The 57,848-nt window shown below is 38.5% G+C and overlaps 1 protein-coding gene and 1 pseudogene across 1 annotated transcript; one reads left to right on the top strand and one right to left on the bottom strand.

Moving 5' to 3' along the window:
• Window positions 1–4,786: 4,786 nt before the first annotated feature.
• LOC139724303 (uncharacterized) lies at window positions 4,787–17,054 on the bottom strand. Its single transcript, XM_071635446.1, has 10 exons — window positions 16,890–17,054; window positions 14,483–14,774; window positions 13,726–13,861; window positions 12,621–12,883; window positions 11,771–11,917; window positions 10,233–10,456; window positions 9,392–9,580; window positions 8,480–8,654; window positions 6,284–6,453; window positions 4,787–5,677 (listed from the first exon to the last, which is right to left on the bottom strand). The coding sequence occupies exons 2-10, from the start codon at window positions 14,618–14,620 to the stop codon at window positions 5,305–5,307; spliced, it is 1,815 nt and encodes a 604-aa protein (XP_071491547.1). The 5' UTR covers window positions 14,621–14,774; window positions 16,890–17,054; the 3' UTR covers window positions 4,787–5,304.
• A 9,361-nt stretch (window positions 17,055–26,415) lies between these two features.
• On the top strand, window positions 26,416–56,909 carry LOC139724355 (uncharacterized; annotated as a pseudogene).
• The last annotated feature ends 939 nt before the right edge of the window (window positions 56,910–57,848 follow it).

Below are 57,848 nucleotides of genomic sequence, written 5' to 3'. Positions count from 1 at the left end.
TTTGGCATTGATATCAAATGTATGCGATGTCGTTTCTAAAGCAGCCGACACAAGACATGTAATATCTACATTGATACAAACGGCTACAGATTCGTTATTCCCGAAGTTTTATTAATCCAAAAGCGAAATAAAGTTCGTAATTCCAAGGCTTCGTTAGTATACACACCTTCTTCTCATTTTCCGTGCTCGGATTAAGGAACCATATTTCTTTTTCGGATTAACGAACCATCGGAATAACGCCACAAATACGACCAACCCATTTTCATTTTCGGATTAATGAGCATACAGGTGCAACTTAGCTGGGAATTCTTGTTTTTCGGAACAACGAACCTTCGGAATAACGCACTTTCTTTCATGTTTGGATTAATGAACCTTCTGAATAAAGAATATCCCCAGACACAAAGAGCTTTTGACTATGAGATTATTGCTTTGAGATTAATACATACCAGTATCTTCATGTTTATTTTTCTGCAGCAGCAGTAGCTGGCATCGACTTGACGCTCACCAATGCAGCTGTTCATTTGCAATTGCGTGTACGTAAGATTGTATGATATACTTTACTTGAAGAAAACATAAGGTAAGATAAAGTGATATATTAACCTGTCCTGAATGATGTCTAGGCCTCAAAAATAACAAAAATGAACATAATATCAAATAAAAATGTGTAGAAAGATAAATTATCAAATGAATATAAATAATTACTTAACCTAACTAACAAACCTTCTAACTTATTAACTAACTGCTTATAACTAACTCACTGGCTAATTAACTTATCAACTAAGTTACTCGCTAAATAAGTGAATAGATTGATACATACACAAAATAATTGATAGATAAATAGGTTTCTAAACAGACGGTATAGTCGTTATATCTTTCTTCCTTTCTTTTTCCAGTGAGCCTCGGCAACACACAATGGCAGTACATCTGAAAAGTAAATTGTACTTAACATCTTCCCACATTTTGGAAACTGGACGACTATAACTGTGGTTCAAATCTTCATCGTATAATGCTCACTTCACGAGTAACAAGTTTTTCGAAATCCCCCCTCCCCCATGTCAATGAATCGACAGTAGATGGCAGCATACCGATTCAACGAATGGGCGTCTCTCGTACCGACGCGACGGTTTGTACCCACGTCGCTTTGCCCCTAAAATGTTTGCCGTCTCCACCCGGGCGTCTCCGTAAAGACGCGAATGAGTGTGTGCCAAACACCCTATCTCCCCCCCCCCCCCCCCCCCGTCCACCTGTACAAGCATATCATGTCTTGTAAGTGTGAACTTAATACTAGTGCTTATTATTATACACAATTACATGCAGACTTTAATAGGTTTCAGTACTTTATGTGCATTTTCTGAGTTTGGTAACTATTTTTGTGTGCTAATTTGGGGAAAAAAGGGTGTTTGGCAACACACTCATGTACAATATACACTCACTAACACAATCATGTAGGCCTACTCAACTATCCCAGCTCAAACATAAATAAAATCTAGTCTGATACAGCTGCTATTTGCCTGTATCTTTAGCATGATTATAGTGACCATACTAGAGAAGAAATTTCTCATTCAAAATGTTGCATTTGTTGCGTAACGAAAAATATTTTCTTGAAGTAACAATAAAAAATCCCATATTTTCTTACTATTTTCCTTTAAATCACAAGTATCTCAAACTGACAAGAATGGACTTGACTTGTATTTTGCAATCAAGCTCTCATGCACTTATTGTTACTATTTCAAAACGCAGAGTAGAAATTTCTCTCTCATATTGAGCCCTTTTTGTTTCATTTCTTTTTTCTGGAGGCTCACACAGTCAGTTATTAATTATTGTATCTCTGTATCACATTCATTTTGTGTTTTTCTTCTTCTTTTCATTACTGTTATTTTGGTCTTGCATTGTCCTCATGTTATAGTGTTTTCTAGTTTTCTTGAATGAATAGCACCAGTGCGCTTAGAAACACCCGTATAAATGCAATTATTTTTATTATTATTATTATTAACATTATTATTATTATTATCATTATCATTATATCATTATTGAATTATAATTATCATTGTCATTAGTATTATTATTATCAATATATATATGTATATATATACATATATATATATTATATATATATATATATATATATATATATATATATATATATATATATATAATTGTTTTTGGTTGCATAATTTTCAGAAGGCTTTTAATTGCCATGGATTCTCATATTGGAAACATCTTATATTACAAGACAATAGTTTCTGTGTCTCTATCAAATTAGCAAACTTTTGTAAGTCACTTTAATCTGACTTGTGCAAACTGAATTTTGAAATTTAGAAATGCCAATTCAACACCAAGATTACCATAAGTGTATAAATCAGTCATTGCAAAATTCAGCAGGACTTGATGAGTTGATTCAAAACAAGCAGAGAAACAGACAAGATTCTCAGAGAATGGAAGCACACACGCACGCACACGCACGCACGCACATGCACGCACGCACACGCACGCACGCACACGCACCCACGCACACATGCACGCGCGCGCACACACACACACACACACACACACACACACACACACACATATCTGCTCACCAAATTACAAAACACTTACGCATAATGGCATAACCCAAAGTGTCCTCACACAATATGATGGAAGTCAAACAAGCAGAAGATAAAATGCATCAAGTGTTGTATTAATTACAGGTATACCGTATTTCAGAGTACAAAAGAATAATACATGTTTTTGTCTTAATACAAATATATTCTATGAAAAAAAAAAGTTAAAATTGACAGTCTATACTATTGAAGAACTCACATCTGTTGAAATGATATAAAAATACAACAGGGATTATATGAAATTCATTTTGCAAATATCAAGTTTCCATTAACATGTAAGTACAATTTTCATACACCAGCATTACATATCAAACAAAGTCATGTCATTCTATTTGCAGGAGCATCAAAGTAGAGTGTAGAGATATTTAGAATGAAGTATATCAATGATTGTAGCAATTGTCTTACCATCAAATTATTAGAAACACAGGCAAACTTTTTAATCATTTGAAAATGTAAATAAGCCTCTAATATGTTAGTCCAAATAGGAACTTGACAATAGTACAATGTATTTTTAATCATACAACTGTATTCTGCACTAATTTACTCCCCCTGTAATTTTTTCAACAAATCCCAAGCCTTCTGGTTCTTTATCTCATGTGAACCAACCTCACACCTAATCTGTGCCCTGACAAAAAAAAAAAGCAACAACAAATACACACACACACAACAAAAGAAACCAATGATGCAATGGCAAAATGGGAAACACTTTTCATGGGTAAACTGCAGCAAAGCACAAGTACTCAACTTTGTTGATACAAACTCATCGGACCTTATTTCATTTAAACACCTAGGAATCATTGCAATTTTCACAGCAGCAGTTGTTTAATAATCAGTTGTCTCGTGACTGATGCTGTTGGGGCTTGACATTTTTAATTGTTGCTTTTGAATCTGTCATTATTGTAATTCCAAAAATGGACTGCATAAGCTAGTTACATATCTAAATCACTTACTTGAGTCACTCCTATGGCCATGTTCGGCAAGTCAAAGAAAGTAATACGAAATTCAATGATACAAGCTTTACAGACTCTACTAAAAGCTCCTCCCAGCATTACAGATCAGAAAACGAAACAAAACAGAGCGAAATTTAACAATCAGGGTTAACGGTGAAAGGTACCCCACAAAAATATACAAACATAACAGTTTGTAAAGAGAGATAAAAAAAGAAAATATTCAAATGTCTTGTACATTCTTTTAATGATGTAATAACTGCATATACATTTATTTTTCATGAACATGGTTCATAAACATGGTTCAGTTCATCCAAGAAATGGATTTGTATACATACATAGCAACACCACATTTCAGGCCTTCATAATGTCTTTCTCCTATCATTTACGAGCCAGAGCTCAATTTGGATAAAACATTTGGAAGAAATACTATACATTCCATATATTTTGCAATTTTCAACAATGTTCATATATTTTTGTGATTCCACTGGTTTTGCAAAATTAACTCAAAAATTACTACAAAATACTGCCTTCATGACATACATGTATATGCCTTCATATCATATCCAATGTGGGAAATCACAAAACTTTCTTATGAAAAAGGATAATATTCTCTTTTTTCTCAAACTGTCATTGTGGCTCTCAATCACATATGCAACTACTCACAAAATGCTATAATACACGAATCATGCAAAATTATGCAATCTATGCAAATCTATGTAAATCTATGCAAATCTTATGGCATATACAGAAGTCAGACTGACAGTAATATTGCCATGCCTTGAATTTATTGCACATTTGTAAGAAACAAAACTCATAAACATGTTAAAAAGAAAAAAAAATGTAAAGTAAGCTTTCAAATCACTTACATACTTTCTGTAACACTCTCCTTAATAAAAAAGAAAACAAAATAATGCTCTAATTGTTCAAATTTTCTTGGAGTAGGCTTTTGTTCCTCTTCTGACAATGGGAATTCCTTTTCTTTCTTACATTGCACGCAAGCAGAAAATTTGGTTGTCAATCTTTGTGTTGCAATGAAGGTATTGCATGCAAATATCTGAAAGACAGTATTAGAGCTCACACACACACACACACACACACACACACACACACACACACACACACACACACACACACACACACACACACACACACACACACACACACACACACACAAGAGTGTTTGCAAAGATCAACCCAGTGATTTTTTGATGAGTTCAACAGTTTTGGCTTGTGTGAAATCAATTTTGGGAATCAAGGCATATCTAACAAGAGACAGACTCTTACATTGTTTGCAATTTTTGTTAATTTCTGTTTTTTATGCTACGCAAAATCAGCTCTTTGATATTTTGTGTATTGGTGTTGCAAATTCACACCTTAGGTATTCAAGTTGAGTTGCACTGTCGACTCCATATTCTTCTAGCACCATCTCAGTTGTGCCGATAAAAATGAATTGATTCTAGTGTGAAATGATGTGGGTACTTCATTTTTGTTGATGCTATATTTCTTTCATTACATCCAAGCTGTGTCATCAAACACTGGACTGACTGTGGTTTGTAATGTCACAAGTCTTTCATCCTTGTCAAAGGCAATACATTAAAGACACTTGAATGTCAATGTCCATTGGCTCTTACACCAACCGGGGAAAATTCCTGGAAGTTCGAAGTCAAGAGAAAAAATTTGGGTGGTCAATTTTGTCTCTTATTTGGTCTCATCACAGCTCACATTCCAAGGTACAGGTACTGGTACACATCTTACTGCTCAGTCACAGCTTGTGTTTTTGATCCATCAGTCGCCTCTGGTGCATCTGGCAACTTTGGCGGGGCAGATGCCATTGTCGGGGCTCCAGCTGTCTTGGGGGCGACGAACGGTGCCATCTTGCCGGCCGCGCATTCCACCTCGGCGCGGAACTCGTCGGTGGCCGTGTAGAGCAGGCCGAGGACGGTGTCCAGCTTGGTCAGGTCCGGCCGGTGACCGTCAAAGGTGAACTGCATCGGGTGGATGCCTTCCCTGCGGAGCGCCCTGACCATCTGACCCTCGGCGTGCTGGCTGTGGAGGAAGGAGATGAATACCAGCTTCACATCGGCGTACACCTCATCACGGTACTTCTTGAAGAGAGGGAGGAACCTGGGAAGAAAACATTCCAAACACACGGAAATACAGGTCAGAATGAGTGAAATTATTTCATAATGACAGAAGGTCTTCTTAAAGAGCCAGCAAACAAACAAAACGATGAAATGATCAAAAGCTGTAAGACAGAAAACTTGTGAAACATGTTGCTGCTGACAGTGTCCATGCGAAAAGTCCCACAAATCACAAAATTTTAACATTTCAGATATCATTCAGGATTTGAAAGTACACAGGTTGCGATTAGAAAGGGGGCTGAATTCCAGGACAGTGAGCATTTCTAACCCAGTACCAGCCATGTATGGACAAGACAACAAAAGCTTAATGTATTTTCATATCTGTTATCAGTCTTTATGCAATGATATTTCTTCTTTTTTTCTCCACTTACAAACAAATAGAAAAAATATCTTCTAAGGACTTCATAACCATAACATTTGTCTTGATGGGATGTATGTTCACAGCTTATCTCCACACCATTTTTTTTTAATTGAGGGGGGGGGGGGAGTGGGCCCATCTGCAGCAAAGTTATTTAGATAGAAAACTTGCAGATTTGGGGGGATTTGTTTTGGTCAAAATTGTAAGTGGTCCCTTGACCAAAGTCCTCACCTGAACTTGATGCTGTTGTCCTTCTCAAAGTAGTTGCATTCACAGTTCTCCTCCTCGTCTGTCACCATCACGAATGTCTTGATGATCTCCTTGCGCTCGTAGTATGGCCACAGGCTGGCCGCTGGTGCTGTGCTGCCGTCGGTCTTCAACTTCGATGCCATCTCCAGGACCTACACAAAGAAAGAGAGAGAGAGCAATCATTGAGAGATTGATTGTGAGATTTGTGCCTAAAATGTGAGGTTTCCCTTCCTTTTTTTTTTGGGGGGGGGGGGGGGGGTGAGGGGAGGGCCAATCTGCTGTTCAGCTCTTGGCTGAGTACAGTGAATGTGACATGTTTTGCACTTTGAGTCAACAGGGCAACCCTGGAGAGTGCCAAGAAAACACATGTACACTATCACTAATAAAACTACGTACACATAATAAAGGTTTATTACAGCTAAATTTGAAGAAAATGATTTTAAGTACTACATCTCATCTCTCCCATTCATCTGTAATGTAAACACACTCTAAAGCTAAGTTTGGGACAATCATCAAGTGACGTAAAACACCCTTTTGAGAGTAATCACTATTGAATTGGATGATTTTTAAACTTTACGAACTGGACCTCTGAGATAATATGATGCTAAGGACATGATTTCTTCTGCAAAACTTCAAACGAAAAGAGGAAAATACGGTGATGGATTGTGTGCTAGCCAAGTGGAGAATCATGAGGTAATCTAATCATCATCTAACTAGCATATTGTCGCTGGGGCGACAAGACCTTGTATCGACAAAATGTCAAATGATCAGGAGAGCAAAAAAAAAAAAAACCATGGCAGCTAAAGCTCTACATCAAAAGGGATCACCTTTCCTTTGACATGCCATGATGGCTTCATTTTGAGGGTAAGTCAGTTAGGATTTGGACAGGACATCACTTAACTGATCATCTGACCATTAATCTTAAAAAGTCACTTTCACCAAAATTTGAGATACAAGGTTTTGTCACCCCAGTGGCGATATATGACTAAGGCTGAGTCAGACAGCATACAGATTGTCATAACTTTCTTGTCTTTTGTCTGATTTTATTGAAACTTTGCACAATTCCATCTGTTTGATTCTTCTCCTCATTTCATTACAACAATCTTGAAATAGGGAGTCTAGTTTCTCTTCAAATATCCTCGATATTACTCATGATAGTTACAAGCAAAAACTAGAGAGCACTCTGAGAGCGCAGCCCTCGCCAAGCAGCTACTTTCCACCAATGATCTTGTTCTTCCAGAGATCAGTGATTTCCACCCATATGCAAGCATGCTGAAATTCGCCCGATTTCCCAATATAGAAACCTTTTTCACATCATAAACCCTCAGCTGCACGGCGTGCCTCACTCTAGCAGAAACTAGAGCATGCACTTTAGTGCACGTATATAGTTATGAAAACCTCAAAAATAAGTAGCTTGAACTCCCAAGTTCATTGACCCTACCATCCAAAATATCAAAAATCCTTCATAAAATCCATTAAAATATCATTGGATCACTACCAAAATTTAATCATCTGTTCCTTGTGTCATTTTCAACCTTTCCTGCAAGTTTCATTCCAATCCGTTTACAACTTTCTGAGTTATTTTGCGCACGGACAAATAAACAAATGGTAATGAAAACATAACCTCCTTCCTTGGCGGAGGTAAAAACCCCACCCACGCACACAAACTAACAAAAGCAGACACACACACATATACTGTAAAAGTGGTTTCTTTCGTAGTGGTTTTATTTTCGCGCTTTGAGGTTGAACCACGAATTTAACATCACGCGAAAATGTTTCGAACCTGCCGCTTGTTACAACGCTATTGCGCACATGCACACACGAAGATTCCGCACATTGAGTATATTGATAGTCAATACACACACAACGATACCGCGCAATGTAGGTACAAGCATGTTATAAAGTACTCGAGAGACGGGATTTCAGGTAAGCCTGCATTTAATTCTAATTTCTATTTAATAAATAAAAGAATAATTGGATTATAGTTTGGGTTTTCATGTGCAAAATAAAACAGTTTTTGCCAACTGTGAATTCACAGATTTTGCCGACCGCAAATTTAAACACACGCGAAAAAGTCGGCACTCGGCACCGATGGAAACCACGAAAGTATCTGTACGCGAAAGAAACCACTTTTACAGTAGAATAAAAATCAGCATGCAGCACCACACACCATCGTACCTCAGAGATAGTCTTAGGAAGACTTTCCGGCACGTAGTCCTTGTTGCTGAAGAAAGAGAGCTTGGCATCTGTGATGGCCGTCATGATGCCCGCAATGATGGTGCTGGTCCTGATGGCGACGTCCATGGATGGAGAGCGGTCACCGAGAATGGCCACTGGTGCCTCCAGAGACAATCTGCCCAGACAGACAGACAAACAAACAAACAAACATACAGAACATCAGCCAAGACTGTAAAACATAACTGGATCTCCATATCAAAAAAAGAAGATCAAGTGTATGCACGTGTGTTGGGTATTGCTGTCGCTTTAATCTTACGAAATTAAATCTTACATTGCCAAACTTACTGATTTACAGCAATGATAGAATGCAAGCTACATGGTAGCATCCGCTGCTCTTTACATCACCATGGACAATATGCTCGTTTAGCTCTGAATTTATGCTACAATACACTGAATCACTAAAACATAAAGAATGTGAGCAGTGTGTCAACATTTCTCTCTTGTAAGTGGCAAGATAGTAAGAGAAAATCTATTTGGTATTAGAACTCTCAGATATGGCTTTTTACTCCCCTTGCTATCGTCAGGATAGGATGTAGGAATTGAAGATACCCTGACACACTTTGCACAACCTTAAGAGTAAAAATAAAATCCAGGAGGCTCATACTGAGCAAGAGGCCAGCTTTCTCATTTCATTTAATGTTCTTCAATCTTTTCAAAAAACAAACACAAAAAAAACACACATAAAAAAACAAAACAGGAAGGGTTTGGTTGTTTGTTAGTTTGTACACATTTATCAAGATCTGTTTAAAAACACTGAATTCCTTGACACACCTAGCACAACTTTGTTTTTCTGCTTTGAAAAAAATCTAGCGAGTCCACATGAAGTAAGAGATGATTTTTTTCTCCACTCACTTCATATTCTTCAGCCTCTTCTCAGCCTCTGGGATGAGGGCCTCCAGGACGGGGCTGGAGGCATTGGTCATCTTCAGGAGCAGCATCCGCTCAAGGAGCTTCCCGGTGGGCAGCGTCACCTTCTCCCCGTGCAGGATGCGACGGCAGATCGCGAGGTCAACCTCGTCGCCGCGCAGTTCCTCGTAGTACCTGCGGATGAACATTTGAGAGTGGTGTCACATGTCTCAGTAATAGAACATGACACTGATTGGCTAATAACATGGTCACATGATAGTCACATGATACCACTTGAAGTGATATACTCCTATCATCTGGAACAAAGTGCACTTGCAAACATCAATAATGATTCAATTCAGTCAAATTAAATTCACTCCAAGTCAATTCAGATACGTTCCATTCTTTCAAGTTTCTTTATATTCAGTTCATTCAAATTAAACTCAATTCGGTACAATTCAATTCAAAGCATACTTAACTACATCAATTACAAATATAAACTGAGGTAAAGCTAACTAATCTAACACAGAGACAAATTAACTTATGAAGTTATTACATTGAAGTCTCATAAATCACATACAGTCACTGTAAAAGAGGGCATTTCTGCACAAGTAATTTTTCTTTTTTTTTTTCTTCTTTTTTTTTGCTCTTGGCCAGGTAAGATGAATTTTGCAAGTATTCAATTCTGCAAAATCAAAACACAAAATAGAATTACATTTAACAAGCAAAAATATAGTAAGCTCTTGCTTTCACACTAGATTCATGTTTTAAGAAATGTACCCAATTTTCACACTGCATAATTTCCATGTTCACTAAAATACAATTTAAAAAAAAAAGGCAAGCTCACCACAGCAGAGTATCCACTTTCTTCTCGTATTCTGCAATGCGAGCCTTGCTTTCAGGAGTCAGTGATGCTACGAACTGCTTGATGTGGGTGTACGGCACATCAGTGTTCTGGACTATCTCATTGATGTTTGCGGCACTCATGCTGGCGCACCTGGCCACCAGACTATCCTGGGGTGCCGGCTCGCCGAAGCAGTGTGGCAAAAACCAGGGGCATCCTGGGAAATCCTGTAGATGGCATTGTAAATGACAGCTGTTGTAATCATGCCTTATTGACAAGTGAAAGTAAATGACAGCTGTTGTAATCATGCCTTATTGACAAGTGAAAGTAAATGACAGCTGTTGTAATCATGCCTTATTGACAAGTGAAAGTAAATGACAGCTGTTGTAATCATGCCTTATTGACAAGTGAAAACAAAGGACATGCTGACATATAAACCAGGTCCTTACTCAATGGCCCAAATTCACGAAGGTGATGCAAATGAAACCATGGTTTAAACCATGGACAAAAACCATGGAGCGTCAAGTGTCGCACGGAATATTTGGTTACAAAATTGGTCATTTCGTCGACAAAATGACCATTTCGTTAACGAAATTATCACTTCATGGACGAAATGTTCATTTAGTTACAAAATGTTGTCATTTCGTTACAAAATAATAATTTCATCGATGAAATGACTGATTTCGTAACTAAATATATTCCATTTCCATGCGACACTTGGCGCTCCATGGTTTTTGTCCATGTTTTAAACCATGGTTTCATTTGTACCACCTTCGTGAATGCGGGCCAATGAGAGATGTACCTACTTTGTCCATTCTGTCTCTTGCATTTGTACTTTATTATATGTATTATGGCGTTAGGGTCCTAGAACCACTGACGTTTGACCTGATCAGACTTAACAGGAGACAGTCATTAGTATTATGTATTATAACATTATTGTTGTACTTTCACAATGATTACACTTGTATAATCTTCTTTATGGGGATATAAAAGGTAGTTAAGGATGGCTCAAGTACTTGCTTACGTTTGTTTGTTTGTTTGTAACAGAAACAGGTAAGTTAGTGCATTATCTTTAAAGCTTTGCTAATATAACTTCATATTATTGTACACTTACAATACATGTATGCAGTCTTAAAGTATATATCTGTGCATCAAGATACACTGGTAATTGAATACAGGATGAAGAGCACAAGTGTTACACGAATATGTCATATAAATTAGGAAACTGTCCAGATGTGAATTTGTGATTAAGATCGATATTTCTACTCATAAAATCATAATGTGCTGGGCTACAATGTGCATAACATGTCAAAATTAGATGGTGACAGATAAATTTCATTAAAACACTTTCTCTTTCTTTCCCCACATACATTTGCATGCAAAGTGTGACACACATAATGTCAGACCACATGATATAAAAAACAAACAAACAAACAAACAAACAAACAAACAAACCACATAACAACAACATGCAACCAGTTTGAGTTAATAAGAGGAGAAATGGAAACAGACATTTGTTTGGGTATTCAGTCTCGACTCACCTTCTTTGGATTCAGATGACAGATGTCGGCAATCTTCTTCCAGGGCTCCTTGGGGAAACGCAGAGCATAGAACTCCAGCTCTGAGGCAGAGAGACCGCGCACCCAGCGCTGGATGTGGCGGCTCAGAGCCCCACTCACAGACCCAAGCTGCATTATATATGGGAAAAAAACAAACAAACCTGTTGAAGACGAGCTGAGTTTGCTATAACAAGCATTTCCCACAGACACCAGCCCAACTATACTGGGGACTAGTCTTCAAAGAGTTATCTACACCTGTTGGCCAGAAAGTGATAGTATGGATGAAATCATCTCTCCTGGATCATTACCTCAAGAATACTGATGCTACTCCACATAGCAGTTTTGGCTCAGGCCATGACAGCTCTCCATAGGTGAATGACCTCAAATCTTGAAATTGATGTATTACACACCAAACTCAAATTTTCCTCTATTTCTGTACTTATATTGGTAAATTAAATAGAATGCTTCCTTCATGTCCCCTGAAATGTCATCTGATACTGGATATGCAATATTTTCTCTTACTTTATATTTTAGAGAGCCAGAAGTGGGCCAGAAGTTACCTCTATTAACTGCAGCAATGCAGTGAGACAGCGGGACAGACAATATTCCCTACAATTCAGAACTTAGGTTGGTATAATCTTCCTTTTTTTTTTTTAATATGACTTCCATTTCTTGCTTCTAGTAAACTGACATGGAGATGACAAAGCATCATGACAATGGAGAAAAAAATCAACAAAAACAAAACAAAAGTTGTAGTTTGCATACTAAAGAGTAAAATTCTCAGCAAACTAAAGTCATTGGCTGATGGCAGACAATTTCTAGGTCATCTCACCTTGGGCCTTGTCTTGTTGAGGTTGTCAATGTCTGACTTGACCTTTGACATCTTCTTGGGCTTGACCTTCCCCTTGTCCTGGATCAGGATCTGGAGCTGACGCAGGCGTCGCTCCTTCTCACGGACCTGACGGCCGGCATCGAGCATCATGAGGGCCTTGAGCACCTCTGCCAGGGTGAAGTGGTCCGACTCTGCCAGCAGAGACTGGGCCAGGGTGTGGTCCTTGCGGGCCCACGCAGCCGCCAGGGCTCGCACCTTAGAACCTTCATCACGGAAAAGGAAACCAAACACAAAATACAGTTATAAAATAAACTAACATTTCAACAGTCTACATGTATATGCCAACACAAGAAAGCAAGAAGACGGTATGCAGTTTTCAAACTACATACAAGTGAGCAAATTGAATGCCTTTTTAATTGTCAGAGACATTTCATTCATCGAGGGGTTTCTGCCAGATTCACAAGCTGGCAATTATCAATTCCAAGTCTGTGCATTTAGATGAAGCTAAAAATGGGGGCAGCTGTCATTTAGTTTAGGATATTTTAAGTATTTCCAACACTGTAATTTAATCTTTAATCTCAAACATCAATAAAAATTGCTTATTTACTCATCCAGCACAAAGGAGTTACTGCAGAGCGGACATCAAGAGGGCGACAAAAAAAGAAACTGTTATGGTCTCATTAAGAAGACCATACATTGTACCTGTGATATTTGTTTAAATGTAAAAATAATTATTTTCTATTCAGAAAGGAAAAAAAATCTGCTGCCATCTTGTGCTGATACAAGCCACTTTCACATGGAATTACCATATGAGCAAGCTAGCTGATTTTCATTGCTTTCTATTACCGGGGTACTGAGTATACAAATATATATAGATTTTCTTTTTCCTTGTTCTAGCAAAGGTGTTTTGATTTGAAATCAGATTATGACCCCAAAGCTTTCAAATTTAGGACTGATGTCTTAAAAGTGTTCTGGAGCACTGTACAGGACAAACCACAGGTCCCTCTTACCAACCCCTCTTCACCCCCATCCCTCCCCATCCCTCCCCACCCCTCCCCTTTCAACCTTTGGACTTGACCTTTGTGACCATCAGCTGATGCCTCACCTTGGGGGATGTCCACACCACTTTTTAAGAGAACCTGCAGAGAGGCGAGGTAGGTATTCCTGTTTGTCTCCTGCGTGGCCAGGTGCTGGTCAAAGGTTGAATCCTTGACGGTGAACAGGAGGTGGGGAGACCTCTCCTACACGATAAAAAAAAAAAGGAGTATATCACATATTAGGAAAGTAGGTAAATTTTTGTTTTAAATCACATCATCTTCAAAATCCAAATTCGTTCATGTGATGTGAATGCTCATTGAGTTGGTTGTATGCTTCCAACTGGAAATTTGAAAGTAAAAAAAAACAAACATTAAAGTGATGAAAGTCTGGGATACATCATGTCAGAAATTCTAATACCTGGTATCAAGAATTTTTTCCTATTTTTTTAGAAACCTTTCTTTACAAAATATATTTTTCTCAGAAACAATCGTGCGCTGTTGTTAAGAATGAACTACGTATACATACAAAACATTCAAGGCAATGTAAGAAAATGCAAGGATTACAGTCACTTCTGAATGCTAGAGGTATAAATAGTTTTGAGCTTTTAATAGGCTATTGTTGTTTCAAAGACCATCTTTTGATAAAATTTGGAAGCCATACAGGAGGGGGCATACATATACCTGTGTGATTCAAAAAGGGTATATTTGGCAAAACATTGCTGGTCAACCCAAATTATGCTCTGTGTCTACTGTGGTTCACAACAATTTGCAAATAGACTAGAATTACCACTTATATCCCACGCTTCACTGAGGCCTAACACTCACCATTTCCTCTGGAGTAGCAGTAGTAGTAACATCCGAAGCAGATACTGCTGCAGCTGCCTGCCGGCTGTTGCCACGGCCATAGCCACGCCTTCCTCGACCCCTCCCACCACGTCCACGTCCACGCCCACGTCCTGGCATTGTTGTTATTGTTTGTTTGTAAAAATTGCACTTGCTTCAAGAGATTTTACACTGTTATCTCATCGGATAACTTGGTTTGAGGAGCTGCTCTGGATTTACTCTCACCCTTCTTTTGGCTCAGGTTCTGAATGGCTGCAGATCCCGAGTGTCAAAGCTGTGGAAGAAAAATGATTGAGGCACAGAGAAACCTGATATTACTTTAATTATTAGCAAAATCCTTAGTTTTCAAGATGCTGACATAGCTTGCAGTTTTGTACTGTGGCAGGTCTAGCATTAGCCAAAATGCACTTGCAAGTATAAAGTGCAAAAAAATTACAAACAAAAGTCACCATAGCAAAAAAAAGCGGGGAGCATGGACACAAAAGTCAATAAGCCAGTTCGCAGATAGCTCATGTGCACATGGGTACAAATGACATTTCATTTTGCTTAGTTGGTTAGGCACTTCACTCAATTCAAAGCGACATAATACAGCAGCTTGCCCAACATAGCAATGTATGGAACTCGTATTCTAACAAAGAATGAACCTGTGTAGATGACGTGACCAGAATGGTTCGTCAACCAACACTTTGGGAAGCATTTATTTCATTGTGCTGTTTTGAATACATTAACAAACTTTTTTCTGTTAACATTGCCAATTACCAGGCTTGCTGTCAGGTGGATGTACTGGCAGGCACCATTTATAAGGACTCCATGAATAATCATAGCATTACAGATGTTTATATCAATGAAATTAACCCGTTGAGGACGGTTTGATTTTGCTGCAACACGCATTTACCATAGACGCTTGCCTGAGTATACTCGGGACTCGTCCTCAACGGGTTAAAAACCAACCTGCCACTCGGTACAAATGACCTTTTTCTGCTCATGCTCAAACTGGAACCCCGAACTGACTTATAAATAAAAACAAATCTTGTGAACATTAGGAGTTTGATTCAATGATTTGAGAGATTTTGTAATATATTTCCCAGGCCCTTTTTGTCCCTATTCATGTGAAGTTCCCTCCTTCCCCTCTCTCTCTCTCTCTCTCTCTATCTCTCTCTCTCTCTCTCTCTCTCTCTATATATATATATATATATATATATATATGTATGGGCCGTGACGCGAGAAAAGGGCCCTTAGCGCCGCTGCGCGCAAACGCCAGAAAACGGCGCAGAAGTTTAACAAAGCAATATGCGCAAAAAAGATCAACTAGCTAACTACGCGGAAATGCATAGACGCATCAAAAAGTGACAGGATTTGGACAAAACATGCTTTTTTGAATGTTGTAACTGGAGCATTTAGGAATGGAATTTCAGACATAGGTTTGCATATCCAAATACGTCAAAGTTTCTTCTACAATATGGAGGTGAAAACTCATTTTCGGTATATAATGCCCTAAGGGCCCTTTTCTCGCGTCACGGCCCATATATACATATATATATATATATATATATATATATATATATATATATATTCTTTTTTTATACACTCAACAAACTCCAAAGGTACAACTGGTACTTTATACACATGGCAAACCTCATGTAGGCCCTATTGATTGGTTTGGGTCAAGTGCTCACATGTTCATGGGATATTTCCCTTAAATGAGTTCAACTCGGTCGACTGCAGGTAAACTCGAATGCACATTTTGCTCAATTATGCTAAACACCGTACACACAAACCGACTATTCCATAAATCGTAATATGCCACAGTACATTGGAAGTGTCACAGCCATAGCTTTACTGTGACAACTTCGCTGCTGGGGCTAAAGATCCCCCCCCCCCCCCCCCCCACACACACACACCTTTTTCTTTTTCTTCTTGTGGAAAAAATGTTTTAAAAAAAGGGGGAATTAGGAGAGGTAGGGTTGGACAGAAATTACTCGCACTCCCTTAATTCCCTTCCCCATCGCCTTGAAAACATTCCGTATGATATTCCCGGTGAATTCCCTGTGTCTGTGCTGTACTGCAATTCCTTAGCATAACGGGAAGCTTCTACACAAACGAACAGCTTTGGAAGCAGAAAGAAATCTTACTCGGATTTGGTTTAGTTAAAGAATCCTAGCCCAAACAGTCTCGACTCATATCCAGCCAACAAGCTTGTGCCGCTATGCTGCGCCGGGCAGTCGGCCAAGCTCCCGGCCTTTCGGGACCTCGGAACCGAACGAGAGCTCGCCTGTCTTGAGGCGGAAACGTCACGGTGTAGAATGAACAGTATAGTGGAGTGGTGCTGACCAAAAAGGGTAAAAAAAAAAACGGCAAAAAGGGTAAATTGATTGTATTTATTGCTTACCTTCCGAGCTAGCCGTAGACTGCTTCTTCTCAGCGACGGTGAATGAGAAGTGTACGCTACCTTCACATTCTGCCCCAATTTATTCTGGTTTGCCTCTTGCACCATCATTACACTCACTGTACCCTGCACGCTGATTGAAAGTACACGTAAAACGCCCCAACAAGATCGACTTGCAGGTTGATGTTGCAACACTTGTTGACATTTTGATGAGCTTTGTAGTCTAACAAAATCAGACCCATTGATTTCTTGTCAACGATTCACGCTTAGATCCATTACAATTACATGTACATCCATCTGTATGGATCGAATGAATGAATAAAGAAGAACAGTAGTGGAATAATTAATGTCTCGAGTCGAAGGAGATATACAGTAGAATAGAGAAGATAGCTACCTTGTACACCATGGGACATCTTTTTTCTCCTGCATTATAAATCACAACGGGAAAAACAACTATATTTTTCTTCTTTTTTTTCCAATGGATTATGGAATGGATGTGGGAAGTTTATGGCTCAATATTTATTTTGTGTTGTGGTAATGTTTAACATCTTATTTTTTAACTCATCTAGGCCAGGTACGTGTTTTAACCTGCCATTCGATTTGAATGAAAAGGTGGACCTGTTTTTTTTTTTTTTTTTTTTTTAATAGGCCTATGTTTTACTCACAATTGAACTTTAACCTAATTTCGAAGTCCCTAGTGATTAACAAACTTACTATGTTCAATCATTTCTGTAGGATTACCGTCTTAAGATGCCAGAATATTTACGCGAAAATATTACCAGAGAAAAGTGACAATACGTGTTTGTATAGGTATGTGGTACTTGTAACTGTGAGCTATATAGGGCTTCCATGCAGTGCAACGTTCTTGATAACTCTTCTAAAATTTTGAGAATTATAGAAAACGCCATCTGTGATAAAGACTACTAGTATTTTGTTTCACGTTCGGTTTTTCCTGATGCAACGCAGAGCAACTCGCTCTTCATACCTACTAATTATTGTCGTTTTGAGTGTCTGTCGGCACAGAAAACCCTATCAACGCTGTCCAAAGTCCCTGCTTCTGGCGCAGAAAGGGTTAAATAGAAGCCTTATAAAAAAAAAAAAGAGAGGAATATTCTCGATCAATCACTCAACAAAGAACTATTACAATCGGTCGAGATGGCGCACTGATGTGGCAACCGCGTTTTCTCGATATCTCACGTATAGGGCCCAGGTGCCTGTAAATAGCCTATATAGGGCCTTAATGGAAGAATTTTAGATAAAAAATTTGCAGTATTTTCGGTGTCGGCCTACTTTTTCTCATGTTCAGTTTTTGATCCTCCATCAATCATCTTACTTGGTATATATTAGTTGAGTCCCTCAGTACATTCCTCCTGACTATTTCGTGTTGAAATTAATATGGTGTAATTAATTTATTTCAGTTAGTGTCTCAAATTCATCCTCCGCCCACGTAATATCAATGAACTTCAGGCAAGAGAACCTCAGTAACTGGTTGAACACTTCCAAAATGTATACCGATACAATTCAACAAGATCATCAGTAAACTACAATCCACTATTCACAAAGTGAGACATGCATGAATTAAGAAGTAAAATCTTTAGACTTTTGTTGAAGTCTTGGCATGTGATTTTAATTCAGTCCCTAATTCAGCCGAATTAATAATCAACTTTATCAGGTACAAAATCTGTTATGCCTCTATAATAGCATGAGGCAAAACACTGTGTCCCACAGACATGGAGGGCCCATGTGTGTGAGAGTCACAACTCATGCAGGTATAAGATCTCGCTTCATTCATTCATCCAAAAGATCAGGGTGTTTATCCCGGTGAAGTACTAGTGGTCCCGCCTCACATCCAATCGGACCCCATTGTCATGGAAAACCAGCTTATAGCATAGCTGAATATGGCTTTCCAGCCATCTTCTCAGCCGAAAAATGAAAAAAAAAATCGAGTCTCGACCAACATGTGTGACAGAAATATGATCACAGCAGAATGATCATACTGCGACACAATAAAGTAATCAAGCAAAAATTAGCGATAAGGATGATAAATTACACACACACACACACACACATATAATATATATGTATTATATATAATATATATATATATATATATATATATATATATATATATATATACATACATAGTATAATAGAAAATGCAGAACATTGAAGCATTCTGGCCTCAAGCTACATATACAGTGATATAGAATAACGGACTTTCAACATTATTGATTTGATTAAAAAAGTCTCCATACAATCATAAAAATACTATCACGACACTATATGGGGCTGTATCATAGACGTACCAAAAGATGTTTGACCCGGGCTGACTAAGGTCCGTGACAATGATACGAATTTGAACGACAAAAACAGTGAATTTGCACTTACCATGCATGACATTCCTATATGAATCGCTATGCCAAAGATATGAATTTCTGTGACTTTATGCAGGGCTCGACACTAACGGTGGCCCGGTGGCCCGGGGCCACCAAAAATGTACATCGGGCCACCAAAATTTCAAAAATGATGAATCCAAAACTGATATGACCTATTAAAACGAATATTGTTGGTAATAGCAATTTGAAGAAATTGGACCTATAGTGAATGCAATACGCTTCTACGGTGACAAAATGATTTTGAAATTTTTGAAACTGAATGAAAAGGTGATGGAATTTTTGCCGGAAAACGAAGAGAATAGATGCAGTAAAAGCATTATTATCCCCAAATCGAATTGATAGTTGTCAGGTACATAACAAATTCAAACAACAGATCACCTAGTACTCCTTCGTTTTTGCAGCTACATATATTTTGCCGTTTGATGAAATGGTTTCTCTTCAATGCTTGATATTTATGTTTAAATGTCGATCTCTTCAATATACATTTTTGTCTGATATGTTTGTGGAAAATTCTTCCATCCATCGTTAATACTCGCGAGAAACCTCATCCATCAGCCATATGCAAGAACACAAACTACCTTAAATTCATTCAAAATAGTCTTTTAAAGAGTGGACTAAGTTGGCCCATAATACATGTATAATCAATTCCACTACACTGTCTCGATTCAAAATTTTGTGTGAAAGACACCTTTTCGACAGATTGAAATTAGGTACATGAATGTAGAAAACGAGATGATATTTATGAGGAAGCCATGTGTGAAGTGTGTATGCGTGTGTGTGTAAGCGTGTGTGTGTGAGTGTGTGTGTGTGTTGTGTTGTGTATAGGGGAGGTGGTATACGTGTACTTGTCTGCATTTAATAATTGTACATAATAATACGTTATATTCCATGTAAATATGTTACACCATGCCATATATAATGTATTGTGTAAAGGGGCCCCGACCACAAGCTGTGCTTCACTAGGGTCCCAAACCTATCATTCTGAATTTTTGCAGTTATGTCTTTCATTTTTGTCATGTTTGATTTGGTCTGAATAAACTAAACTGAACTATAGCTCTTATAAAATAACGGACTACCATAAGTATTCTTGATAGGCTATAGGCCTAAATAAAAAGTCTCCATAATGTATCACCACGCATTATGATACAGTACACGGTTGAAGCTGGTTAAAGATCTCGCTTACCCCTCATAAAGGCCTTAGGCTTGTATTACACTTGCTGACCTAATTCAAAATAACGATGAATTTGTTCCCCCAAAAGGACGAATTTGATAATAACATTCCTACAATAACTCGCTAAGCGGCAGACATGAATTTCACCGACTGATTAGATCTATTGAGCAATTTGAATCATTTGATCTACTAGTATAAAGTGGAATTTGAAGAACAATGTGACGAAATTGATCACAGAATTTGAATACAGTATACACACGGTAATCCTCTCTGGACGAAATTATATACATGTACGTTGAAAATCGATGAGGGTTGAATTGCAAGAAAGTGACGGGAATGAGCGGGAAAAGGGGAAAGCTCGCGCATCGGCAGATAGGGACGGGGAGGCTCGGGGGGGGGGGGGGGGGGGGGGGCTAGCTTGAGGCTGGACAATTCGACCACAGAATAATATGACCCTAGACAATACGACCCGAATCCGTGTCAGCTCGACCGGGTCTCACATATTGCGTGAAGCGCATCTCGACCAAATTCAATTTGGTTATTTTTTAGTGAAGAAAAAAAAAAATCAGTTTTCAAATAATTGTGCTTGAAGTGAGATGAATGATGTGAAAAAGAGTTTTACCGATTTGTTTAACCAGTATTAATTTTCGTTCAATCTTATTGCGATTTACTAATATAATCACGGCATTTTCTCCTACAAATGTTGTGCTATATCCCAGACAGTAAATTGTTGCACATTGTATATATATATATATATATATATATATATATATATATATATAATGTATATATATATATGTGTGTGTGTGTGTGTGTGTGTATATATATATATATATATATATATATAGAGAGAGAGAGAGAGAGAGAGAGAGAGAGATATTCATTTATAATGCCATCAACGTTCGTCTGAACTTTAGATTAGTAAATGAGTCAAAAGCATGTACATCATAATTTCATGACAGTGATGAGCCTTGAAGATCCAGGGAAAGTTATCAATATGTGCATGGGCTGCTGTCAGTACCCATTGAGGGAGAAGAGTATATACACTCTAATGATTTTAGTATAACCAATAATTTCATAAATGAATTCCCCGCAACTGAGGGAACAAAGTGAATGCGATGGAAGAAAAAAATTCCTGAGATTTCGTACCAATCCGAAAATGAAAGATAGTTCGTTGATCTGAAAATGGAAATAAAAAAAAAAAAGTTCATGAGTGTGTATATAACAAATATTCGAGATAACACGAACTTTATTCTAGTTTGTACGAACTTCGAATAACGAAGTGTAACTTAGTATACGTTTTGCTATAGACTGTGTCATAGAATTAATGGAGATGCATTTTAACCTAACCTGGCATATTATGAATGAACCCCCAGGATTCAGACGTTGACAAGTACCTACATGGTATAGCGGTTCATGGACTCTTCCACACCCATTATGCCTGTTCTGACAACCACCAATCCTTATTGGCAAAACTTATTGCGACGTCGGTCTGTGATGTAAGGGTGGATTTCATTCCACTTTATCATTTATTAAGTGATACGAACAATTACTGCTGCAGTCACATGCAGCTGATTTTTTTTTTGATATTATCTTTTGTGTATACTCCATTTCTCATCATTTCAGTGCATAGTAATATGCATTGTATAAAACAATGCATGCATAAATTTAAATGGAGTATTAGGCCTATACATTTAATATCATAAAAGCGTGCGTCATGCTGTGTATGCAAATTCCAGATTCAATTTACACCCTTTTAATCCCATGCATACTCCAGTCAAACCTGCCTTAGCGGCCGCCTGTTTATAGCGGCCACCTGTCTATAGCGGCCACTGAAAACCCCCCCATTATTCAGCGTGTTTTTCTGCTTTTTATAGCCGTGCCAGTCATTCATGGCCAACGTTCAGTGATAGCCACCGCTGCATTCATCACTCATTCAGTCATAAACTGTTACACATGATGTGCAACAATTTCATAAAAACACAGGCATTGTTCAATGCATGAAACACACGTGTGCATATTCGCACACACATACATATAAGTACTTATAGATGTATCATTACATGTAGGCAATGCACAAAAAGTTGGATAACCTGTCTAGAGCGGTCACCTGTCTATAGCGGCCACCCAAGTGAAACGAGAAAAGTGGCCGCTATAATAGCGCCCTCGTTTCCCTTGGGTGGCCGCTATAGACAGGTTTGACTGTATCATTCTTACCATTGATGTTTATCATTGCACATGATATCATGATATTGCGTCAGTCAAGATAGGATCAGGCCTGTATTACTCGGTGATGAACCGTTAATTGTTGCATATTGTATACTGTATTGATGATTCTTTTTTTTTTTTTTTTGTATATGAGGATTCTTCATGTGACGTGTCGTGTTATGTTTGGTGCTGGAGAGAGTAGCCCATAGCACGTGACTGTATTATGATTTTGATTTGCAAGCCTATAATGGTGTGGATGTTCTATGGATTTGTATAATCACTGATTGTTTTTCCAATTCTCTAAAAATGTTCACTTATAGGAATGAATGACATAAAAGATCATTCGATAATTTTTGAGTGATCCCTGATGAGGTCAATCCAAAATTCGTGAAAATAAACATTTTCTCTCAACATTCACTCCAATTTCTCTTAAAAGTCTTCAAGTGATCCACGAAGTTACTCCAAAATTAGTGAAAATAAAGCAAAATCACTCAAGATTCACTCCAATTTCAAATTAAACTAATTGTTTTCTGTTATTTACTCCTTCAAGGGTGAACACTTTTGCTCATTTTTTTTTAGAGAGTGGGCCCCCTATGTCTTTTTATATCCATTTCCCATCAATTATAGCATAACTGAAAGTAATTTTTTCGCCGCACTTACATGTAATATGAATTAAATCAAATAATGATAATATATACCTTGTATTGCATTTATAATGTGCTTATATATTTGTTTAACATAGTTACTGTTATATTCCATGGTTGTATGTAAATTTACATCATGTTATGAAAATATAACGCTACTTATCCTTGTGGCCATGGTCATGTGACAGCATTTTGACCAATCGCACATTGCTATCTATATATAGGTCATATCAATATAGACATAATTATATACTTCTAAAAGCACTGGTGAAAAGACGAAAGGAAAGGAAAAATGAAAAATGAAAAATGAGAGATTGCAAACATATACAAGTCAAAATACAGATCTTAAGTAAAGAACAGTGAATATGACATACATTAGTATTAACAGAAAACAATAAACGCATAAAAATGATTTAGTTACGCTCAGTGGCAATCTAGAGGAGGTAAATCAATTACTAGTACAGTACTAGTATGGGAAAAGGTGAGTTTTCAGAAGTCGAACTGTTTAGGTCGGGTTTTTTTAAGGGTCGAGTCGTCCAGGAACCACACGCAATAGGAAATAGTGCACTCGCTTGCAGGTACACCGCCGCAGGTTTTGCACAGATCTATGGATGATTCACCCGGCGATCGCGATACCTCTATTGTGATACGAGCAGTAGCAGGGCTCGGACCGCCCGGGAATCCCGAACTGTCTGTGACTGTGAGGTGAGAGATGGCAGAGCTCGTGACCGCACGATCATTGATAATGTTCTTGTGGAAATAAATCGCGATATCTAGCTACCTGAGCTTAAAACAGATGCTGATTGGAATGGATGGTGGGTGTAATACCTAGCTACAGACATCAGAAGAAAATGCTTGGATTTACAGAACCACAAGAGCGAGCAAGGACTTAGTTCTAGTTGTTCAGCGACGATGTGCTCGCGACTGCCATGTCTGCCTCGATCTCTCGGATCTCTGCATCTATAACGTCTATTAGAGTATAGGCGCTAACACTACATACAGCTGGCTTACAGTTAGGCACGTAGCCTCACTATAATAACCAGTTAACCGGTAGAATGTCACATCCGAAGATTTCCGGAATCAAGCAAGTAAGTTAAGTGGATGTGAGTGAAGGACCCATTTGTTGGTGGATCTGTTTGGAAGGGTGAATTTACAGACGAGTACAGTTTTACTAGATGGTACTAACGTTAGATCTAGTATTAGTAATAATAATAAAATAGTAAATAGTATTATTGTGGACCCAAAGCCAAGGTCCAAAAGGCAAGGCGGTAAATTTAAATATGATGATGGGGGGTTGTGTTTCTGGACACTTAACGTTATAAGTTCTCGCGTGAAAACTTATCTATTTTTATACACAGAATATGCACCCTTTACCTTGGACAGAAAGATCCGTCTAGGGCGTCTGTCCGGAGGAGTCTTTCATATTTTCGACGTTATCGCTCTCCTCCGTATACAATGTATACGGAGGGGATCCGTGAAGTCAGATGCAGTCTCCGCGGAACACTCCCCGACGACCAGATACAGACCGATCTTTCGGTCAACCTTTAAGACTTGGACTCCTCATATACTGATTACTAGACAACATACTCTGAAAACGGCGTGAGAATTAACCTGCTAAAATAAATCGTTGGATTTCCCCTTCAAAGTGACTCTATCTATTCACGCGTCCGGTCCCACAACACTTGGTCATAGGGTCTGCTAACTAAATTTAACTTGTCTTAGAGTTCTAGTTAGACTCTAGTCTAGAGCAGAGGTTGTTCTAGTAGCCAGGTATTAAACGTTTGATCACACATTACCTCCTTCAATATCCTTAGACCTTGATGTAATGATAGACGATGTCAAGTTGTGTGCATTTAACGTTAACCGTTAAATTTACAGTTTTCACGCCCACTGTACCATAGGCCTAAAGTACTGTCTGTTTTTGCACATGTTTAAATCTTAATGATTCAGTCTGTCTGTGCCAAGAAACCTTTTGTCTTTAACACAGTCCCCAATATTTTTTTTACTTTTTTTATTTTTGCTCACTGTTTTTGCTGTTTATATTTGAGTGAATAAGCATCATGCTGCATTGCCATTGGGTAACGCAGTGATGAAATCTACAGTACACCTAGCCTGACGCGCACGGGTTCTGACGGTGTGTGATTCACATATCTACAAAACCCCATACACATATCTACTGAACCCCTCGAACACGGCCACACAACAAAACTATTGAAAATTTCTACACTCTTATCACAAATTTTAAGAATCACTCACGTGAATTGAGATGCTTGGACTAGACTAGTATGAGCATGATATTTCAGTCCATAGTGAGCCCTCACGCAACATACACTGAGCAAAAAGTCCAATTTTAACCCGGAATGCTGTGATCATTGCTGGGCGATTCAAAATAAACCTTTCCCAGCTTTGAATGATGCAAACTGCGCTGCTAGAGTTTGTACGCCCGCGAAGTCGACAGCGCCCTCTTCGCCCAGTGCTGCACCGACATTTCGAATCATTTCTGCGATTTCTACAATTTCTTAAAACGGTACCGGTAGCTAAATAGATAAAAGTTTTCATCTTATGTAGTCTTAGTAACAAATATGGTGCAGTAAATTCAAAATCGAGTGGGCGCCCCGGAATTCTGAGATTGCGTAGAGTCCACACCGTACAGCCCTGTTGTGACTTACACTTGTGTACAGCGACGGGGCTGTGTATAGTTACAGTACACCAGTATCGTTAGAACTCTAGGGGTCTAGTGTCTAACACTGTTAGATCCTAAATAGAAAATAGAATGTGAAAATTTTGGTAAAACAAGCTCCCCATGATTTGACCATGGCATGATGCCGTCCAAAATTTGATCACCTGCTACATGAAAAACCCTAGCCCGACCAGACGCTGCGCTTCAACCTGGGGCTCTGTGCTTGTGTGCGGTTGAAATTTTGGCATCTTTGCTTTACATTTTAATGTCTGTACAACCGTAGTTATGGGTAAGCTTCTTGTACACAGTTATACTTTGGGAGCATTGGGGCTGGTCGCAGTTAGGGTAAGCTCAGCCTAGCGGGTGAACTTGGCCACTTGTAATACGCGCGCTGGGGGCCGAGTTCACCCACTAGGCCGAGTTTACCTGTAAGTATAACTACGGTACATGAGTGTCTGTGTATATGTCTACTCGTGTATGTTCGTGTAAAGTGCGAATGAGACATCTTGCTACTGTATTTCAGGATCAATAAGAATTTTAAGGCACATTATCTGATGCTACATGTTGAAACCCGTCACATACTGTACTTTAAATACAGTGGCCATTTTGATCTTACATATTTATCTCAGAGTGTACCACGCAAGTCTGGATCAAATCACAACAAGGTGTGCGTTCCTCTGGCATCAACATATCGCAGTGGGACCAAAAAGGTAAAAGCTGCTGGAGAGTTGAAGGAGGCGGCATCCAATGATGCTTCCAGAGAAGGTCATGACATGTCATCTACGTTACTAGAAGGCTCACAGGAACGGCTTGTCCCGCGGACAGATGAAACTCAAACAAGTGTTCAGCCCACTGATGTTCCCAGTGGATCACAGGAAGGTGGAAAGGAGAAGTGGCATGCCAAGTGTAAGAAGGAGACATTGCTATGGGTGATGCATCTAAATTCTGCAGAGGAGGACGCCTCATTGCCTCCACAGAAACCTCAGCAGGCGAGTGCCAGCCAGTGCTCATCACCCAATTCTGGGCGTGCTAAAGGCAGTTATATCAAGGTGCAAGACAAGGCAGGATGGATGAAGCGTATCTATAGCGACGGTTCCTATGGTACAACTCTAATCAAAGTTGGGACAGATCCAGGATGTCACAACAAAGCAGATGTGAATCTCGGCTTCAAGCGATCTGCAAAACCTAGTGAGAGTGTAGTACCAGCTGCAAAGAAATCAAAATCTCAAACAAGGAAAGTCTGTCCGGCAGCCGTGAGGCAGCAAAGACCTAGCTATGAGGATGTCCTGTCTCTGGCTAGTAAAAATGTGAACAGGACAAGATGCTCATTAAGTCCAGAAAAAAACAGAGAGTATTCAGCTGCAGAAGCAGTGAATGACAGTAAGTGCTCACAAAGTGGTGAAGGACATTTGCCTAATTCCAAGCCATCAAACTCAAGTGACAGCTTTGCAGAGGTTTCCATCGCAAAAGTGGACAGGCTGTTTCAGAAGGCCACACGGAGAGTTTCATTTTCTAGTGATGAAGTCAATCAGGGTTCAGTGGAAAGCCAAGATGTCACACATTCTACTGCAGACTCAACTCAAAAAAGCGCTGACGTAGATTCTGTATCTCTTGCCAAAGTTGAACGCCTGTTTAATACTTCCTTGAAACATAAAGCAAAAAGTATGAAAAGCCCTGCAGTATGTAAAGGATCAAAGTGCCAGGTGCCCTGTGAGAATACCCAGAAGAAACCCTCGCACATGAAAGACAAAATGAGGACACACAAATCTGAAAGACGACTTCTTCGGGAAGCCGCCTTTGACACCAGAGGGTTGAGAATTCCCGTCACCAAGCTGAGCCTGCCATCGGAGCGTGTTGTCATCACGGAGGAGTTGCTGAGGAAAGGGGCTGGAAAGACAGGTGTGCTAGGCAGGAAGCACCACAGACATCCAAGAAGGGGGCATTCCGCAGGTATAGCCATCATGAAAGGGTGGTATAGCCATCATTAAAGGGTGGTATAGTTTTGGTTGAGATGACCGGCTTCAGGTTTCCAACTTTTTTTCGTGAAATAATGAGAATCCTCTTATGAAATATGAAAATGCATACAATTCTCAGAGGAATTCCAAGTTTATTTGATGAAAATTGGTTCTGAATTGGCTGAGATATCCAAAACAAAGCAATCCTAATAAAAGATGGGACATACCTTTATGTGGGATCATTTTATTTTTCTTTGTTTTGGGATTCCTGGCCATTTTAAAACTGATTTTCATCAAATAAACTTTGAATTCCTCTTAAATTGTATGCTCTTTATGTCATTTAGTGGTTTTGTAACTATCCCTCAAAATGTTGCAGCTGAATCCCCATCTCAACAAAAACTATACCATCCTTTTAAGGTCTTGACTAAGTGTTATTGTAGGTTAGATGCTTGCACAGTATGCTAACATCCCTACAATTGTATCATTATGCTTCTGCCATGAAGTGTTGCTGGAAGCAGTTTGTTTTCCTCTTGTCCATCCATCCATTTGTCCATTTAAATCAATTTTGTGGACATAAACTATAATACTGTAGCTTGGGAGGGGAAGTCTTGCATTTCAAATGGAGGAAATTAGACACACAACTGATTGATAACAATATCAGACAGGGCTCAGCACCAACTTTTATCCCTGGCATTTGGGCCACTAAAATCCTTAAATCTTAAATTTTGGTGGCCCAAAAGAGAAATGTAGTGGTAGTAGTAAACAGAAACATCAGCAATCCACCAAAACATATCCTTTTTGGAAATTTGGTGGCCTGATATTAGTCCTTAGTTGTGGTGGCCCTGGACCACCGGCCACCACTAATGTCACGCCCTGCCAGATGATCAGGTTATCAAAGGTTTGCTAAAAGGGTCCCACTAAGCAAGAACATTGTTTGTATTATATCACAGCTGCTTTCATCTAGAAATTCCTACTGGCTCTACAAAAGGACACCTGTGGTGAAGCTCACGAAATTTGGTTTTGTGATATTCAGTTATGAAGCAATTTCCATTTCTATCGTAGAATGCATGCCTGTACCTTTGTGTCTGTATGATATCCATCAAGTTCAGAAATTACTACTCATCACTGGAATTTTGCAGAACCTATGTTCAGCAGATTTACTACCAATAGACTTCAATGACAATTACAATGACCTTACAATAGCTTTCACTTTGTTGTTATTAAATTGCAATCATGTTTGATTGTCACAATAGCATCCTACACATATGTAGAAATATGGATACACTCACAGTCAAACTTAACTCATTTTTTATGAAAAAATACATGTGAAAAAATTGTATATATTTACAAGTTCTGTTGGAGATGGAAAAAATGAATGAATGAATGAATGAATGAATGAATGAATGAATGAATGGATGAATGGATGTACATTGCATACATTGTAGAATTCGTTTAAAATATGCATGTTGTATTTATACTATCCAGCTTTAGGGAGACATACTCCCATAATTGCTATATTAAGGACAATTTGTGTCTTAACATTTTCAACTACCTGTATATAAAATCCCATTCAGTCGCATGTTTTACTGCTGAAATTGCTTTTTTACACTATGTCTCCCTAAAGCTGGATCCAGACTAACATATATGTATGGGCTGTGACACGAGAAAAGGGCCCTCAGAGCATAAAATACAGAAAATGAGTTTTCACCTCTCCAAATTGTAGAATGAACTCCGACATATATGCAAACTGTTTTCTGAAATTAACCTCCTAAATGTCTAAATTATGACATTTAAAAAAGCATGTTTTGTCCAAATCCTGCCACATTTTGATACGTGTATGCATGTGTGCAAAGCTTGTTGATCATTTTTACACATATTGTTTTATCAGACTTTTACACCATTTTATGGCATTTGTATGTGAGAGCACTAAGAGCTCTTTTATTGCGTCACGGCTCATATACTATGTTTTTTTAGCTCACCTGAGCCAAAGGCTCAAGTGAGCTATTGCGATCGCCCTTCGTCCGGCGTGCGTCGTGCGTCGTGCGTCGTGCGTCGTGCGTCGTCCGTCGTGCGTCGTCCGTCGTGCGTCGTGCGTAAACTTTTTACATTTTCATCTTCTTCTTGAAAACCCCAAGACCGATTTTCATCAAACTTGGCAGGTAGCATCCCTAGGGGGTTAGGAACTCAATTTGTTAAAATGGGCACCATGACCCACCCAGGGGGCCCCCAGGGGGGCCCAAACCCCCCAAAATTAAGGAATTTTTAAAAATCTTCTTCTCTAGAACCAGAAGTGATAGAGCTAAGTTAATACTATGAGTTAGTTCATTGATGACTGTAGTTTCAAGTTTGTTCATGGCAGAATCAGGGATGCCCCTCTTGGGACCCAGGGGAGGGGGGTGGGGAGGGGTTCTAATGGGGCCTAAATTGTACATTTTCATCTTCTTCTTGAGAACCCCATGACCCATTTTCACCAAACTTGGCAGGTAGCATCCCTAGGGGGTTAGGAACTCAATTTGTTAAAATGGGCACCATGACCCACCCAGGGGGCCCCCAGGGGACCCCCAGGGGGCCCACATCCCCCAAAATTAAGGAATCTTTAAAAATCTTCTTCTCTAGAACCAGAAGTGATGGAGCTAAGTTAATACTATGAGTTAGTACATTGATGACTGCAGTTTCAAGTTTGTTCATGGCAGAATCAGGGGTGCCCCCCTTGGGACCCAGGGGAGGGAGGTGAGGAGGGGTCCTAATGGGGCCTAAATTGTACATTTTTATCTTCTTTTTTAGAACCCCATGACCCATTTTCACCAAACTTGGCAGGTAGCATCCCTAAGGGGTTAGGATCTCAATTTGTTAAAATGGGCACCATGTCCCACCCAGGGGGCCCCCAGGGGGGCCCAAACCCCCCAAATGAAGGAATCGTTAAAAATTTTCTCTAGAATCAGAAGTTATACAGCTAAGATAATACTATGAGTGAGTACATTAATGACTGTAGTTTCGAGTTTGTTCATAGGAGATCCAGGGGTGCCCCTCTTGGGGGCAGGGATGGGGGGGGGGGGGGGGGGGGTTGGTTAGGAAGGTCCAAATGGGGGCCTGAATCGTACATTGTCATCTTCTTCCTGAAAACCTCATGATAGATTTTCGTCAAACTTGGCAGGTAGCATCCTTAGGGGGTCAGGATCTCAATTTATCAAAATGGGCACCATGCCCCACCCAGAGGGCCCCAGGGGGCCCCCAATTCCCCAAATTAAGGAATCTTTAAAAATTTGGGCCCTTATTGTACATTTTCATCTTCTACTTCAGAATGCCTGGTCAAATTTTGGTAGAGCTGTGAATAATTTAGATTAGTGACTGCGTGAAAGGTGAACTTGCGATACTCAGGTGAGCGCTAGACCCGCGGGTCTCTTGTTTTTTTATGCCTCCGCCACGAAGTGTCGCCAGAGGCATTATGTTTTCGGATTGTCTGTCCATCGTAATCAATTTTGTGGACAGCATAACTAAAAAACCACTTGAGGTATCCTATATGAAACTTGGCATGTTTATGTATGAGTGGGCGAAGTTGTGCCTATCAACTTTTAGGTGCACATGCTCAAGGTCAAAGGTCAAAAGGACAAGGTAGAATGCTCAAAATTTCACTATATCCCCCATATCTGTGCAATGTGTGAAGGTATTTTCTTGAAACTTAGTGTATACATATTATTTGTACTACCAAATTAAGATTCTCCAGAGAGAGTTTTGGGTCATGAGGTCAAAGTTCAAGAGTCAAGTGAAAATGTAAAAATGTCACTTTTTTCTTCATATCTCGCAAATGGTTCAAGTTGTCTTCATGAAACATGGTACATAAGTTCTGACAGGTAGTGATTATCTAGTAGTGATTGGGGTCATTGGTCAAAGGTCATAGGTCAAAGGTCAGGATCAACTCCTCAAAATTTAACTTTTCCCTCATATTCATGCTATGCCTGCACAGCCATCCCATTGTGACTTGCGTGATATTTAAAAGTACAACATTTTGACTTGTTATGGTTGAAATCACTTGAAAAATGTATCTTTTTTTCAATTTTTTTTAATTTTATAATTCATTTTTACATATTTCAATCAAGGTATCAACCCTTCACATTGGTTCACTGAAATCTTTGATGTGAAGTCATTCTTGTGAGAGATACTTCACTCTTTTGTTGTGACTTGCGTGACGCCACACTATTGAAGAGTTCTGACCTTGCTGTACTTGACTGGATTTTCGTAAGAAAGTACTGTATACGCAATATATTTCGCGAGTGTAAATTTTCGCGAATCTGGAATTCCCGACGATTTCGCGAGTGGTTAAATTCACGATCTTGGAGTCCTGTACTGAATGAAGAAATCAGCCACGCGAAAATATCCACTTTTATAGTAGTTTTCTTTTTCTTTCTTATTTACTGTAATTGTATTTGACAAGTCTTCTATTCAAAATGAATCAAATTCAAACTTTCCTTAGTTTTAAGTTGCATACTTTGCATTTGGATTTATATGGATCCATTTAGCTCTTTTAGAAACTTGAAAGTTACTTTGATGCACAAAGAGTCCTCAGTCCTTCTTTTAATAAATAATCTTTTTCCTTCTTCTACCATTATTGAGTCTGATATACATTGTAGATAGAGCTGAAGAATGATCACCACGTTTTTGTTTCTTTTTATAGTAAACTACATGATAGAATTCAGTTTTTCTTTGCCAGAGTGTCTATTCTATAGTTTGAGAAAGCTGGTCACTGCTTCGTAGTGACGGTTTAGAGTGACGGTTTAGATGCCTAGTTTGTTGGGGCCGTTTTATTCATTTTATTTTTATGCCTCCGCCACGAAGTGGTGCCGGAGGCATTATGTTTTCGGGTTGTCCATCCGTCCGTCCGTCCGTCCATAATGAATTTTGTGGACAGGGTAACTATCAAAACCTTTTGAGGTATCCTAATGAAACTTATGTGTATTAGGGGTGAAGTTGTGCCTATTAACTTTTGGGTGCACATGCTCAAGGTCAAAGGTCAAAAGGTCAAGGTCAAATACATAAAATTTCACTATTTCCACCGTATCTATGCAATGCCTGAAGATATTTTCTTGAAACTTAGTGTATACATGTATTACCCAATTAAGATTCTCTGGCGAAAGTTCGGGTCATGAGGTCAAAGGTCAAAGGTCAAAAGGTCAAGTAAAAATATGAAAACTTCATCTTTTTTCTCTCTACTGTGGAAATTGTTCAAGGTATCTTCATGGAACTGACTGGCAGTGATTATCTAGAGAATTCAGGGTTTATGGGGTCAAAGGTCAGGGGTCAAAGGTCAAGGGCAACACGCAAAATTTTACTATTTCCCTCATGTTTATGTAATGCCAGCAGGATTATTATTTTTTTTTTACACTTGGTGTGTGCATGTATAACCTAAAAGAGATTCTCTGGAAAGTTTTTTTTTTCTTTTGTTTTTGCCTCAAAGGTCAAAAGGTCAAAGATCAAGTGAAAGTGCTGAACTAATTTTTTCCTCCATATCTTAGAAGTGGCTCAAGTTGTCTTGAAGTGTACTGCATATTTATACATCTTCTGCCTGGCAGTGATTATCTTATGAATTTTAGGGTCAAAGGCCAGATGAAAATGGTAACAATTTACTATTCAATACAGAAATTGCACTTTTTCTCCATACCTAGAAAGTTATTCAATGCATAAACGTATGAATGGGTCAAAGTCAAGTTATAGAATCCTTAAATCCCAAATTATACATGCTCTCCTTTTCATCCAATTAAACCTAGGTCAAGGAAGGTGAACATTCAACACCTTTGTGACAAACTTGTCATTGTAATATTTTGCCAATTTTGTGAAAATGTAATCACACATTGTCCACATGTACTATCTAGACCTATTCGGAGAATCATGCTTTATGGCGGAGGCATACCAGTCGCCATAGCGACATTTCTAGTTTTATTATGTTTTAAAGATTCAATCTCTTCATTCATGACCTTTAACTAAGCCTCTTATTGTTGACAAGATATGGATGCTGTAAAAGATGTCTGATGCAGGCTGCCATGACTCTTTTATCCAGCCAGTGGAAGATCTATATTTTCGTGACATATTTTTGTGACTCAGGTGACACATTTTCGGGGTGTTTTCAAGCTAAAATATTGTCAAGTTCATTACATACAAATGAAAAACAAAACAGAAACGAACTTGATATGGTAAATTAGGTATAAAATAAGACCTTATGTGAAAAAGATATAAATCTACAGATAATAGAACATGACTTAAATAGTGAAGTTAAAAGAAGTACTAAAGAGGCATCATTTTTGTAGCAAAAGTGATCTTTGTTCCGGGAGTTGTAACTTGGCTGTCAGAAAGTGAAAAGCAGTGAAAGATCAGATTACTGTGTACACCATATATATCGCGGGTCTAGATTTTCGCAAATTGAGACTTCTCAACGATTACGCGAGTGGTTGAATTCGCGTTCGTGGAGTCCTGTACTGAACGAAGAAATGCGTACGCATACGTCACATTCATATCAGGATTAGAGTCAATATTTGCGCATGTTTTTAATTTCCCGAAAAGCAGCTGACTCCCGAAATTGGCGAAAATAAAAACCTCGCGAAGTATTCAGCTTAAATACAGTAATACCCTTTGAACATGTGTACATACCTAGCCAAATATGAATCCTTTTTCTTAATTGGTTGAACTTGAAATGTTAAGGTCCTAGTGTCTAGTTACATGGAATGGCTGTGCAGGATTTTTTTTTTAAACTGAATATATTCATGTATTACCCAATACAGATTCTCTGGGAAATTTCTGGTCAAAAGGTCAAAGGTCAAGAGAAAGTGCTAAATTTTACTTCTTCCTCCATATCTCAAAAGTGATTCAAGGTGTCATCATGAAACTTAGTACATATTTATGCATGTTCTACCTGACTGTGATTCTCTTGGGAATTTTAGGGTCATACTGTGTAGGGTCAAAGGTCAAGCTAAGGGTCAAAGGCTAGGTTAAGATATTAAAGATTTACTATTTGATACTGAAATTACTTTTTTTTCCATACCTTGAAAATTACTCAATGCATGAACTTATAAAAGGGACAAAAGTCAAGTAAAAATCCTCAAATCCCCAAATACCTGCACTCTTTGACAATATAGCCATTCATCCACTTAAACCTAGCTCAAGGAAAGTGAACATTCACATTTGTGACAAACCTGTCATTTTAGTACTTTGCCAATTATGTGAAACTGTCATCACACATCGTCAAGACATTGTACTATAGACCTATTGGAAGAACCATGCATTATGGCGGAGGCGTGCCAGTCACCATAGCGACATTTCTAGTTTCATTTGACATTTATGAATTTTTGAAAGTAAAAATGTGTAATTTGTGGTTTCTTCATTGCATACAGCAACGCCTTCAGCAGGGAGAAGTCAGATCTCCATTTCCCAGAATGACCCTTGCAACCGTGTGACATCAGTGACTACTGCTGGGAGTGACAGTATTGGCCATCATGACCCTAATTCCAATGGGTCATCTGGTGATGTGGTCAATCTCTTTCAGCGGCTGAATTCAGACTCGGGAAAAGATGATCCAAAAGTAGTTCTCCCAGCTGGCAGTCATGACCATAGCAGAGATGCTCATGAACACAAGTTAGTCACAGCTGTGGATGCATCAGACTCTAAGCCAAAGAAATTGGGTGCTTTCGACCTGGACAGGCTAAAGAAACGGTTCAGTAGGAGGCTGCAGGCAGCCGTTCAAAGAGATTTTCCGGACAAGTCCACCGATAGTCCTATTGTTGAAAATGAGAACAGTGTAGGCTGTAGCACGCTAGTGACATCTGACAGTTTGGGATTTGGCGTCTCCGATATCATTCCAGTGACAGAGATTCCAGAGGAGGTGCTCTTTGAAGAAACAGTTGTAGCCACAGAGAAAGTGTGTGAGTGTGACGATGGTGTGATGATTGAGCAGTCTCCTCCAGTTGGCTGTCATGTAGGGGTGGAATCAAACGCTGGTGTCTCACACGCTGTGACAGAGGCTGCCGGTAGCTGTTGTGATGAGAAGTCTGGAGTCGGTAAACTGCCCGACGGTTCCTCAATCTCAAATGCTCCCGTTAGTGCTGCACACAAAGCACAATCTACATGTAGCAGTGTTGCCACAGACTTAGCCAGAAGTAGCCAAAGTGAAAGAGTACATGTGCACATTCCAGAGGACAAGGAGAGAGATCATGCAGCATGCAATACAACAAAACCTGCTTTGGGGATTCCCCATACAATGCCGGTGAACACAACAGGTGGTAAAGCCACAGACAGTGCACAAAACAAGGAACAAAATGCGCCAAGTACCACCGACACTAGTGGCCTGTTGCCAACAGCGGCAGATATAGACAGTGCAGGTTCAGTCCGAAGTCCTGGAGAGATATCTGTCTACCTTGATGCTTGCAGCGTTTTGGGCAGCCCTGTGCAGGATTACGAAGGTGGTGGAAACAGTGACAAGGAGCAGAGTCAAAGTGAGGATTACGAGACTGCAAATGAGGATAGCGATGCCAGCACACCTGTTCTAGATGAATTAAGTGATCTTGATGAAGGTTGTCGGGCAGGGAAGATCATCTTTGTGAACAGACCCAGCTTGCATTCTGATGACGACACAGCAGACTCAGATGTAAAAGCAAGGGCAGCCTTGGAACAGTGTATACAGTGCTCAGAGGGTGCCCAGTTAGCACAATCTTGTTTGCACATAAACAAAGATGTGCCAACTGACACCATGCTACATGAAAACACTCAATCTTCATTGGACTGCATTCACGCACACACAGACTCAACTTGCACACAGTCTGGAAAGAGTGCCAAACCAAACGTTGGATTGGACGCTGAAAAGTGTAATTCACATCTTTTGAAAGAGGCAAATTTTGTGTTGTCGCAGAACGTAAAGGGACCACCACTCTCTCGTTCTACCCAGCCAACATCAACATCTGAGCCAACGGCAGTGCAACAAATGGATAGGATAATGGATAAGGAAAGCGACATAGATGTACCTGTACATGAAGAAGTCTCTGGGATGATGACTGCTGGTTCAGACAGCGGGGACGACGATGACGACAGTCTGCCAGAAATTGCCATGAATACCTGTGACGCCGATGACGGTGATCTAGACAAACCAATGAACAGTCCAACCTCTGATAGTAGTGAGGACTCCGTCCCTAGTCCTACCCAGGCAGGAGAAGAAGATCTTTGCAATACTTTTGATTCATCCCAAGAAAGTCAAGCACATGCTGCCTCAGTAGGGATGCTCTTACAAGAAGTGACAGACCTTAGGTAAGTTTCATTCAGCTCTGCTTTCTGTTGAATTCTTTGTATACACAGTAAAATTCACATTTCTATGTGGTGGGACTCTCAATTTTGTAAGTTGTGCTATTCCCATCACACAGGTTTTGTTTTGTTTCAGTATGGTTTGGTTTTTCACTTGAAATCCTTCTGCATTAAAAATGTAGGCTACCTAGTGAAAGCAGTGCGTAATGTGGTTGTTTTTGCATATCTTGGTTGCATTAACATTATTGTTTCATGACATGAAGTATGATCTGATGGTGTGAAAAAAAAAATCTTCATAATGGGAAAATTCCCATCTAGTCAATACCTAAGCTGCATGCTTTGTTTCCTTGTGTGCTTGCCTGACAAAATTTGGATGCAACTTGCAGTGTTGCTGATAGAAAAATTACATCTTTTGCTCCCTGATATCACCAATAAGCAACTTAGTCACCTTTATCAATTTCCTTGCGTTGAAATATTGTTGTATGTATTAATTTGTAAGTGTTACTGATTTAAAGATTGATCTTTATTACCCCATGAACAGCATGCTGCAAATATGAGTCCTGTAATACTAAATTCATGATCTGTGGTCACAGTTTTATTTCATTTTGTTTTTCTTTTTTCGTGCAGCAAAAAGAATGTTCCATGTACACCAACCAAGTCTGGTCAGTCTGTGATGAATGTAAGTAAAGAAATTAAAACTTACTATAGCAAATCCAGGTATATGTGTAATAAGGAATATTTTGCATAGATCTAGTGAGCTATTAGTTTTGGTCCCAAAATTGATTTCTGTGTAATTCTGTGGTGGCGTAACTACACTGTGTATCTCTTTCTTATGATGAGGTTATCTACAACAAGATTTCATCTATATCATTACAATGTATGCAAACAAAGTTCAGTTCTCAAAGCAAGGAAAACCTGAAAATACTCTTTTAGTATTTGAGAGCATGTTTAAGTGCAACTCATCTCTTCATACTGTAATTAAAATACAAGGCAGAAAATTTTGTTACATAAACCAATAGTAACGACTCAAGCATTGAAATCATTACGCTACGCAGGAATAAACATGTGGAATGATTTAAATGAGAAAATAAAAACATGCTCAACTTTGTCAAGTTTTAAAGTATTGTGTAAAAGGGAAATATTTAACAAAATGTGAATTTGTGAAGTGAAATTTTGATTGTTTTGTAATCATGTTGCTGATCTGTTTATGGATGATTTTTGTGTAGTTGTAAACTGTCGAAAAGTGTTTGTGTGTGAGTTGGTGGGTATGTTTGTGTAAAACTTTTAAAATGTTGTGTAGAATATGAAGCTTGATTTGTGTCAGAATAAGATTTTGCTACTGGGCCCCATTGACACAAGTCCTGCTTCACAGGGGTCCATGACCTTTCAATGTCTTTTATTATATTGTAAACTTTCCGATATACACATGTAATTACAATTGTACATGCATATTTTTGCATGCATGTGTATAACATATGTTTTTACTGAATGGTTGAATAAAATTGAATTAAATTAAATTGAATTGAATTGTATAGTGAGCAGATCTTCCTGCATGAGCATTTCATAGATAACCATCATGCTTTTAGCATTCTTTTCCACAAAGGTACCAAATTGCACTCATTCTGTAGTTCTTTGTTCAATTAAGTATACACAGATAAATGTACACACTGTTAAGCTTGCTAGAGTGTGAACCTGAGGATTCTATTATTTGTCGTTGTTTTACTGCTTTTAATCTCCCTTTGGTTGCAAGACAAGCTGCTACAATTAATGAGTTTAAGGTCAGGTTAAAAAGTCATCTCTTGAAGTAATATATTGTAGGTTTGAATTATGTATGTTATTTTGTAATGCGCAGTAGGGTATACTATTATAGTAGCTGCGCATTATAAATGTGTATTATCATTATTATTATTATCATTATCATTATTATTATTATTATTATTATTATTATTATTATTATTATTATTATTATTATTGTTATTATTATTATTATTATTATTATTATTATTATTATTTCAATGTTCTGTATTGTTTATACATTTCTTCGTCAGTTTTGTTCGTTGCTTCTTTCAGGATGTTCTACCAGTGTTATCAGTCTGTGTGTTTGTATTTTGTCTCTACAGGATTCACTTAGCCCCTGTATTCTCTCTCAAGAGATGACTGATAAACTACAAGATGAAGCAGACAAGAAAAGGCATAAGAAGTCAAGGATGGACAAGCTGCTGAAGCAATATAAGAAGAGGGTAAGGACCTCTCTATTCCTTCTTGTTGATTTTCACTTTTCTTTATCAGCTCACTTGAGTCTGTTGCAGCAATATGAGTAGAGCATGTCAGTATTAAAAGTTTGAGGAAAATTAGGCAATCTGTTCAAAAGATATGAATCTTTAGAATTTAGTGCCACCATCTCTGGATGAGAAGACTACAACAGTTTGTAAGGTCAGTGCAGGACAAAGATATGAATAAAAGAAAATATAAATAGAATTCAACATATTTTCATATTTTTTAGCAAAATGAAAGAGCACTGGATTTTCTATGTCCTCTTGCAGAAAGCAGGGGTAATATTGATATTACCCTAAAGATATGTCGAGTAACATGTTTAGGGAAAATGTACTTTTCATAAAAAATGAAATTTTGTGGATTTCTCTTTAGATTTTCTTTATATTATTTTCCTGCAGTAATGTCACAACTGTTGTAGTCTATTCATCCAGCAATGGTGACACAGAAACTTAGTGAAATTTGCATTAAAAAAAATCTTTAGAATTGATTGCCCAATTTTCCTCAAATTTTACTGATGCGTTCTACTATAAATACATATATTTGCTGCATTCACTCAATACACACAGACTATTTAGGTACATATGTATACAGTTGTACTTGTCCTTTAAGTGGAGAACAGTGAGATAAGGGATGAATGTGCACCCAGTGGCATCAGCCACTCGGCCTTTTCTGACGGGGATCTGTATCACCTCACCATATCATGACGTATTGATGAATAATTTACAAGGCACCGTGTGTCATTGATGAGAGTATTGTAATCTAATAGCTATGCAGCAATTAGCCAGTCTGAAATGAACTGATGGTCTCCAAATCATCCATTTATTTCACAAGGTACTTTAGAGGTACCGTACAGTAGTATATGTTTTTCTCATGAAAGGTAATTTTTGAATTGTGAACTTAGATGATGACAGCTAATACACCATTAGATGAAATGATAGTTTCATGTTAACAAATTATTAAGTGTCATTGATTATGCATACCATTGTAAATATACCCCTAAATCAAATGTACAATGCATACAAGACAATGGCCTTTGTGTCACACTCTCCCCACATCCAGTGAGAGAACTTGTATGTGTGTGTTGTTTCTGTTGAGCACAGAATGTATCGCTTTCAGCTGCAAAAGATCTTAATACCAAATGTAGGCTGGTTGAGCTATGAGCTTGCTGATAGGCCACTATAATTTTGCTGAGAAATCAAGAGGAAACATAGCTTGAAATGTAAAAAACCCAAATCTGTGACGGCCCTGTGGCAGGCCCATTATCTCTCCCACTTTCACCCTTTGCCTTGCTTCTAGCCACCATGAATTAGAGGCACTGTGTAGAAAATAAACTTAAACCACAGGGCCTTTACTTAAAGGCCATTCAATGGGGTGCAGTGGCCAGCTTACCAAGGTCAAAACTGTGAATTTCAAAACCTCTATTTTCCAGATTATAAGTAGTACAGCCAAGGTGTCTCATATTTAGACACTGTTAGAAGTAGGTATGAGAATAGTCCTTGTCAAATGCTTTTTGCTAATGCAAGCAATACCGAGCAGGTTGTCACCTGAGACAAAGCCATGAAACCAACAAAAGGTCAATCCCAGTAAAAGGGCTTTCAGAGGCCTGTACTATTTACGACTGTGTTTCAACCAATTAGCAGAGTTTTCTATAATTATGTAGAAGCCTTTTTAATATATGTATGCTAATCAAGCAACAGACTGTCAGTGACGATATAAAGAAAGGAATATATACTAGTGTAGGGCTATTAAACTGATTTACCCAAACTTTACATCTCTCAACTGTAGTGTCCCCTTCTATTTCCACTTTTGTATATTTATCTTGATCTGCTTCATCAGGAAAGACAAGCCAGCTTGTATTCCCAGCTGAAGGCAGACGTCAGCCAAGGTGGTTTCATTAGACACATACAGGAGAAAGAGTCACTTGCCAGGACTACTGCAGGAGGCGGGACCAGAGACTCGGAGGAGAATGACGATGAGAGAGGTCCGGAAAGTGGGGGATGGGCTGGTGAGTGTGAAGTTTTTAAACTATGAGATGTGTCTCCATAGTGTGTAGCATTAAATAAAAATGCATGCAAAAGTTATTGTTTTCACTATAATGCCTGAATGCCAGTCGGCAATTCACGAAAATGTCATGCCACCAAAAAAGCCGTCGGCTTTACTTCTCACAAATTTCATGCTCCGAATATTCTAATTTTACAGTGTTGCATCTGATTTTTCTCTAGTAGAGGACAGTGATTGGTAGTTTGCCAAATTAAGTGCAATAGATGCAGCTAATCTGTATGATTGCATTGTAAACTGTAGCTTGTTATGCAATGCATGCTACTGCCCAAGGAGAATGAAAACCAAAAATATAATGCATGAATCGCAGTATTGCTGCAATAAATAATAGAACACATCAGCAAAGCTTTAGGAAATTGGACAATCTGTTCAAAAGCTATGAAGTTTTGGTGCAGCCATTGCTGGATGAAAGGACTACAAAACTTTGTATTGTCATGTATGGACAGTGTTATAAAGAACATACAAAAGATTAACATATGTTCACATTTTCAGCCTGATAAAATAACAGAAGAATGTGTGTACTTTTTTTTTTTAAGTGAAATTTTGGGAATTCTCTTTTGTTATTTCTTAATATCATTCTCCATATGTGGCGTCATGCACAGTAGTACACTAATCTTCTCATCCAGCGATGGCTGCGCCAAAACTTTAAGAATTGAAAAGGACTACAAAACTTTGTATTGTCATGTATGGATAGTGATATAAAGAACATACAAAAAATCAACATATATTCACTTTTTCAGCCTGATAAAAGAACATACAAAAAATCAACATATATTCACTTTTTCAGCCTGATAAAAGAACAAAAGAATGTGTACTTTATTTTTTTAAAGTGAAATTTTGGGGAATTCTCTTTATGTTATTTTCTTTATACCATTTTCCGTATGTGGCGTCTATGCACGGTAGTACACTAATCTTCTCCTGCGCCGAAACTTTCAAATTCCTAACTTTTCAAGGATTGTGTCCTATTTTCCTCAAACTTTGCTGATATGTACTACTAATATAACTGCATTCACTCAATGCACATGTATATTTGGGTTTCATTCTCCTTTGATAGTGCAATTTTATACCATGTTCAGTTGGGTTGGATAAATAGATGCAGTCAAATCCACCAAACAGAGTTGAGAGAGGTCTAATCAGAAAGAACCTCAAATATGACAGTCATTGAATTCTGTTTCACCTGTTTTCAGGGCACATTAATGGGATATCAAAATGAATAAACTTCTATCCATCACATTAGATATTGATGGCTTGTGATAACTTTTGCTCCGATGATTTGCAGGGGTAAAGATCTGTGGTTACTGAATATTCAACCTGTAACATGAGTTCTGTGACAATTAGTACATTAACCAATTGGAGAGTTGTAAGTTTAGACATCATCACATTAGCTGACTCATATAGGCATGTGGTTGTGACCAATTTCACTACTTATTGAAAACAAGTAAAACTTGAAAATTCAATTTTTTTAACATGTATTTTGTGTCCCATCATTGATGAAAGTCATAACATTCTAATTTGTGTGATTTTGTGCAATTTGATAAATGTAGCATAAACATGATGTGGAGCTTCAATGAGCGACCAAAACTAGGACTTCTGCCATGACAGTGAATTCCAACTTGTAGCTACATGTATGAGTAACCAAACAAATTGTTGCAAGCCTTTCCAAATCAAGGACTTGCTGTTTGCTGATTTTTTTTTATACAACTGTAACTCTTTGTAAATGTTGTAGAATGAGGAAGAGGAACGAATACCACCCCTTCATCCCCGGGGAAGACGTGTTTGACCGACACAAGCTAAGACAGGTAAGCACATTCCTGAAATTGACACGACCATGAAATTTCCATGTTGGATGATGGAGTTCTTCTGTTAGAATTGTCACCCATTGTGGGCGTATAAACAATTTACACGCATCACTGTAGAGATTTCCATCACTCTCAAACTAAACTCTACAAGCCGAAATTTTCACTAGAGATATTTGATAGTGAATTGATTTTTGTTTGACATTTTCTGAAGGAAAAGGACTAACCACTTGCAACAATTTTGTGCTTTACTTTGTCAAATATCCTGTATGTTTTCTTTTCCTTATTGTCCTGCTGTGACATCACACATTGTTGTAGTCTTCTTATCCAGTGGTAACAGTACCAAATCTTTGAAAAGTTTGAATTCTAGCATGGTGATGATTCCTGATAAGAAAGATGGCCTTTCTCAATGCCTTTGTGTCTCTCCTACTTAGGTGTTCACATACTGTGATGACATCGCTTCACTGACAGGTTGTGGGTTCAAACCAGAGAGTCCTAGTGCCCTCGAGAGTCTTATGCTGAAAGCAACACCTGGTAAGCTTTGCCTACTCACGATTTCCATTCACAATGCTAGATGTGGGTCTGATGAATTTTTGGTCCGTAGGTGGAGGAAAAATTTGCGTGAGATGATTATTTTTATCTCTATCTGTCTTAAAGCTAGAGGATGATGATGGAAATTGTGTTGTGTTTCAGGAGAAAATGTCTAAAAAGTTCATTTTTAGATAGGCTTTATTTTCAGAACATCATTGAGTGATAGATATGGAATGATTAACAGTGTGAAGTCCTGTGCACCATTGTTTGCTTGGGCCAGCTAAACTAAAGTAAACTATTGTCATGCCAAAACTCAAAACTTAAAAGCTTTGTTGGATGACCAGCGAAGCTCAGAACAGTAAATTTTTAAAACAGATACTGATATGTTGGACTCTGCATTATGAGCACAAACTTTTGGATTGGTATGAAAATATTAATGTAATGTCAGTAATTAATTGTGGGACTTTGGTTCAATAGGTCGGCTTCCTTTCTATTCCGTGCATTTCATGCTAACGGAGACATTCATATGTTCTTGAACAAAAAAAGTATGTATCTGAATGATTTCAGCAAATTTGATGACTGTCTTCCATTTTTAGCATTAAAAAAATCTTGCCTGAGAGTTTTTAGAAGAATGATTGCACGATTAATTCAAAGGAGAAGTATTTTGGCAACAAAGATGGAAATAAAGAAGGCAGTTGAATCTGGGACCCTACTCTGCTGCCGTGGTAGCACAGTGGCATGTTTTTTTTTTTCCTTCAGTCACAATCTGTGAGACCAAAGAGGTATAGCCATTTGGATTGTGTATAATGCATATTAAAGGACAAGTTCACCTTCATAGACATGTGGGTTGAGTGAATGCAGCAATATTAGTAGAACACATCAGTGAGAGTTTGAGCAAAATCGGACAATCCGTTAAAAAGTTATGAATTTTTGAAGTTTCTGCTCAGTCACGGCTGGATGGAAAGACTACTATAGCTTGTGATGTCACATGAGTACAACGATATAAAGAAAGAATAAAGAAAATTCAACATATATCCATTTTTCTTGCATAACAAAAGAACACTCGACTTCTCTCTTTCAGAAGGCAGGGGGAATAATATTACCCTTAACATACGTCAGTAGCAAGTCGAAGAACTGTGCACTTTATTCAAAAAGTAAAGTTTTGTGAAATTCTCTTTTTATTTTCCTTATATAGTTGTACGCATGTGACATCATACACTGTAGTAGTCTTCTTGTCCAGCAGTGACTGCGCAGATACTTAAAATATTCGTAACTTTTGAACGGATTGTCCAATTTTCCTCAAACTTTCACTGATGTGTTCTACTGATATTGCTGCATTCTCTCAATCCTTATGTATGTGAAGGTGGACTTGTCCTTTAATATGATTATATAAAGTCATTTGTGTTAATGATCAATGGTTGCTGTAGCCATAGACAAGTTTTAGCAGCATCAGTTTGATGAAATGGCCAACAAAGCTATAGTAGCATGTTAGTCGCTCTGCTGCAGTGCACCGCTTGGTGGTCATTGTGCACAGTTGTAAGTCATCCGGTGGAAACCAAATCTATGATCGCTGGTTGAGTTAGGCAGATGGGCGCTTTACCACAGATTTTTAGCCACATGTTTTCTTTGTGGGTGGGGTGGGGGGGGGGGGGGGAGGGATTCCCATGTGGTTTGCTTTGGGCAGGTAGTCATTATAGACAGGTAGCCACTAGAGCAGGTTAATGACTGTATTTTGTTTTGCACTCTTCTGTTTTTTTGTGCAGATGAGCTTGTGGAGCTGGTCCGGACATGGCAGGTAGAGATTGCCTACCACTCCAAGCCCTGCCCTCCTTCCTTGATGCTCTGGATGCTGAAGCTGAGTATGTCTGAGATTCTACCCCTATGAGGAACACTAAAAACTCTGACACCATTAATTCTATATAGCCCGGGCTATGTCCATTTTTGAAATGGAGGGGGTGGGGGCTTATTTGCACCCCCCGATCTTAGCCGTCGATCACGCTATCCTGGCAAAATTGGCACACATATTACCCATTATATAATCTCCAAGAATAGATCATTATTTTTTTCCAAAACATGGTAGTGTTTTCCAAATTATGCTAATTATGCTAATTTATGCATAACATCTTTTTTGTATGATGTTCTGTATTCACTTGTGGCCATTCTGTCATAATCAGCCATTGAACTGGTAAAATCTTCACATTTTAGACTGTTCTGTTATGACCATTTTGAAAATGTCATTGTTTTGATCCCTTAATTTTCTGCCTCACCTTGTATTGGTTACTTGCCCAAGCCGATTTGCTTCTTCAGAATGTTGCTATCTCACCAGAGATTGAATGATGCCAGTCCCAATCAAGATGAAATGTTCTCCCTGTAACACAATGGAAGATGTCATAGCCACCCACATGCTGGCCCTAAACTAGGGAGGTGGAAAGACCCCACCCCTGCCCTGAAACCACTTTGCGCCACCGTTCAGAGATTTTCTGATTTTTCTACAGACTTGCTCTCACATCCATGCACAATGTTACGCTTTATTTTTACAAAGGAATTGACAAGAGTTTACGATATGTCTTTCTTGAAATGGATTGTGTTTTTCACTATTACAAAAGAGCATTCTAGGCAGTGTTTTTAACGTTTCTACCACTGCAAGTGACCTGTCTCTATGACCTGTCCTTCTCTCAGTGTCGGTGCACCGAGACTGTCAGGTGGTAAAGGCGATGTACGACAATCTGTGGTCCATCCTGAACTCCTGGCCCGAGAAGAACCCCGACTGTGAACCATTTGCACCCCCTGTCAAAGATCTCGTCCAGATCTTTGTCAACTACGGTGAGTGCAAGTTGGAAGAAGAGCCGTTGTTGCACAGGACGACAGCTAGATATGAAAGGAGAACTTGCTGTCACTTTTAACAAAGCAGTGGTGTCATACACAGGCTAATTTATACTGGCAAATTATGTAGCATCATCTAAAGACTATTCACAATGTTCAAAAGTGTCTGAGATGACACTGTACTTTTAGGAAATGCATTGACAACACTCAGGGAATATAGGTGAAGTACAGTCCATTGTCATTTCCTGTCAAAACCTAAAATGTATAAATACATTGTGTGCATTGATACTGTGTACAACTCCAACAAACCACATGCTGGAAATGCAAGCATGTGTTTCACACATCAGCACATGTCATTACCTTTGTGGCAGACACCAATTTAGGTAATATGTAAAGAAATCCATGGAAAAATAAAGCTTGAACACAAAACATGACTACACAGTTGGAAATAAGCTGAACTACCCAGCAAAGATATACATTCCCTAACACACAAGCACTTTACAGAAGATGAAATGTTCTCCCTGTAAGACAATGGAAGATGTCATAGCCACCCACATGCTGCCACTAAACTAGGGAGGTGGAAAGACCCCACCCCTGCCCTGAAACCACCTTGCACTACCGTTCAGAGATTTTCCAATTTTTATCTTTACAAAGGAATTGACAAGAGTTCCTGATATATGTCTTTGTCCAGTGGTTTACCTCACAACGGCCTCTAAAGCCTGCCGCACACTATACAACTCATGACTATACAACTGACAGACTTTTGATCCGAAATAAATCACAAAAGCCTCAGAATAAACACGCTTGTTTATTTCAGATCCAAAGTCTGTCAGTCGTATAGTTGTGAGTCGTATAGTGTGCGGCAGGCTTTACAGAAATCACTTGGAATCTTATTGTATCATTCAGCATTTATTGTCAGCCAACATTGGTCAGCTCAGCATTCATATGGCCTCTTCAACTGACATGGGAAATTGATACTTCTTATTGGCTTGTTCTACATGCTTGCCCTCAATTTAAATTCACAAGTTTATGCTTAATGAATCTTTTCTATCATCAATGTTTGTCATCATGAAGGTACCTCGGTTTGGAACCAGCTGATCTTGTACCTGTCTTATTCACAAGTTTATGCTAAATGAATATTTTTTATCATCACTGTTTGTCATCACCAAGGTACCTCGGTTTGGAACCTTCTCCCAGCTGATCTTGTGCCTGTCTTATTCACAGAGGAAGACATCAGGTAAATTTGACCTCTTTCTGAATTATAGATGCTTCTTCTCATCAAATTAGGACAATGTACTCTTCAGAACTTTTGGTTTCTTTCTTTGTTTCTTTCTTTTTCTTTCTTTTTTCATTCTTTCCTCTTTCTGTCTCTATTAGTTGTCATGGAGCTGTGTACACTTATCTTGTACCAATAGTTGAGTACACTTCTGAAGATTGAAAATCCCCAGAGAGAGGAAAAATTGTTACTTGTACTTCATCTTTGTTTGTTAATGTAATTATGTATGGCCGTATGTATGTGTGTGTCTATAAATTCATATACATGTAGTATTCATTTGATTGTTTTGATAAGTATTTTGGGTTTCTGTGTGCATTTATTCATTAATTTATTTATCTATTTATCCATTCATCAAAGTAGCTTTGTAGTCATGTGTTAGTTCATTTCCTCAAAGGTATATTCACACCTTTAAGACAGGGAGGAGTATATATGTCACTGATGTGATTGGGTGCAAAGTTCTTTTATATCTTTTAATGTCTGTCCATTCACATGATTCACCTGTGTTTGAATGATTATTACTTGGTATCATGATAATTCAAGATCAACTTAAAGGAATTATTTACCATTTGCAGATGAAACAAAAACCCAGCTTTAGTGCTTCAGAATAGTTCTAAAATGTGATTTAGGGATAGAAACAACCAAAATAAAAATGTTAATCAGTATAATTAACATTAAGTATTATTAAATGTACAAAATGTAAACAATAGGTATTCTAGAATAAACCATCTACAGTTATGGTTTATTGAGAAAACTAGTAATATTTCCATATGTTTTTGGCTTTGCTGCAAAATTTTTATATGGTAGAATGTTTTGTGATACAACTGACCTACACATATGCACCAAATGTGGTAACTCAAACATTTTTTTTTAATCACTGCTCCCAGTGGTAAACAGTACCTTTAATATGTTGGCATTTGACCTTTGTATATTGTGAAGTATTCTATCAGGTGCATTTAAGAGTCCATTGGTATAGATTATGAAAATATTAGTAATGATAAATCAATATAAATTACATATACATGGCGCTTAGTGCAGACTTTTCTAAGCACATTAGTTCAAAACTGAAAAGTTCAATTAAGATTCAGGAGATAATTGCAAACATTCTGATATGTATATAGCAGAGGAAAACAAAAATTAAGATTCAGATGAGCATTGACTATCTGTAGTGAGGACATGTCGCAGATTAAATCATCATTTCTGTCAAAATTGAGGAGTCCATATAGTAGAGTACTTTGATAGTGAAGGATTTTAGTACAAGTGGTTCACATACAAGTCACACAAAATTCTGTTGCAGCGTGATTAATGTTTTACCTGTGTAATTACTGCTGGTAATGATCAAACCTTTTAGTTTGTCTTCATGTCACTTTCTCCCATAATAGGTCCTTAGAGAACAAGACACCAACCCCTTCTACCACTAACGCCAATGACATTCCAGGGAGCGTCATGCACGAGGATGAGCTCTCGGACGCAGAGATCAATCGCTACTATGGCAACAACCTCATTAGGGTCGTGAAGATATTAACCCAGTGTCTTATCACCATGAAGATACTTGACAAGTAAGCCTGTCATATTTTGTGTGTGCTATATATACACAAAGCATGTCTAATTCTATTAGGATTTCCAAACAGTTTTTTGAGCGGTTAATATGCAGTCATGGAGTACAGCGATGGATGGAGAAATGTATGTGTGCATGTCAAAGTCTTGACAGCATCAGAGTTGATATTTTCACTTGTTGAATTCACAAATAGCACCTTACTCATGAAGTTTGCTGAAATAAAAACCTCATGAAATATATAGCATTTACTGTATGCAGGATAAAGGAATTTAGAGAATAGCAACAAACTATGGGAAACAGTGTCAGTCCATGGTAACCGCTAACATTTAAATCGGAAACCATTTGAGAGTGACAATATGAGGTGAAAACCAGACAGCAAAGAGATTTTTCGCTGTCTTCTCCAGCATGTTTGTTAACCTGCACACTTCCTGATATGCAGTTTTCTCTCGAATTTTTTTGTGAAGCAGCCCTGTTTGTATTAATAGCCTTGCCTAGTCACCGAATTCAGAACATTGAAGGCAAACATGATATTCTTTGTGAAGCATTATTTGAAATTGAATCGGTGATATGTGAATGTAAGTACAAAAAGTTAAAAAGGAAACAGGCTCTGCACATTAGTGAAGATGTCCAGTCTCTTGTGACATTGGTCCCCTATGTCAAATAAAGACAAGAATTATTAAAGAGAACAGTGATGGAGCTTGGCCGGCAAATCAAGTAACGAGGTTTCTTGTAAGCTGTATCAGCTGCCTGTATTACTGTTGAGTTTGCTGAATTTCATTGCCCAATGCTTTCGTCTTTCATGAGCCATGTAAAACATGCATTGTAAGTGCTAGGTGAGATCATTCGGATTAACGTACTGCCCGTTATGTGTTGGGTCTCTTGATCTTTTAACAGGTGCATGTACCATGAGGGAGAGCTATGTTGTATAGCAGCACTCGTCTGTAAGACTGCCCTGGACAAAGGTTTTGTCGGGTGAGTTTCGCTAGGAGAAGTCACGAAAGTCGTAGCTTAGATGAAGAAGGATGTTGGTGTAAAAAATGTCTATTCAGTTAGTTGCCTGTCGGACCAATTCTAAATCAGTGGTCAAGGTTAGTTCACACATTTCAGAAATTAGCCCTAGCCATGACATAACTGCAACTTGAGAGAGTAGTTTTGTTGAGACTTAACTGCTTCTTGCATGCTAGCTGCTGATGGTGTTAAGTATCAAACTTGTTAGTGCCAAATCTTGCCTTTATACCTGGGTCTGGTCGTGATGAGAAAGAAAAAAACAGCAACAAAAATTCTATTGCCTTCTTTCAGTATTTTGCCATCTCACTTTCACATTTAAATATAGCAGCTGGCAGTTTGTGTATAAAAAGAGGTGAACAGCATTTTCACTTTTAATGCCTGACCCGCTTCACTCCAGAGGCACCCCCCAGTCCAAGAGTTCCGAAGGTATTTTAACGTTTAAAAATAGGGTTGTTTCGTCCGCTGAGAAAAGGAATATCAATTTATGCATGTTGTCATATTTATTTCAGGTCACATTTGCAGACAGATTTTAGCTTGTGCCTGGCAGCATTGTTTGACTGCATACCAGATGAATTGTGGAACTCAATGGTGAGAAGAGGTTACCTTATATAATTCATGGGGAATCACACTGCATTTAATCCCTTTATAAGTTCAGTCCATTAATCTTAAACCGGCAAAATACCTCTTTTTTTAAGGAAAAAAAGTCCAAACTTGAATGTGGTCATTATGAAATTATAGAATTTGAGTATACTTGATACTTGATTTGATGTGAACTTGTGGGTTAGTCATTGATAGATGAATATTCAGTACAATTCCTGTAATGTAGTTGCATTAAGTTTTCGAAATTTGCATTAATTGGGAAACGTATTGTCTATCAAATAGATGTTTTATTGCAGTTTCAAGTTATGAGAAATAGTTTGTATCTTATTGATAAAAAAATGAAGCCAAGGAATGTGGTATGAATGTTTATTTAACACTGACATGATTTGCAGAGAGTGAAGTCAAATTTTGATAAATCAGATTTTTTGTCAGATTCAAACATAAGTTGATGTGTCAAGGATACTGCTGTTCCATTCCCCACCCCCTTGCAGGCTCAGAACTTGTTCGAAAATCTACCCAAAGTTACCGAGCACCATCACAACATAGCCTTTCTTGTACAGCTTGTGCCTTGCCACACGGAGAGGGGTCGTTACTTTTCAAGGCAGCTGGCGTAAGTGGGCCAACCAACATTTTTATCACTTCAAGAAAGTAGTATATTATACAAATAATGAATGTTTATGAGTGCAATGGACAGAATATTTCATGAGGTGAAAGATGAAATGATCCATTCAAAGAGGCACAGCCGAGTTGAATGGATCAAAGATTTCATCTTTCACCAAATGAAATATTCTGTCCATTGCACAAATGAAAAACATCTATTACTTGTTTTATATAACACTTCAAATAGATCCTTGTCATTTTATGTTTTATGAATGTAGAAACAAGAGAGAATCTGAGGTCGAGAGAGTGCTCTCTGAGCGCTGTCGCATAACCTTACACACTGTGCAAACGCAAGCGTTTTACATGCGTAGTGTGCTGGGGTCTTGGCGTGTGTGCAATGGAGCAAATCGTATGGATCCAAGATTGCACGATTTAATTGGAGCCACAATTGCACGGATGATGACGTCATAGTGAAATAGGCTAAATGGTCAATGTCAAACAACCAATCAAATGACAAGGATCTATTTACGTAGGCGTTATATAAATGTATATTGACCGCTGTGAGGGTCAGGGAGCGCAAATCCTTCCCCCAAGTTGGTTCTACCAGACAAGCTGTATTACTCTAGGCAGAGCTAAAGGTTGCAGCATGTTATCTGCTGTGACCAAAATGATAAAGCAGTCAGTATCTAAATTTACATACCAAACAGTGCTAGGTGTTTAGTGTGAACACGTGTATACTGAGATTTCAGTGAGTAATACTGTAAAACGAGGAATGTTGGCATGCATTTTAATTTTGCAAATTTTGCGAGGGCCAACATTTGCAAAATTAAAATTCATGCGAATTTCTTTCCTACACAATATGCATTGGGTGCCAGTGGCAATAGGCGAAAATTTCATGCTGCGAGAAAGGCCGTCGGCTGCAATTCGCGAAATTTTCATGCCGCGAATATATCGTGTTTTACAGTAGTTCAAACACAGCCTGATCGTGTATGTGTGTGGAGCTAGATTGCACTTTATTAAAGCTATGCAATGGATAAAGTGACTAGGGTTATTATTGTAGACAGTTTTACTATGGCCTCATCATTTTACTATTACACACTCCTTTATGAACTGTTCCTTTTTTCCTACTTTTCAGCCAAATCATCCCTATTTTTCAGTCAGAAAGGTTTGGAGGTCTACATCAAAATTTACCCCATGAATTCTTAGTTATTAGTAGTGCACAGAGATGTACATCTGTAAGAATAGAATAAAAAATGATGGCATGCTACAAAGGTGTATTTACGTACAACTGCACTCAGTACATTTTACAGTGACAAAATTTGCCATTCTCTTTTCGCAGCCAAATATCCCTGCATTACTCTCACGAATATAATATGTTGGCTCCTGCTGTGTAATGTTAACAGGAAGGTCAAGTTTTCAACTATTTGATGGGTAGGTTACAAACTAATTTCTAAGGTAAGAATTATGGTGATTGAAATTTTGTGGGGAAAAAAAAGTAATAGGAAGACAAGAATATGACTTTGTCGTATGTTTTTTTTTTCTTCAGGTACTTTTGTTTGAAGAATTTGTGTACTCCAGTCATTGATACTACGGAGTCTGAAGAGGACACACTAAAGGTCTGTAAATGTTTGGACTAGTTAAGTGTTTCTACTACCTTTCTGCATGTAAAACATATTTTTCTGGACTGGACTGGACTGGACTGGACTGGACTGGACTGGACTTGACTTGACTTGACTTGACTTGACTTGACTTGACTTGACTTGACTTGACTTGACTTGACTTGACTTGACTTGACTTGACTTGACTTGACTTGACTTGACTTGACTTGACTTGACTTGACTTGACTTGACTTGACTTGACTTGACTTGACTTGACTTGACTTGACTTGACTTGACTTGACTTGACTTGACTTGACTTGACTTGACTTGACTTGACTTGACTTGACTTGACTTGACTTGACTTGACTTGACTTGACTTGACTTGACTTGACTTGACTTGACTTGACTTGACTTGACTTGGATTACTTTCTGTGTCATCCTCATATGTCATACTACAACTACTGGACGGACGCATCTGACACTGAGCACACAATGCCATGCCAAATATATCTGTTCATTATCAGTGTCTGCACGTTGGCTGTTGTCCACACAGACAGTGTACTTCTATTATATAAACACGGTTATAACAAAATTCTAGATATATTGAAGTAACAATGAAGGCTCCAAAATTATCATCTACAAATCTTTATGTACTCTACTGTATGGCTATGATGAAATGTTGAAATAATGAAAGCAAACTGCCGGTCCCAAGGAGTTTGTTATAAGGGATATAAAACAAATATATAAAACAAATATAAAACAAAATACAAAGTAATGTTATCACAGGGGATACAATGCTTTTGTGCATAATGATGATGGTGAAATACAGAAAGAAAGATTTTTCTTGGTCTAAACAACATTGTTTAGCAGAATTTATGCGCGCATGGTTTGTCAGCTTGAAAACTTGTAGCTGTCAATTGTCATTACGGTTGTCATGTTTATGTTGTTTTTGTCTGATGTTTAGGTGGAGCAACTCTTGCCCCTGTTGCAAGCCTGCAAGCCTGTCCATGGCACTGACCTCTACAAGCTCAACAGCCTGGTCATGCTCATTCATCTGAGCATTGGCAACGAAACGCTAGACAGCACTGAGAAGGTGTGAATATAATTCTCCTCTGAATACCCAAGTTCTCTCTTTCTTTACCTGCCCCCAACCCAAATGATCAGTCATCAATTTTAAGCTGGAAGGGTTATGATCTTTTAGCTTCCTTTAGATAAAGACCCTTTTTGTTTGTTGTTGTATGTGTGTTCCACTTATTCTTTGGTCATGTTGCTTTTTCTGGGAGAAAACATTTTGATGATACATTCGTGGAATATGAACTGTGAATTCCAAGGATTGAAAACAACAGAGTGATATCTCCATTATCTAAAACAGAGTTTTAACACCGTATCAGTTCCGAGTGACACAAACCCACTTTTCTGCTTGCCCAGTACTATTGAAGCTTGTTTTTTCCTCTTTTTTTTCTATTTCAAGTATGGTAAGTGGGTTCTTGTGTATCAAAAGTATGGGGCACTAGTCAAAATGCCTATTATGGCATGCAGAACAAAATGTCTTATAATGCCCTTCCAACTGATAAATTTGCAAAGAGAAAAATTATTATTCTTCTAAGGTCATGTTATGTCTTGTATTCACTTGCCCCAAAGAATGTTCTGTTGGTTATTGGGAGTAAGGTCTTGAGGAGTTATTTTCAGGTTTAAGCAATTGATCTTGGAGCCACAGGCATGAAAGCCTAGATTATGCTGGAGGGTGGGGGGGGGGGGGGGGGTGGTGGGGGAGGCTTACTGTTGAGGGCTTCATATTAACACAAATCCTAATTACAACAAACCAGCATAATCCCTGTCAGTGCTGGTTGTAGTGAGCGAGCCACTTTATTTGACAAAAAATTATCTGCTGCTCTGATTGCAGAGACTTCTTATAATTAATTTGTTGTTATTCAAAACTAAAATTCCAGAAAAAAGAAATTATGAAACATATTTAAAAAACAACAAAAAAATTTTCAAGGGTAGTTTCACATAGTAGTGTTTGTGTTTTCATTATCAAAACAGAAAACGATGTTGTTCATACTTATCTAGAATGCTTAGATATAGGCCATTAAGTAAAGTTGGATTGAAACAATTTATGGCAATGTTCTGCAGACTGAAGAGCTTATCACCTTTTTTTAATAGCAATGTATTGACATATCCAGGACAAAAAGACCTCTTTCTAAGATAACTGTTTAAAAGGGAATTTTCGCACATTTAATGTGACATCAAACTAGTGCAAAATTAAAAGCAAGTGAATATTTCTGCTTTTTATATTTAATACACTATGCACTACTTTATTTTGCTCTCTCAGAATTTAAAATGTGCAAAATCCATCTTAACCTGGCGATACGCAAAAAATTACTCACGGGAAAATTTCTACTTTCACAGTAATGGTCCTAAAGAAGAATCCTTGCCAAGTTTGCAGCTGAGATCACGATTACAATTTCAAACTTTCTGCCCACAGGACTCTATACAGAATCTAATAACCAAGCTGAGAAATATGGAAGGGACCATCCGACCCAACTGGCAGACCAAAGTTGGCTACGAGGTCAAGGATTACATCATTAGGTTCATCACAAAGCTGGAATTCATGAATCGAGTCATCAAGACTGATAAGGTCAGTTTTCTCTCCCAATCCCAGCAAACCTTTTTGAATTTATTTATTTATTTTTTTGTTGTTGTTGGAATGCCTCTCCGCAGAAAGGTGCTGGAGACATGTGTTCTGGTTGTGTGTCACTCTGTCCGTCAGTGCATCCCACATCTTGTGGCAATTTTAAGAAAATGCTCTTCATGGCTTTACTAGCAGCATGCTTTCAAATACCTACAAAAATGATTTTAAAAACTGAAATCAAATAGGCAAGAAAAATGATTTGCCACCATGAAAACTGTTTGCAGATTTGATTGAAACTGGTCTGATGTAAATTCTCCTCAAGTACAAGATTGTCATAATTATTTGAATAAAAAAGAAATGGAAATGATCTCACTCGTTGCAAAATTTTGCCAGTTATTAATTAGCTTCTTCAGGCAAATGAAGCTCCTGTCGATGGAATGACCCCAATATAGCACTTCAATATGTCACACACATGGGATCAGGCCATTCGCAGGATTCCCAGCCATCTTTCATGCGCTGGTCAAGGTCAAGTGCGTGCTAGCTCTGCGCAATCTTGAACCATGAAAGGGCTGTTCCATTAACAGGAGCTTCATTCGCCCAAAGAAGCCAATTGATATTTGGCAAAAGATCACAATAAGGAAATTAATTTCTTTTTTTTTTTACAACTAATTATAACGAACTTGATCGGAACTGTTCACAACTCTTGTCGAAACCTAAACTTTGTGAAAATTTGCCGCGTTCTCAAACATTCTCCCCTCAGTGAGATACCCTCTTAAAAGTCATCTTTTCATCCTGCAATAGGTGGACCTCTTTCACCGGGCGGTGTCTCAACCGGAGGAGGACATCGAGGAGCACTTTCCCACCAACTCACAGGAGGAGGCAGCATCGGGCAGCTCTGGGGAGGAGGAGGAGGGTGAGGCTGATGGGATGGACGACGATTGAGCCAGCTCCGAGTCTCCGTAGTAGCATCTCAAACCGCCACACGTCACTTGACTTCCAGAAAAAAAAAAAGACGAGCTGTTGATGGAGATGTACACAAACCCTTGCAAAGAGTGACACCCCCATTCAGGGATTCCTAATCGGAAAGCGGTCAAGTTTTCTATTTATATATCAGGTATTGGAATCACTTCTTATGGCATGATCGAGAGTTAACATTGGAGTGCCTCTTGTATGGTTTCAATGTGTGTCCTTCAGGATTTGGATGCTACCCATGCAAACAGGATCAGTCAACCAGATAAATGAACAAAAAGCTCTGTAGTTATTCAGTAGTAAACACATTGCTTGGATTGAAAGCTCTTCTTTTATGTCCAAATTTGAGGAGCTGCCATGTCTCTGTGGATAAGACCACAGACTGCCAAGGACAATGTTCCTAGTTTGAGTCCCGCGGGTGCTGCAGTTTCGACCCTGTGCAAGGCCTTTTGTCCTCAGTTGCTTAGTCTGTTGGAGGGGACTTGAAGTTGTCAGTCCTAAAGTAGCTGGCTCACAAGCACTCCATGCTTCCATAGCAGCTATACAAGAAACAAACTAACTCAATTCACATCCAGAACACTATATGCATGCAGTTGTGTCAGCTGACAATGGACTACACCATAGTCTGTATTGTGCATCATCTGTCCCGCATTTTCCCCAATATGACGATATGATGGGAGGTAGCTCATGTTGTGTAAGATGAAGAAAACAAACAACTCAGTGAAAATATAAGCAAATTAAGAGCTAATATGTGAGTTTCAGCTATCAACTAATACTCGTAACTAACATCTCAAAGTTGCTGGAGCCACAGGGGGCTTACAATGTTGCTTGCCTTGCACTTAGTTGTTTGCCGTAAGTTTTGATAATTTGTTTTCTTGCAAGAAACATATGAACTCTGACTCTCTGCTCAAG

Source organism: Diadema antillarum, unplaced genomic scaffold, assembly GCF_040938485.1.
Source record: "Diadema antillarum isolate AM-2024a unplaced genomic scaffold, OU_Dant_1.0 scf00000211, whole genome shotgun sequence".
Lineage (NCBI taxonomy): Eukaryota > Metazoa > Echinodermata > Echinoidea > Diadematoida > Diadematidae > Diadema > Diadema antillarum.
Note: the sequence above shows the minus strand (reverse complement) of the source record. Positions and strands in the feature narration are given on the sequence as shown.

Excerpts from the sequence above, each read along its gene's own strand:
- LOC139724303 (XM_071635446.1), bottom strand. The coding sequence starts at position 14,620 with ATGCCAGGACGTGGGCGTGGACGTGGACGTGGTGGGAGGGGTCGAGGA. Across the intron at positions 11,918-12,620 it reads TCAACAAGACAAGGCCCAAG|CTTGGGTCTGTGAGTGGGGC; the intron begins GTGAGATGACCT and ends TATATAATGCAG. Across the intron at positions 8,655-9,391 it reads AAGAGGCTGAAGAATATGAA|ATTGTCTCTGGAGGCACCAG; the intron begins GTGAGTGGAGAA and ends CTGTCTGGGCAG.